This window comes from Triticum aestivum, chromosome 6A (assembly GCF_018294505.1).
Source record: "Triticum aestivum cultivar Chinese Spring chromosome 6A, IWGSC CS RefSeq v2.1, whole genome shotgun sequence".
NCBI lineage: Eukaryota > Viridiplantae > Streptophyta > Magnoliopsida > Poales > Poaceae > Triticum > Triticum aestivum.
The window spans coordinates 469,404,504-469,476,074 of NC_057809.1; the positions used below are offsets into that span (position 1 = coordinate 469,404,504).

A 71,571-nucleotide genomic window follows, 5' to 3' on the forward strand; every position below is an offset into this window, starting at 1 on the left:
GATGTGATCCCGTTCATCAAATGACAACACATGTCTATGGTCAGGAAACTTAACCATCTTTGATTAACAAGCTAGTCAAGTAGAGGCATACTAGGGACACTCTGTTTGTCTATGTATTCACACATGTACTCAGTTTCCGGTTAATACAATTCTAGCATGAATAATAAACATTTATCATGATATAAGGAAATATAAATAACAACTTTATTATTGCTTCTAGGGCATATTTCCTTCAGTATCTCATGTCCCGTAGCACCTTGATCACGCCCTCCGTGACAGAGGAGCCGGCCCAATGACCCTCCAGGATGGCATTGGCCATTGCTGGGGTTGAAAGTTGCTTGAGCTCGAGGACGCAGGTGTGATAGAGGCTAGATCTGGGCATTGGAGATCAGGAGGCAGTATGCGAGGGAGAAGGAATGGAAGCGTGAAATTGTTACCGCTTTCCTTTACTCTTATAAGCCTGCGAAAGGCCAAGAGTTCCCCCCTTTGCTGCACCGTAGAAATCGCCACGACTTAACCAAAGATGTCATTACGCGTGTGGGGTGAAACAAAATCTTGATGATATAAATAAGGGCACGATCTTTGCCTTGATGAGACGTGCCAATGAGAAAACCGCCTTGGGCCACGATTCTAGCAACAATAACTCACCCGCCTAGTTATAGGTGGTGGCGTTTTGGAAAAAAATGCAGGTCATAGGTACTGTTCACACATATACGGTTGGCCTTCGAGGCTAAGTTATCTCGTGTCTTCGGATGCAAAAAAAGTTTGGTTAAGCCATGGTCGGAAGGCGGATTCCTTTGAGAACAGACCCGATTGAAGCTTGCAATGGACGGAAAGACCCTGGATTATAAAAGGAATCGTCTAGGAAAACTTGCGTGTCAAGCCGAAGACTCTGAAACCGAACTCAAATTACTAATGGGAACTCGACTGTCAAGCCGAAGACTCCAAGGCCGGAGGCATGTGTCTAAAGAAGATCATTGTCCTCGGCGTGGAAGACCAGTTCAGGGGCTACTGACGGTGTCCTGGACTAGGGGGCACCAACCTAGTTGGCCCATGGTCCATGGGCCGAGCTTATGGCCCACCGTACTCACAAGGAAGGACTCCGGGAGCCTCGCACTTCAACATGATCAAGATGGGCTCTGTCGAAGACTTGATGTGTACTCTAAGGAAAGCATCGCCCACCGGCATATTTATCCTTAGTTTGGCAACCGACCATGTGTTACCCTAGGTACCCCAGCGTCTATATAAGTTGCGGGGTTTAGTCCATATGGAGGACGGTCACAATTACAACCACCTAGGTCTAGGGTTAGAACACAACTTGCGATCTCGAGGTAGATCAAGCATGTACTCGATACACAATCATTAATACAATCAAAAGCAGGACGTAGGATATTACCTCTTCGAGAGGGCCCGGACCTGGTTAAATACTGTCTCCTTCGTCCATGTTTTCCGTAGATCCGAGATCCATAGCTCGGGGCCCCCTACCCCGAGGTCTGCCGGTTTTAGTACCGACAGTCGGCGAGAGAAATTCTGATGCTGGGCAACGACTGAGCTCGCGCGAGAGAGGGGACTGGGGATATGCACTCTATCTATGGGAGATGTGCTCTCGATCCCCCCTCTCCGTCTCTTAGCCACCACGTTCGCGCAACTTGCTGCTTGGAGTGAAGGAATAGTAGTGGTGATGTGGCAACACGCCATGCGCCACAATTTGTGTGCTTCCATCCAACGATCACAATAGCGTTCGCTCGGAAACGACAAAAATCTGACATTAGTTATATAACATTTCGGTAAAACTATTGGATGTAATAACACTTATATTATGGGACGGAGGGAATATATACTTGTGAGCATGCTCGATGAGCGGATATTTCTTTTTTTCTTTTGAATGTGAACCATCTAAAACCTTCTAAAGACACCGTAATCACGAGGAATTGATACTACAACGCACTACCCCGTTTGTATTTATTAGTCTCCTTCACATTTTGTGTTATTTTGTGCTAAACTTTGACCATGTTTGATTAGCAAAACATGAGTTATCTATCAGAAAAATTGTATTCATAGATTTATATTTGAAATAAGTTTTGATGATTTTTTCTTCCGTAATGATATTTGGCAAACGTTCGTCGAGAGCCCAATCCTGATGAACGCCGAAACTCCTGCAAATTAAACAAACTTACATGGCAGTTTAGCAAAAATGCCACCCCCTCATACACAAACGGCCGCAAATGCCATGCTGACGGGCAAACGGCCGCTGGCTACGGCGGTCCTATTTTTTTACATATAAAAACTATCTTTCACGAGTTAACTCTATGGTCAATCATTGACAGAAAATGCGAAGGGCTAACAAACCTAGACGATGGTAGTAGTGACAAGTGACGCAGAAGTTCTGTGACGCAATATTCGTAGCAAGTTCCTTGCTTTCCCAAAAATTCAAGACAAGATAGGAGGAGCCACGCAAGCACACACCGCCGCAGTCCGGCAGCAGCGCAGCACGCCCACACACCTGTGCGCACAGTACTTGAAAGCATCTGCTGTCCACAAGCCTGATATTATGACCACTGCAGCCCGAGAAGCTAACACCGAGTTCTCTTCCCAACACCGTCCATAGATACCCTGCCGAGCAGTAGAGAACCTGTGGACGATCGTCCTCTCGATCTGGTCACAACCACCACCCCCAGACTCCCGTCCTCCTCCCGTTGAACAGCACACACATCAGAAGAGGCCAAACCATGGATCCCCTCCCTCCCTCCTCCCTCGCCTCCTCCTCCCCCTCCTCCCCTCCTTGCCCTAGCCGTCCCGCTCCCCGCCCTGACCCGCTGGCCGGTGCCCGGTCATCCCCCTCTCCGCTTGCAGGTGCTCTCTCTCTCTCCCCTCCCCTGGCTCCCCGCGGATGGGGTTCTCCCCTCTGTCTTCTCTGCTGCCGGTGCTCGGATCTCGTTTCTGGGCCCTTGCGTCTGATGAGGAGGATTCGCGGTCGTCGGTCCCTTCCCCCTGTGGTCCTGTGCCTTGTGCTGGGGGGGGGGGGGGTGGTGCCTTCCGCCGCTCCTCGTCCCCGCAAGTTCGCTCCTGGTGGCCGGGGCCGGTAGGTGGCCGCGTCTTCGGTCGATGGCTGGATTCGGATCTCTCGGCGGCGGCGTAAGTCTGGTAAGTTTGCTGTTGCGTCACCTAATCTCGTTGTCCTGGGCAGTGCGCCTGATGGGGAGTTTGGTGGCCTCCCATCCCCCTCTCCTGCAGCCTCTGCGGCGGCCTCGTCGCCGGCGGCGGCGACGGCAGGGTCGCTGGTGGCTTCGTGTAACCTAGATCTCGGTTTCTCCGTGGTGGCCATCGGGCCGCGGGACGTCCCCTCGGGTGGGCTTGATGGGCCGTGCGGTTTGCCGTTGCCCAGTGGGCCTGCCTCTCCTCCCCCTCTTTCGTCGGTGGCAGATTTCCCCCCACTGGTCCCGTCCGGCCCAGTTGGGCCCATCGTCCGGGTTCCTGCTCCTCAACCTTCTTTGGCCCATGTGGCGAGTCGGGCCCAGGTGGGCACGGCTCGGACGGGCTATTTATGGATCCCCCGCGGCTCTTCCTCCCCTTTGCTAGGGTTTCCGGCTTCCGCTTCCGATCTGCGCCGTCACCGTCTTCCCATTCGTCGCCTCATTAGATCCTCCCCACCTCCACCCCTCCTCCTTCCTTTTGTTGTGGTGCTATTCATGAACAAGTCACGGGGCTCTTCCTGCGAGGCCCTCTCGGGCAGCAAGCGACGCCGTGAGGACTCCCCTTCCTCCGCGGTGGATCTGGAGCTCGAGGCTTCGCTCCGTTCCAAGTTGGAGGCGGATCAGGCGGCGCGCGAGCAGGTGGCTCGTGACCGCGAGGCTCGGGCTTCGGGTCCGGAGTGGTCGCATCGCTCGGAGAGGGTTGGTGTGCCCGGATCCGGCCCGCAGGGCTCTGGATCTGGCCATTATCTCTCTCCGGTGTTGGACCCGTGGGAGGCGGCGGTGGCCTCTGGCGGTGGTGTTTCTTCGTCTTCTGCCTCCCTTCCTGCTCCGGGAGTGGGCCGCGGTCCATCTGCTCCGTCGCGCCCTCCTCCTCCTCGCTCGGTTGGGGTTGGTGCTGGTGCTCGTCCGCCGCCTCGGTCCTTCGCGGGCCGGCGCGTCGGCCGCCCGGTCCGGCCTCTGGGGCGCCCCCTTTTTCGGGGATGGGGATGTGATCCTTCCTCCTCCTCCGTCGCTTCCGCAATCCTGCCCGTCCTTTGCTTCCCATAACAACCCCTCGGCGCTCACCTGCTTCGCTTGTCACGGGCCTGGCCATTTCCAGTCTCGCTGCACCAACCCTCCTTTTTTCCTGATCTGTCGCTCTGATGGTCACCTCACGGTCAACTGCATGGCTAGGCAGAAACCTCCCGCGGTCATCCAGTTCGGCTCGGGCCTCCTCGGTTGCGCCTTTTTCGCCTTCGACGGTGACCTGCCTGTCCGGGAGGTGGCACCTGCTCTGTCTAATGTTGCGATTTTTACGGTCAAGGATCAAAAGATTTCGCCCCAAATTCTTCTGGAAGGGCTATTGCATTTGGGATGAGGCTGGATGGGACTGGCAAGTTGTGCAGATATCTGAATTTGAGTTCTCTGTGGTGTTTCCCTCCAAAGAATGTTTGCGGATGATTGCCTCATGCACTAGCTTCACCTTGCCCCTCAATCAATTGGTGGTTTCTATTAAAGCGGCTTCTTGCAGTGGTACGGCAGTTGGTCCTCTCTCTCAAGTCTGGGTTTTGATTGACGATTTGCCTGCTGGTCTCTGTTCGTCTGCTTTTCTCATGTCTTTCGGGGTTCTGATTGGGAAGCCCATCGAGGTGGATGAAGACTCTCTGAACAAGGTTGGCCCTCCTAGGATGAAGGTTTGGTGTGTGGATCCTGAACGGGTTCATGGCTCGATTGATATCTTCCCTTCTCCCAATGGTATTAAGCTTCGGGTGCGGGTGGAGGGGCGGCTGCTTTTCAGACTCCACCTCCCCCTCCTCCCCCTTCTAACCCTTCGGACAAGCATGATAAGGAGGGAGACGGATCTCTGGGTGGCCCTAATCTGGGCCATGGGTCTAACCTCTGCTTCACCCAATCTGAATGGGATGGTTTGGCAGATTCTGAACGTGAGTTGTTTCAATCCCAAGCTCCCTCTGGTGTTGCTCCTCGTGATGATTCGGTGATCCCGTCTGCTGCTCCCAATGTCCCTGCTGCTGGTGCTGATATGTCGAAGTTCCCGCCCTGCTCTGCTACCCCCGTTTCTGGTGCTTGCTCCAATCTTCCTGTCCGCCCGCTCTCCCCCACTCGATCGGGAATTGAAGATCTTCTGGCCTCCCCGGCTTGCGATGTGGTGGAATCCCAGTCCCTCCAGAAGAAGAAATCCTCAGTGCGCAAATTCTCGGCTAAGAGCCGGAACTCGCCGGGCTCGAAGCACTCCATGACGGGGGTTTGTCGGCGTCTTGATCAAGATTTGGGATCTATGTCCCGTTCGGGTCCCCATGTTGGCTCTCCTGCTGCACGGTCGCCTGCGATTCGATCCCCTGTGTCCACGGCTCGCAAAGGAAGGCGGGTGGTGAATTCAGGTGTTTCTGTCCTGGAGCGGGCTGAAAAGCGGGCTGCGGCGAAGGATCTCCCTCCCCCAGGTACATCTCTCGTTCCCTCTATTGTTGCTTCTCCGGTTCGGTTGGTTCTACCTTCTCTTTCGGATGATCATCTTTTAAATATTATGTCGGATGTGGGGGTGGTGGTTGATTCGTCTGTTGGTTCTCCTAGTTCTCTTCTTGCTATTATTCGGGCTAACGAGATGGCCCAGGCTGCCATTGCCAAAGCCAAAGAGGCCGTTGCCTCTTAGGTAGGGGCTTCTAGTAGTGGTCCGGTCGTGGACGCAGGCGCTGGTAGTGGCCAGCCCCAATCCAACTTGTCTAAAAGGGGCACCAATAAGCGTGCTAAACCCTGCGTGGCCCCTTGCAGGTCGAGCCTTCGAATCAAGAATCTTTCTTATAAATGAGGGCGTTATTCTGGAATATTAGGGGGTTCGGTGCTAGGGGGCGCCGTGACCAACTTAAAGATCTGGTTCGTTCTAACTCTATTGACTTTGTGGGGCTGGTAGAAACCTTCAAGGAATCCTTGTCCCCTAATGACTTTTCTGCTATTGTGGGCATGGACAGATTTAATTGGAACTTTTTACCTGCTTCGGGGCACTCTGGCGGGATCTTGATAGGCTCCAATAAAGATATTTTTGATTTTGTTGCTTTTGATCATGGGATCTTTTGGGCCAGTGTTATTCTCTCTCATAAAGCTCAGAATACTCTTTGTGAGCTTATCGTCGTCTATGGGCCTGTGGACCATTCCTTGTCGCCTTTATTTCTTAATGAACTTTCGTTGAAGATCGATGCTTGTAATTTACCGATGGTTATCGGGGGAGACTTTAACCTTCTGCGGTGCCCTAATGACAAAAGTAATGATAACTTCTCTTGGCCGCTGGCTAATGCCTTTAACGACTTCATTAGTGCCAATGCTATTCGTGAGCTGCCTCGGGGGGGGGGGGAGCTCGTTATACCTGGTCCAATCATCAGTCAATCCCTATTAGATCAGTGCTTGACAGAGTCTTCCTTTGTCCCAGGTGGGATTCCTTGTTCCCTAGGGCCTCTCTTTACGCCAAATGCATTATCAGTTCCGATCATACCCCCTTAATTCTTGACGATGGTTCCATTAGCCTCAGGCCTCCGGCTAGATTTCAATTTGACGCCTCCTGGTTGGCTGTGGATGGCTTTGTCGATATGGTTGCGGCGAAGATCTCCCTTTCTCTATCATCCAATGCTCGCTCCTTTGGGCCTTTGGATGATTGGCATTCGTGTTCCTATAACCTGCGTAAATTCCTCAGAGGTTGGTCTTGTAATCGTGCGGCGGAGGATCGTCGCACCAAATCTTTCCTCGAAGACCAGATCTTGTCGCTGGATCGCGCGGCTGATTCTATTGGGCTCTCTGACGATGGTTGAGCGGTTCGTTATAATCTGGAGGCTGCTTTAATGCAGTTACACCATCAGGCTGAGATTTATTGGCGTCAACGGGGTACTCTAAACTGGACTCTAAAAGGCGACTCCCCTATGGCGTATTTCTTTGCGATCGCGAATGGCAGGCGTAGACGATGTGGTATTAATAGCCTGCTCATTAATGGTGTGAGATCTTTGGAGCAGTCTGTTATTATGGCTCATGTGGTGGATTTCTTCTCTTCGTTGTTGGGGGCTAAACCTTCACCGGGCTTCTCCATTTCTCCCTCCCTTTGGAACTTAGGTCTTAAAATCTCACCCGAGGAGAATGCCTCTTTGATGATCCCTCTTTCTGATCAGGAAATTTGGGATGTTGTTAACACTGCCAATCCTAATGCTGCTTCTGGGCCAGACGGCTTCTCTATCCCTTTCTTTCGGAAATTCTGGCCCCAGTTGAAACAGCTGGTTTGTAATGTTATCTAGGGCTTCTGTCTTGGTACTGTCGATATCTCCCGCCTGAACTATGCAGTGATAACCCTGATCCCCAAGGTTAAGGGTGCTGATGTTATTTACCAATTCCGACCTATTGCTTTGATTAACAACTTCGCCAAATTCCCAGCTAAAGGCTTTGCGAATCGTTTGTCGCCGGTTGCTCATAGAGTTATTAGTCCTTATTAATCTGCTTTCATCAAAGGGCGTTTCATCCTTGATGGTATCCTATCCCTTCATGAGATTGTTCACGATCTTCACGCTCGGAGAGCTAAAGCGGTTATCCTTAAGCTAGACTTTGAGAAAGCCTATGACTCCGTTAGATGGCCCTTCCTCAAGCAGGTCCTTCTTGCTAAAGGTTTCGACGGTGCTTATGTTCATCGTATCATGCAGTTGGTCTCGGGTGGCCATACTTCCGTTTCGGTTAATGGTTTTGTTAGCAATTTCTTCGCCAATGGTAGGGGCCTTCGCCAAGGGGATCCTGCTTCCACTGTTCTTTTTAATTTTGTGGCCGACGCCTTCTCGTGCATGCTTTCCAGGGCGGCCCGTTGTGGGCACATTGCTCCTATGGTCTCTCATTTACTTCCGGAGGGTGTTTCCCACTTGCAATATGCGGATGATACAATTATCTTGGTGGAGCTGGATGACACCTGCATTGCCAATCTTAAATTGATCCTGTTGTGTTTCGAAGCTGTTTCGGGTCTTAAGATTAATTTCGCTAAAAGCGAGGTCCTGGTGACGGGTGTGGATGAGGCGGAAGCCTTGCGGGTTGCCAGGCTTCTGAACTGTTCTTTGGGTTCCTTTCCCTTTAAATATCTAGGCCTTCCTATCTCTCCCGGCGTGCTCCATGCTAAAGATTTCGCTCCGGCGGTCGCTAAAGTGGGGAACAGGGTGCTCCCTTGGAGAGGCAGATATAATACCAATGCTGGCAAAGTTGCTCTAATTAACTCCTGCTTAACCTCTCTCCCCATGTTTCTTATGGGCTTCTATCTTCTTACGGATGGCGTGCATGCTGGCTTCGACAAACATAGGGGAGCCTTCTACTGGAATTCCGCGGATAACAAACAGAAATATAGGCTGGTCAAGTGGCAGCATATGTGTAAGCCTAAAAACCGTGGGGGGTTAGGTATTATTAATACTCGGGTGATGAACATTTGTTTGCTTATCAAGTGGTGGTGGAAAATTTTAACTAGTGGGGCTGACTCGCTTTGGTTCTCGATTCTTAAGGCTAAATACTTCCCACATTCCAACCCGCTGTTTGCCACCGCGAGGCGCGGCTCTCAATTTTGGAAATCCCTTGTCAAAGTCAGACCTATTTTCCTGGAACATGTTAAATTTAATGTTGGTAATGGGATGGCAGTCCGCTTTTGGTTGGACTGGTGGTCGGGGGATGCACCCCTCGCTGAGAGTTTTCCGGTTTTGTTCTCTTACTGTCCTAATCCGGGTATCTCCATCGCGGAGGTGGCGGCTAATAACTGGGATCTGGCCTTTCGTCGGGCCCTGTCTCCTGAAGAGTTGGAAGATTGGCAAAGTCTCTCTGCCCTCTTCCCCGTGCTCTCGGAGTCGGCCGATTCTGTAGTTGTCGTGGTTCTAAGCCTGACAGTAGAGTGGGGGGTAGGTATGGAGAGGCAAGGTCCTAGCTATGGAGAGGTTGTAAGCACAAAGGATGTACGAGTTCAGGCCCTTCTCGGAAGAAGTAACAGCCCTACGTCTCGGAGCCCGGAGGCGGTCGAGTGGATTATGAATGTATGGATTACAAGGTGCCCCACCCTTCTGCCTGTGGAGGGGGGTGGCTTATATAGAGTGCGCCAGGACCCCAGCCAGCCCACGTAGGAGAAGGTTTAAGGTGAGTTAAGTCTGGGGCGTTACTGGTAACGCCCCACATAAAGTGCCTTTACTATCATAAAGTCTACTTGATTACAGACCGTTGCGGTGCAGAGTGCCTCTTGACCTCCTGGTGGTCGAGTGTGTCTTCGTGGTCGAGTCCTTCAGGCCAGTCGAGTGTGTCCTCGTTGGTCGAGTGAGTCCTCGTTGGTCGACTGGAAGGCGACCTCTTCTAGGGATGTCCTAGGGTCAGTTACTTAGGACAGGTTCGTGACCCTACCCTAGGTACATAACCCCATCATTAGCCCCCGAATGGATTGAGGCTTCGAGTGAAGAAGGAGTTGATGTCGTTTCCGATTAACCTTTGCGCTCTAGTTGTGCGCTGTTCTGGATCAAAGAATCTCTTCGTTGACAAGGAGCAATTTGTCTTCGGTCGACTCGATCCATTCTATTTTTGCGTCGAGTGATCTTTCGAGCTTCGTCGATCTCCGAGCGACGGATCGCCGGAATCACCGCGTCTGACAGGCAGATTTGTTGTTCGCGGATTCTGCGGGGTGCGAAATTTGGGGGCGCGCGCGAAGCGGGGCGGACCGCGGCGTTCGGATGGGACGGGGCGTAGACGCCTCGATCTCCGCGCCACCTTTTTCGCCACGTATCCAGTCCTCATAACTGCTCACAGATATGATTAGATCGACCGGGCCCACACGTCAGTCACTCGGAAGGGACCTTATAAATGTGCCCGGCGAGAATTTCTGTGCTGCGCCTCCGCATTCTCCCTCTCTCCCTCTGCTCCCTTCCTCCCTGCTCAGCGTGCCCGCTCTCGCCTCCGCACCGCTTCCCTTCGTGCATCCCTCCGGCGACCATGGCCAAGGAGAAGACGGCGGCGCTGGAGCGTGCCAAGAAGGCGTCGGCGTCGGAGAAGGCGAAGGGGAGATCCACCAGCCGCCGAGGATCCTCGTCCAGATCCCGCCTGCCGAAAGGCTGGGTCCAAGGCGACTGGATCCAGTCGACCATCACGGAGAAGGACCTCCTCGACATGGCCAACGAGGGCTTGATCCCTCACGGAGCTGCGAGGTTGCCGGGGAAGGAGTGGCAGCCACAGCCAGAAGAGGGTGAGTGTGTGCTTCTGGCCACTCATGTCGATCGGGGGTTTTCCTTGCCACCAAGCATTTTCTTCCGTGGTTTCTTGAATTTCTTCGGAGCGCAGCTCCACCACTTTACCCCAAATTCCATTGCCTACCTTGCTGCATTCGTGTCCATGTGTGAGGGTTTCTTGGGCTGTCGACCGCACTGGGGTTTGTTCAAACGTATCTTCACGTGTCGCTCTCAGACCGTGAAGAAGGCGAGCCCAGGTGACGAGAAGACCCGAGTCGTCCAAATGTGTGGGGGCCTGGGAATTCAGGTGAGGAACAACAGCACCTTCCCGCCCATGTCCTTTCCCGAGTCCGTCAGGGGCTGGCAGTCGACTTGGTTCTACTGCCAGGTCCAGTCGACGCCAGGGCAGTCGAGTGGACTCCCTCCGTTTACCATGGACCGAGTGAACAAACCCTCCCCTCTGAAGCTGATTCCGGAGGAGAAAGCCGACGTGAAGATGTTGATGGAGCGAGTGGTGCAGCTGGTTCGGGACGGAGTGACAGGCATGGACCTCTTGGAGGTTTTCCTCAAGCGCCGCATCCAACCTCTCCAGTTCCGGAGCCACTGTATGTGGTTGTACTGTGGGCCCGCGGACGAGACTAGAGTCCATCCAGAAGAAGTCGACGATGTCACTTTGGAAAGGTGGATGGTAGCCGTTACCGGGAACAGGGACAACCCGCGCGGAGCCAGAAGGATTCCTCCACTCGACCACGACAGCGTCCCAAACAAGGTACACTTGCTCTGCTTTCCATCGTGTCTTTGTTGTATTCATTTCTGCCGATCCTGTCGACTGGTCGACTGATCCTTGTTTGGGCGACTGCTAGGCCTTCACCGAGCTGTACTCGATGCCCAATGGGGCACAAGCTTCGACTGAGGAATGCGAGGCGAGCGGGGGCGAGGCGAGCGGGGGCGAGGCGAGCGGGGGCGAGAGCCAGGGAGAGGAGGAATGGGACTCGGATGCTGCAGGGGATGACGACGACGATGATGATGATGAAGGTGATGAAGATGACATCGAGGACGAGGAAGAAGAGGAGGAGGAGGTCGTTCCACCGCGCTCAGAAAGGCGGTCGAAACTTGTCCACGACCCCTCGACCGAACGAGGTAAGGGGGTAGCGACTGCCGCCCAGTCGACCAAGCGCCCTCGGACCACCTCTCCGGCGCCGACTGAAAAGGCGCCGAAGCAGCCCAGGGCGGCCTCATCGAAGCCGACCAAGCTCCTGCCGAAGATGAAGGTGTCCATTCCCACCATATCAGGGTAATTGTGTTGCTCATATTTTCTTATTCTCGTGCGAACTTTATCTCTGGTCGACGCTGAGGTTGGTCGACTGATCCTTTGGGGTTACAGTGCTGCTACTTCTGAGACCTCGGCCCGGGCCGATGACCACGAGATGGAAGATGCAGCAACTTCGAATCCAGGTACTGTGCTCTTAATACCATTCTTAGTCGACTGACTCGTGATCTCTGATCCTGACCCTTCTCCGCAGCTCTACCCAACACTGTTATCGATCTTCCTGATGATGATGAGGATGAAGAGCCGCTGAAGCACAGGAGGAGTCGAAAAGCGCCCGCCAGTAAGGTGCCTCAGGATGTGTCAGCGCCTGAAATTCTGACTGTGGAGGAAGAGAACACCACTCGACACACGGTGACCTTCGCGACCCCACTGACGAGTGCTCAGCAGCCCTCCCTCTTCACGACTCACCACGTCCCAGAGGACCAAGCTGGTGCAGCGAAGGAGGCGATACGCCAGGCGGGACTCATGATGGAGCAGCTGAAGACCATCCGGGATGCGAGCCAGGCAGCTTATGACGCCAGCTCTGCCCTCCAAAGCAATGTCCAGGTCAGTCGACTGCTGTTTGTTCTGCTGGATATGCTACCAAAAACTTTTCTTTTCCGGGATTTATATTAGTCACCCACTGGGAATGTCGAATAAACTCCGTGTTAGCGGGGGCACGCTGAGTGCACCCGCTGGGTGTAGTCCCCAAGGCTAAGGTCGACTGCTGGCAGTTGGCCTTAGGCTTTATAATGTCAATCTTTCTATCAGTCGACTGGTCGACTGGATTTCGCAAAACGGTGGGGGCACGCTGAGTGCACCCACTGGGTGTAGTCCCCAAGGTTAAGGTCGACTGCTGGCAGTCGGCCTTAGGCTTTATGATGTCAATCTTTCTGTCAGTCGACTGGTCGACTGGATCTCGCAAACCAGTGGGGGCACGCTGAGTGCACCCACTGGGTGTAGTCCCCGAGACTGTGGTCGACTGCTTGCAGTTGATCACAGTCTTAGAGAATGCGTTTCGCACACTGTTTTTTTTTTTTGAGGTCGACTGGTCGACTTTGTCTTCGACAGGATTAGTGGGGGCACGCTGAGTGCACCCACTGGGTGTAGTCCCCGAGACTACGGTCGAATACTTGTATTCGGCTGTAGTCTCAGAAACGTGTGTTTTTCCCTTTTTCACTCGGAAGTGAATTATTTTTGACGTTTAGTCGATTGGTTCTTCGCAGAACTCCTGTGATCTTGTGGCTCGCTACTCAGAGCTAGAACAGAAACATACTCAAGTCGAGCTGAGCTTGAAGCTGGTTCAGGAGAAGCTGACAAAGGCGAAGGAGGAGACTGAAGGTATGTTTGGTGAGACCTTGACGACTGCTTTTCCTCTTGCTTGTTTCAACATCTGATCTTGCTGTGTCTTGCAGGTAAGGTAAGGGAGGCCCAGCAGAAGAAAGACCTTGAGCTAGCTGAGAAGATCAAGCTTGCTGACGAGAAGTTAGCTTCAGTCACCAAGCTTGAACAAGACAATACCAACCTGAAAACTGCTCTTGGGATTGCCAACAAAGAAGTCAGTCGACTGAGAACTGACAAAGCTGCCTTGACCGATCAAGTCAGCAAATTGACTGAGAAGAAGACTGCGCTGGAGGCCTTCCTGAGTGGCTTTGCCAAGAAGCTGTTTCTTATGCTCGAAGGTAAACCTCCATGTTTGGCAAATATTTCTGACTGTGGCTTCTTCCATTCGACTGTCCCCTTGATTTAGTGATCACCCTTGCAGAATTTTGTCAAAACTTTGAAGAAGAAACCAGCCGACTGGAGCCAAACCTTGATCCTGTCAATTCTCCGGTGAATGACGAGGTTGCCCTGGATATTTTCCGACTGGAGTCTCGCGTTGCAGCTGTCGTGGATTATCTCGCAAGGCTGAAGGCCGCCACATCTCGCATCGACTCGACGCTCTGGCCTGAGGAAACACTTCAGAATGACCTTGAGTCATTAATGGCTCGCTTGAATACGATCCCTGGTCGAGTGCAGGAATGGAAGAAGTCCTCGGCTCGGTGTGGTGCAGATGTCGCTCTGTGTCTGGCCCGGGTCCACTGCAAAGATGCACGAGAGGAGAAGCTGGCGGCTCTTCGGGTGGCCAATACCAAGAAGCACGACTTCAGGTCCTTTATGGAGACTTTCCTTGCAGCTGCCACTCGTATCGCCGACGGAATTGACCTTGATGAATTTGTTGCACCTTCCAGCCCTCCACAGGAGGGGTAAAAAACTTCTTCTGGCTCGACTCTTTTAAATTTGCCTCGGTATGCCGAGTGGAATTGTATCCGACAAACTTTAACAGGCTTGACGCCTGGGCACTTTCGGTTCCTTTAGACATCGATTCAAACTTTGAATTTGGCGCTTGAATACGATTGCCTTCGGCTCAAAATGTCTTTTGCAGGTCCAACACAAGGTGCCTGTACCGCAATCGACTTATTCTTTAATCCACTTAGGCGAGCACTGGGCTGCAGCTAAGCCTCCGAGTGAAAGGCTGGCTTACCACTCGGTAGGATTTTGATAACTTAGGCGAGTGCTTGGACTGCAGCTAAGCCCCCGAGCGAGAGGGTTGCTCACCACTCGGTAGGATTTTTATAACTTAGGCGAGCACGAGGCTGCAGCTAAGCCTCCGAGTGGAAGTCTGGCTTACCACTCGGTAGGATTTTGATAACTTAGGCGAGTGCTTGGACTGCAGCTAAGCCCCCGAGCGAGAGGGTTGCTCACCACTCGGCAGGATTTTTATAACTTAGGCGAGCACGAGGCTGCAGCTAAGCCTCCGAGTGGAAGTCTGGCTTACCACTCGGTAGGATTTTTAAAACTTAGGCGAGTGCTTGGACTGCAGCTAAGCCCCCGAGTGAGAGGGTTGCTCACCACTCGGTAGGATTTTTATAACTTAGGCGAGCACGGGGCTGCAGCTAAGCCTCCGAGTGGAAGTCTGGCTTACCACTCGGTAGGATTTTTAAAACTTAGGCGAGTGCTTGGACTGCAGCTAAGCCTCCGAGTGAGAGGGTTGCTCACCACTCGGTAGGATTTTTATAACTTAGGCGAGCACGAGACTGCAGCTAAGCCTCCGAGTGGAAGGCTGGCTTACCACTCGGTAGGATTTTGATAAACTTAGGCGAGTGCTTGGACTGCAGCTAAGCCCCCGAGTGAGAGGATTGCTCTTCACTCGGTAGGATTTTTGTAACTTAGGCGAGCACGAGGCTGCAGCTAAGCCTCCGAGTGGAAGTCTGGCTTACCACTCGGTAGGATTTTGATAAACTTAGGCGAGTGCTTGGACTGCAGCTAAGCCCCCGAGCGAGAGGGTTGCTCACCACTCGGTAGGATTTTTATAACTTAGGCGAGCACGAGGCTGCAGCTAAGCCTCCGAGTGGAAGGCTGGCTTACCACTCGGTAGGATTTTGATAAACTTAGGCGAGTGCTTGGACTGCAGCTAAGCCCCCGAGTGAGAGGATTGCTCTTCACTCGGTAGGATTTTTGTAACTTAGGCGAGCACGAGGCTGCAGCTAAGCCTCCGAGTGGAAGGCTGGCTTACCACTCGGTAGGATTTTGATAAACTTAGGCGAGTGCTTGGACTGCAGCTAAGCCCCCGAGTGAGAGGATTGCTCTTCACTCGGTAGGATTTTTGTAACTTAGGCGAGCACGAGGCTGCAGCTAAGCCTCCGAGTGGAAGTCTGGCTTACCACTCGGTAGGATTTTCACAACTTAGGCGAAACGGATTCGCAGCTAAGCCTCCGAGTGAGAGTCTGGCTCACCACTCGACAGGATTTTTCCAAACTTAGGCGAAACGGATTCGCAGCTAAGCCACCCCTGCAGCTAAGCCTCCGAGTGGAAGTCTGGCTTACCACTCGGTAGGATTTTCACAACTTAGGCGAAACGGATTCGCAGCTAAGCCTCCGAGTGAGAGTCTGGCTCACCACTCGACAGGATTTTTCCAAACTTAGGCGAAACGGATTCGCAGCTAAGCCACCCACTGAGGGGGAGTTTTTATGTGGACAAAAAGAAAAAGTGCTGACACAATTATTTCTAAACCCATGGATTACAGAATTCTTTATTGCAACTCATCCGAGTGATACAACTTAAGTGTAAAACGGGCGGAGCAGCTCCGCGTTCCAAGCTCGGGGCTCGTCGATATTGTGCTCCACGTTGTAAAGACGGTACGCCCCGTTGTGGAGAACCTTGGTGACGATGAAAGGGCCTTCCCAAGAAGGAGCAAGCTTATGTGGTTTGTGCTGATCCACTCGGAGAACCAGATCCCCTTCCTGGAAGGCTCGACCTCTCACATTTCGAGCGTGGAAACGGCGCAGATCTTGTTGGTAGATGGTCGACCGGATCAGAGCCATCTCCCTTTCTTCCTCTAAAAGGTCGACTGCGTCCTGCCGCGCTTGTTCAGCTTCTGCTTCGTTGTAGATTTCGACTCGAGGAGCATTGTGGAGAAGATCACTCGGCAAGACTGCTTCGGCTCCATAGATCAAGAAGAATGGAGTTCTTCCGGTCGACCGATTGGGCGTGGTCCGCAGTCCCCAGAGCACAGATGGAAGTTCGTCGACCCAAGCTCCAGCCGCGTGTTTGAGATCACGCATCAGTCGTGGCTTCAGTCCCTTGAGAATCAGTCCATTAGCTCGCTCTGCTTGTCCATTCGACTGCGGATGGGCGACTGATGCATAGTCGACCCGTGTGCCCTGGGAGTTGCAGAAGGTTCTGAATTCCTCTGAGTCAAAGTTCGACCCATTATCCGTGATGATGCTGTGCGGGACTCCATATCTGTATACTAGTTCCCTGATGAAGCTAACAGCAGTACCGGTGTCGAGGCTCTTGATTGGTTTAGCTTCGATCCACTTGGTGAACTTGTCGACTACCACCAGTACATGCGTGAAGCCACTTCGTCCTGTTCTCAAAGGACCGATCATGTCCAGCCCCCAAACTGCAAAAGGCCAGACGAGTGGGATGGTCTTCAAAGCTGACGCAGGCTTGTGCGACATATTCGAGTAGAACTGACATCCTTCGCACTTATCTACTATCTCCTTTGCCATCTCATTCGCCTTGGGCCAGTAAAATCCGGCTCGGTATGCTTTGGCCACGATGGTCCGAGAGGACGCATGATGACCACAGGTCCCCGAGTGAATATCGTTGAGGATGAGTCGACCTTCTTCTGGTGTAATGCACTTCTGTCCGACTCCAGTCGCGCTCTCTCTGTATAATTGCCCTTTGATGACGGTAAAGGCCTTAGATCGACGGACGATCTGTCGAGCCTCTTCCTCATCCTCCGGAAGTTCTTTCCTCAAGATATATGCGACATACGGAATCGTCCAGTCGGGAATGACTACCAAAACCTCCATGATCAAGTCGACCACCGCTGGGACTTCAACTCAGTCGGATCTGTGGCACTCTTGGGCTGCGGAGTTTCTTCGGTGAAAGGATCTTCTTTGACTGATGGAGTATGTATATGCTCCAAGAACACACCACTCGGAATGGCTTCTCTCTTGGAACCTATCTTTGCTAGATCATCAGCTGCTTGATTCTTCAGTCGGGGTATATGATGGAGTTCCAACCCCTCGAACTTTTTCTCCAGCTTCCTCACTGCACTGCAGTATCCAGTCATGGCTGGGCTTCTTACGTCCCACTCTTTCATCACTTGATTGACCACTAAATCCGAGTCACCATAAACCATTAGGCGACGGACGCCGAGTGAAATGGCCATGCGCAACCCATATAGGAGGGCCTCATATTCTGCCTCATTGTTGGAGGAATCAAAGTGAATCTGGAGCACATATCTGAGCTTATCTCCTCTGGGGGAAACCAGGACAACCCCAGCACCGGAACCATTCAACATCTTAGAACCATCGAAAAACATGGTCCAATGCTCCGAGTGAACTTCAGTCGGCTGTTGCTGTTCGATCCACTCGGCTAGGAAATCTGCTATTGCCTGGGACTTAATGGCTTTCTTTGCCTCAAACTTGATATCAAGGGGAAGAAGTTCAATCGCCCATTTGGCCACTCGACCAGTTGCATCTCTGTTGTGCAAAATCTCTGATAGTGGAGCGTCGCTGACGACTGTGATTGAATGGTCAGAGAAATAATGAGCAACCTTCTTTGTGGTCATGTATATTCCATATACAAGCTTCTGATAATGAGGATATCTCTGCTTGGATGGAGTCAAGACTTCAGACAAATAATACACTGGGCGCTGAACTTTGAGAGCTTTTCCTTCTTCTTCCCGCTCGACCGTTAGCACAGTACTGACGACTTGTCCTGTGGCTGCGATGTAGAGCAACAGAGGCTCTTTGCTGATTGGAGCAGCAAGCACCGGCTGGGTGGAGAGCAGAGCTTTTAGCTCGGCAAACGCTGCATCAGCTTCTGGAGTCCACTCGAACTTGTCAGCCTTCTTCATCAGTCGGTAAAGAGGCAATGCCTTTTCACCGAGTCGTGAGATGAATCGACTTAATGCGGCCAAGCATCCAGTAAGCTTCTGGACATCGTGCACTCGCACAGGGCGTTTCATTCGGAGAATAGTGCCAATCTTTTCTGGGTTGGCGTCGATTCCCCGTTCGGAAACGAGAAAACCGAGTAACTTGCCACCAGGAACTCCAAATGTGCACTTTGATGGATTGAGCTTGATATCATACCTTTTGAGGTTGGCAAATGTTTCGGCGAGGTCAGCGAGCAGGTCGGAACCTTTTCGTGACTTGACAACAATATCATCCATATAAGCTTCCACATTCCGACTGATTTGAGTGAGTAGACACTTCTGAATCATTCGCATAAACGTGGCTCCGGCATTCTTGAGGCCGAATGGCATGGTGATATAGCAGAAGCACCCGAATGGAGTGATGAAAGCTGTTTTTACTTCATCGGGTCCATACAGACGGATCTGGTGGTACCCGGAGTAAGCATCTAAAAAAGACAACCTCTCGCATCCCGCGGTCGAGTCAACAATTTGATCTATGCGAGGGAGAGGAAAGTGATCTTTCGGGCAGGCCCGGTTTATGTGCTTGAAATCAATGCACATTCGGAGCGACTTGTCCTTCTTAGGAACCATGACGACATTAGCGAGCCACTCGGAGTGGAATATTTCTCGGATAAATCCTGCCGCCAACAGTCGAGCCACTTCTTCACCGATGGCCTTTCTCTTCTGGACGGCGGACCGCCGAAGATGTTCTTTGACTGGCTTTGCAGACTTGTCGACTCTTAGGCGATGCTCAGCCAGTCCCCTGGGAACACCTGGCATGTCAGCGGGCTTCCATGCAAAAATGTCCCAGTTCTCACGGAGGAACTGGATGAGCGCTTCTTCCTATTTTGGGTCGAGTGTTGTGGAGATGCGGGTCGGAGCTGCTTCGGGGTCGGTCGGGTGAATGTGAACAGGCTTCGTCTCACCGGACGACTGGAATGCAGATTCTGTGGCGGGTTTCTTGGATCGCAGCAAGTCACTCGGATCTGCGTTTTGCTTGTATTCTTCGAACTCGACCGCTGTCACTTGGGAATCGGCAATTTTGGAGCCCTTTTGAAAGCACTCCTCTGCCTTTTTCCTATCTCCGGTGACAGTGGTCACACCTTTGGGACCGGGCATCTTCAATTTGAGGTACACGTAACATGGTCGAGCCATGAACCGTGCATAGGCCGGCCTCCCCAAAATGGCATGATATGCACTTTGAAAATCCACGACCTCAAATGTCAACTTTTCTTTGCGGAAATGCTTTGAATCGCCAAATACTACGTCCAAAGCTATCTGGCCGAGTGACTCGGCCTTCTTCCCTGGTATAACTCCATGGAAGCTCATGTTACTAGTGCTCAGTCGGGACATCGGAATGCCCATACCTTTCAACGTGTCTGCATATAACAGATTCAGCCCACTTCCACCGTCCATCAGCACCTTTGTCAGTCGAGTGCCTTCGACAACTGGATCGACCACTAAAGCTTGCCTCCCAGGGGTGACAATATGAGTCGGGTGATCAGATTGGTCGAATGTGATGGGTGTTTGAGACCACTTCAGATAATTTGCCTTTGCTGGGGCAACCATGTTAACCTCTCGGTTAATCACTTTCAGTCGACTTCTGCTTTCCACATCTGCGAAGATCATCAGAGTGGAGTTGATATGCGGATATCCTCCCTCACTGTCCTCTTTGTCTTCGGCCTTGTCCGGCTCCTTCTCCTTGTCCTTAGACTGTTTTCCCTGAAACTGCTGGATCAGGAGTCGACATTGGCGAGTGGTGTGCTTTGGGTAAATGATATTCCCCTCTTCATCTTTCTTCGTGTGAATATGACACGGCATATCCATCACGTCGTTCCCTTCTTTATCCTTTACCTTCTTGGGGTTCCAGGATCCTTTTGGTTTCCCCTTAAACTTTCCTTGAGTCACGGCCAGAGCCTCTCCAGGAGCTGCCGGTTCAGCCTTCCGCTTCTGTTTCCGACTGGTGTTTCCTTTTTCCGACTGACTCGGCTTGTGCTTGCCGCTTCGGAGTCGGTCTTCTTCTTCGCCGTTGGCGTACTTGGTAGCAATCTCCATCATCCGACTCAAGGTCATGTCACCGGTTCGACCAAATTTCAAACTCAGTTCTCTGTTCTTGACACCATCTTTGAAGGCGCATACTGCCTGATGGTCAGAGACATTCTCCACAGTGTGGTGCAAAGTGATCCACCTCTGAATATACTCTCTGAGAGTCTCATTGGTTTTCTGCACGCAGACTTGCAACTCTGTCAATCCCGCTGGTCGCTTGCAAGTCCCTTCGAACGTTCTGACGAACACTCGGGACAGATCTTCACAAGTGAAAATGCTGCTAGGAGGCAATTGAGTCAACCATGCCCTGGCAGAACCTTCCAACATGAGGGGCAAATGCTTCATGGCCACCTCGTCGTTCCCACCACCGATCTGAACTGCCACTCGGTAGTCTTCAAGCCAAATTTCAGGCTTAGACTCACCAGTGAACTTGCTGACTCCTGTTGCCAACCTGAAATTGGGGGGATAACTGCGGCTCTGATAGCTCTGCTGAAACATTCAGGACCAGAAACATGTACTCGACTGCTCGTGGGCACTTCTCTGTCGAGTGCACCACGATGGGCTCTGTTCCGGTCGACCAACCCTTGCACGATAATGGATCGCGCGTCGAAGCCTGGCTCCCTGGGGTCAACTGGAACTCTACGCCCTGTACTGTACTGACGCCTATCATCTGGCTGCCGAGGAGCGTAAGACCCACCCCTCGGAGGGGAATAGGGCACTCGACGCCTATCATCTCGGTCGAGCCTGTCGCCATATTGATCTCGCCGATACTCACGCCCTTCGCGCCGCGGAGGCGATCTGGGGCTGTGAGCCGACTGTACCGTATTCACAGTGACAGATCGACTGTGAATTCTGTTGCGCGACTGAGACACGGCTGAATTCTGATCTCCTGCTGCCCGGAGTAGATCCCTGATCTGCAGCAAACCTCTGCCAGCTTCTGACTGCGAAGGCTGAATGGACTCTGCTATACGGGTAGCAGCTGCTAAATTCTGAATTGGGGTTCGATATACCTGAGTCGGCGGGAAGAGTTGACGTCGACTGGTGTCGGGAACTCGTTGCCGCGCGCGCTCGTCGAGTGCTCGCTGAAGGTTCTCCAGTCGAGTGCGCTCGGCCAAATTGGCCAGACGCGCCTCCTCCAAGGCACGAGCCTCGGGGGTTTCTCCTGCGATGGGAATACGCAGGGGATCCTCGTTCCTGCGGCGAAGCTCTTCTCTTTGCAGAGAGTCGAGTGGCTCGGGCTGGTACTCTTCGTACCCTCGGGCAGGGTCGCCGCCGTCACCTGCTCCACCACCGCGGGCGAAGCCGGGTGGGCTATGAGGCCCGTCGACCATCAAGATTTCCGCCGCTGGATCACTGCTTCCGCACTCGGATGCAGTCTCTCCGGAGCCAGTCGACTGATCGAACAAGCCGTAGAGAGATTCGTTGGGCTCGATTGCCGCAACTTGTGTAGTGGCAGACTGGCGAGCCACCGCGTGACTCACCCATCGCTGAAGCCTCGACCGGCCTGAGCGCTTGCGCTGGCGGGAGACCGGGAGGGTGGAAGACGGAGGAACTGACCGATATTGGGTCGATGGTTGCCGCAGCAGAACGCCGCGGACACATGCGCGAAAATGCGTCGCACCGCGGACGGGGAGCGCATCTACGTCGAGTGGAGCCTCTTGGAGCCATGTGGAGTCGTCGGCGATGAAGGTGAGAGTGCCGAGACGGATCTCTTGACCCTCGATCAAAACTCCAGCAGACACCATGATGAAAATACTCGGAAGAATCGCAACTTCTCCACAAAATCGCTAAAACACCTGCCCCACGGTGGGCGCCAACTGTCGTGGTTCTAAGCCTGACAGTAGAGTGGGGGGTAGGTATGGAGAGGCAAGGTCCTAGCTATGGAGAGGTTGTAAGCACAAAGGATGTACGAGTTCAGGCCCTTCTCGGAAGAAGTAACAGCCCTACGTCTCGGAGCCCGGAGGCGGTCGAGTGGATTATGAATGTATGGATTATAAGGTGCCCCACCCTTCTGCCTGTGGAGGGGGGTGGCTTATATAGAGTGCGCCAGGACCCCAGCCAGCCCACGTAGGAGAAGGTTTAAGGTGAGTTAAGTCTGGGGCGTTACTGGTAACGCCCCACATAAAGTGCCTTTACTATCATAAAGTCTACTTGATTACAGACCGTTGCGGTGCAGAGTGCCTCTTGACCTCCTGGTGGTCGAGTGTGTCTTCGTGGTCGAGTCCTTCAGGCCAGTCGAGTGTGTCCTCGTTGGTCGAGTGAGTCCTCGTTGGTCGACTGGAAGGCGACCTCTTCTAGGGATGTCCTAGGGTCAGTTACTTAGGACAGGTTCGTGACCCTACCCTAGGTACATAACCCCATCAGTAGTCTGGCCTCATTCGGCCTCAGGTAGATTTACGGTCAAGTCGCTTTATTCTAGACTTATTGGTAGTACTCCTTCGACCAGATTCTCTTGTGTTTGGAAGTCCAAAGTTCCTCCTAAGATTAAAATTTTCCTTTGGCAAACCTTTCGTGGTCGCCTGCCGGTTGCTGACCAGATTAAAAAGCGCGATGGGCCTGGCTCGGATTTCTGTCATCTATGTGGGGCCTTGGAGAACTCTGATCACATCTTTTTCAATTGCGTGCTGACCAAGCTGGTTTGGTGCTGTGTCAGATCTTGGCTTCAGGTCTCTTGGAACCCCTCCTCTTTCTCCGATATTCGAACCCTAACCAAAGCTTTGGTTGGGGTCACCAAGAGGGTGTTTTGGGTTGGCTTGGGTGCCTTATGTTGGGCTCTGTGGACCATTAGGAACAAATTTACTATTGAGCATATCTTCCCATCTAAGCCTGCTGACGTTCTTTTCAAATCATGTATATTATTGCAGCAGTGGAGATCATTGACTAAGGAGGTTGATCGGGATGCCCTAGACCTGCTCATCGACAAAATCCGGGCTTCGGCATCTCACATCTCCGGACGGGATCCTGTCGTCTAATCCTGGTGGTGCTGTTTGCGGAGTTTAGGTCTCACTCCTTTCCGCCCTGCGCGCCGTGTATGGCAGTTGCCTGTATCCATCCTTCCTTGGCTACTCTTATATACTTTTCGTTCCGTGCGCTGTGTGCGTTCTTCTCGTTAACTGGTCTCTTTCCTGTTTGGTCTCGTGACGTTGCCATGTGGCTTTATTTATAAAGTCGGGCTCTGGCCTTTTTTCTAAACAGCACACACAAATAATTCCGCATGCCACCCAATTATTACGTTAAAAAATTATTCCCGCGTGCCATCCGAGTGCCTGTCCCCAGTGGTCGACATGGAGAGGACGACGGCGAGACCCCAAGGACAAGAGAGACGGAGGAAGCCTCTCCTGAAAACAGCAGCCTCGTCGTGCATGGGCACGTCCCCATCGCCCGGAAACGCAAAGGTCCAAAACCTCCCCCGACGATCCCCGCTGAAGCACGCGACAGACCGCCTGCCCAATCCGGCCCACACAGCTGTCCGCCCCTCCAGCAAAAACCATCATTTCGCCGGAGCCGGAGCCGTGGCCGGGCACTCAAGCAAGCAAGCCAGCCAATCCAGGCTGCCCGTAGCCCGCTGCCGCGTCGCCCCACCCCAGCCCGGCCGGTATGAAACGGGGCGCGGGCGCGACAACGCCGGCACAGCAGTAGCCGTCTCGTAGACCGTGGTCGTACCCACCTGCCCGCCGGGCCCCGTCCCCGTCCCGCGTACTGGTGCCCATACCATACGCCGGTGTCTCGATCTGCGCAGCCCAAGAAACGCAGACGTAGTACTCCTACGTGCATGACTGGTTACCTGGCGTGCCGTACCGTTCCCCGAAAGAACCGGCCGTCGCGCCAGGCCGGCCCCGCCGCGTGCGCATGCTACAGGATCCAGGCTCGACACAGCGCGGCACAGGTGTGCCTCGCCGGCGCACTCGTGAGGGTTCTGTTCGTACACGTTGCGCTCTTTTCCCCGGGGAGCGGGTGATGGCGGAGCATTCTTTTTACCGGCGCATCAATGCCTACAGCTAGAGGAGTAGGAGCAGAGCGGGTGATCTCTGACCTTATCTTCGAGTAGACGCGCGGCGTAGTCACGTAAAGAGATGCGCTTTCATTCCCTAGTGTCACTAGTCAAACGGCTCGGTATAAAGGGAGGACACACATGAATGAGATGACGTTAGACCAAGGAAAAAAGGTGAATGACCTGTCCTGCACGCACCACAATCGAGTCCACGAATCCACCAATCTTTGGTTCATGATGATGATCCAAACCGCAACTAAACCTAGGATACACAAAGGGTTCCCAGCTCCTTCTCGTGTCAGCTCCACGCCGCGACTCCAAAAAGTTGGGAATCATCTCGTCTCATCTCATGGGGGGCGGGTTGCCTGCTCTAAAGCCCCAGCCTACTACGCTTAGACTGAAACAAAACAGCCGGAGGTCCACACTATAGGTGGTACTTACTCCGTATGTGGTACCTCCACTCGCCTGGCTCAGATGCTACCCAGGCAATGGCCCTGTTTGGATACTCTAACACAGTTAGAGTTAGAGTTATTTTCTAACCCACTCTAACCCAAATAAGCACCTCTCCACCGGGATAGTTGGGTTAGATGAAACTAACCCACTCTAACTCTTTCTGTTTGGATACTTTTGGGTTATTTGAGCCTTCAACTAACCCAAACTAGCTCTAACCCCATGATCCAAACATGGCCAATGAATCACCGTACCCCTGATCTCCTCCGGCTTGCAGTTTGTTTGTGCCTGATAAAACAACTTTGGATGTACAGTACGTTACCACTGTTGCCCGTCATCCACGGGCTTAATGATTGCCATCTAATTGGGAGATTTCGTGTCGTGTAAGGCTGGAGCCGACTCCTCCAGGTAAAGCTAAGTAAGGAAGGAAACAGTACATGACCAAACATGCAGTGACAATCAATGAAATTGTAGTACAAATAATGCGTGTACAAACATAGATGGGCACAGTATAGGAACTTGCTAGGCGGGACCCCACGACCTCGCATGTAGTAGTAGAGGAGCCATCGCCTTGTCTAGTCACGCTGGCTAAATCAATACCCCCCGACTTGCATGAAGTAGGACCATCACCCGGTCTCATCCTGTAGCTGCACCCTACATACAGAAAGATAAGCCCTCTCTACCCGGCGGCCTTCCCTCCAAAACCAGCTTATCCACGCCCACCGGGACCGCCATTTCCTCGAGCTCCCCTCTCTTGGTTCTGCAAAACAAGCTCGCCGCCGGCCCGGCCCGTCTCATCCCCGCCTTCCACCGCACGTACTCATCATAAACTCGGCAAAACATTTTCTCTGTCTTTAGAAAACAGCCTGAACGCTTTGCACATTACAGCACGATTTTCTCTCTATTCCCCCAAACTTTTGCCTACCGTGGGTTTTTTCTTTTGAGGGAATGCCTAATGTGCGTGGGGGCGCTACCGATTATTGGTGTGGCATCATGATTGATTGGCACTCCATCATGGCATGGCCCATCTGAACCAAGCCCGCTAATGGCCAAACCATCACACGTCAAGGTCGATCTCGTTATGCAACCAACAACGGTGGCACCCATGTGAAGAATTTACGTTTCGGTTCTCCAGACCTCCTCCGACCAGACAGAGAAGCGGGATGGGTCCCCTCGTCCCCGCCGAGGCCGACGGACGTCGAGCCGACCTCCTGTGCCGTCCGTCCACTGTGTTATTCCATCGTCTCCATGATCATCAGTCCGTCCAAATCACGAGATTAGGACGGTAACGTAGTGGGATTACCGGTGGCGTGCCGCGCTTGGGCCTCCGGGGCGGGATACGACCGGTGACGGGGCCGAAAGCAGGGGTCACATGCCAAGCATGCATGCACAATGCTTTGCATCGATGGTGCCAATCTTTTTCCACGGGGTCGATCCATCCTTAAACATGGCCGGCAGGCACGACCCGAGATCGGCACGGGCGACGCCGATCGCGGCGATGGCAACACCCGCTCCGGCTCACATTGGGCGTCTACTGCGTGGATACGGTGTACTGCCGTACATTGTCGCGTCACGCCTTACTTTACGCCTAGAATACCGTACTGTGGGCTGTGGTATGGTATACAGGAGTACACGATATTTCTCTTCTCGTCTCTTTCACCGTGGTCGACGCTCGACAGGTTAATTCACTACCGAAAAATGCTGACGCGCCCCCACTTCCGCGCCGCAAATCTCGGACGTGACGGTCGAGGCCTCCCCCGCGCACCCAAATCTCAGTTTAGCAGCAGGAAATCCGCTTGTTTAATCCCTTCCCGTCCAAATCCCAGCCAAGAGCGCGCCACGTACCGGCGCTCGGCGTGATGCGGTGTGCGCTGGCTCATGACGGGCGCCGGCCGCTGCCTACAAGTAGCGGGGGCGGGGCGCGAGGCCCAAGGCAAGGCAGAGAGCGGCGAAAAGGTTCGCCAAGTGTTGTCAGCTTTGCGCCGCTCCACGTTGTTCCCGAACCCTCTCCGTCCCGGGGCCCTAGACTTGCAACGCTCGCCTCGAGCGAGCGATTGATTTTCGCTGAAAGGGTGAGAGGTGGGAGGGAGCGGGCCGCTCGTGTGCGTCTGGGGGCGTCTGTGGTGCGCGTTGGTCGGCGGCGATGGACCAGGTGCAGCGGAAGAGCAGCCTGAGGTCCTACGGCTCGGCCAGGTCGCTGTCGGGGTCGGACGAGCAGCCCGGCCTCGGCGAGCGGCGGGAGGTCGTGCTCAAGATCGACGGCAACGGGAACGGCCCCGCGCCATTCGCCGTCCCCGTCGGCGGGGCGGCGGGGAATGCCGGCTCCGGCTCCAACGCCGGAGCCAAGCCGACGGCGGGCAGGACGCTGTCCACCGCCGCCAGCTCGCCCACCAAGGGCTGGGACGACGGGAGCTACGACTTCTGGAAGAACGAGGGCGGCGGGAAAGGGGGAGCCCCCGCGCCCCGCGTCGAGGACTTCAGCTTCAAGAACCGGCCGGCGCAGCCGCCCACGTCACCGCAGGTATCGTCCCCTTCGTTCTCGCCCAAGCAGCAGGCGAGCGCCCCGGTGGAGGTCGCCGAGGACCCGCCCACGCGCCTCATCGGGAACTTCCTCCGGAAGCAGAAGGCGGCCGGGGCCGAGCTGTCGCTCGACCTCGACCTGGAGATGGACGACATCGGGAGGTCGTCACACCCGTCCTTATCCAACTCCCGAGAGCGGGAGACGCCGCGCGTGTCCTTCAAGAACCGCCAGTCGTCCTCGTCCTCTTCATCCGATTCCGACACCGCCGGCGGCCGTAGGCGCGCCGGCGATGACGGTATACGCAACACCTCCACCTCCACTCCAGCGGGGAAGGGCCCATTAATGCGAGCCAAGACGCGCTCCCGGCTCATGGACCCGCCACCACAGTCACCCATGGCGCCGCCTGCCGTCGACGAGGAGCAGCGCAAGTCCTCTGCCATGCGACCTCCCAAGTCCGGCCAGTTCCCTTCAGGGCGTATGACCGGCAAATCCGGCCAGTCTCCTTCCGGGCGCAAGTCGGGCGGCATCGGCAAGTCGGGCCCCATGGAGGAGGAGGAGGACGATCCGTTCATAGACGACGACATCCCTGACGACTTCAAGCGCGGGAAGCTGGACGCCCTCACCATACTGCAGTGGGTCGGCCTGGTGCTCATCATCGGGGCATTGGTGTGCAGCCTCACGATAAAGCCCTTGTCCCGGAAGAAGGTCTGGGAGCTGCACCTCTGGAAGTGGGAGCTCCTCGTGTTCGTGCTCATCTGCGGCCGCCTCGTCTCCGGCTGGGTCATCCGGATCGCGGTGTTCTGCGTGGAGCGCAACTTCGTGCTGCGGAAGCGCGTGCTCTACTTCGTGTACGGCGTGCGCGGCGCCGTGCAGAACGCGCTCTGGCTCGGCCTGGTGCTCGCGTCGTGGCACTTCTTGTTCGACGAGAACGTCCAGACAAACACGGCGGTGCTGCCCTACGTGACAAAGGTGCTCTTCTGCTTCCTCGTCGCCACGCTCATCCGCCTCGTCAAGACGCTGCTGCTCAAGGTGCTGGCCTCGTCCTTCCATGTCTCCACGTACTTTGATCGGATTCAAGAGGCATTGTTCAACCAGTATGTCATCGAGACACTCTCTGGGCCGCCACTGGTTGACGAGGACTACGTGCTTGCTGAGGTGCGTGAGCTGCAACGGGCAGGCGCAACCATCCCGAAAGAGCTGCGTGCCGCCTTGCCAGCCAAGAATCTTTCGGGGCAAAAGAGCATCCGGATCTCGGGTTTAATCTCTAAGGGAGACCAATCAAGCAGGCAGCTGTCAAAGGAGAAGAAACAGCGTGAGATTGACGAAGGGATCACCATTGACAAGCTCCACAGGCTCAATCAGAAAAACGTCTCGGCATGGAACATGAAGAGGCTGATGAAGATTGTTCGTTTTGGGACGCTCACCACAATGGACGAGCAGATTCAGCAGGCAACAGGAGAGGGCGATGAGTCTGCGACACAGATTCGCAGTGAATATGAGGCGCAGCTGGCCGCCAAGAAGATCTTCCATAATGTGGCGAAACCTGGATCCAAGTAAGCATTTTTTGTTGTTATCTTAGATAAGCGTCCTCATCTTTTACTTTGCGAGTTAAATCATTTTAGATAGATAACTGTACTTCATCTGCCATGTAGAAATTTTGAGCTCATGAGGTACACCTGTAGTATAATTAGTAGTTCTGTTAATTTCATAAATATCATGCTAAAAAAATCATGCTTACTGTTAAGACTTGTAGTGCACTGCTGTGTTCACTGTTAATCACTGAAGTGGACATGTTGCAGAACTTTTTTTTGGCGGGTGCCATGTTGCAAAATTTTACAAGAATACTTGCCCTTTGCCCTCAGCCCCCACTTCAATATTTCAAATGTGGTAGTTCTAAGAATAGTGGCAATTTACTGATTCAGATTCTTGATGGCAAATGTATGAATAATGCAGATACATATACTTGGCAGACATGATGCGCTTCATGAGGCAGGAGGAAGCCATCAAAGCTATGCATCTTTTTGAAGGAGCACAGGAGCACTGCAGGGTCAGCAAGAGGTCTCTGAAGAACTGGGTGGTAATGATCTTATTACCCTACTATCTAAGTTGCATAGAGTTATCATTGGTTTCTGACGTCAAGATGCCTTTTCTAACATGGTCATATGGTTTCTTCTGTAGGTTAATGCATTTAGAGAGCGCAAAGCTCTTGCCCTAACACTTAACGATACAAAAACTGCAGTTAACAAGCTCAACCAGATGTGCAATGTCGTTGTTGGCCTCATAGTGTCTGCTCTCTGGCTTCTTATTTTGGGCATAGCGACGACACATTTCTTTGTCTTCATCAGTTCACAGCTTCTTGTGGCAGTTTTTGTGTTCGGGAATACTATGAAGACAATTTTTGAGGCAATTATTTTCTTATTCGTGATGCATCCTTTCGATGTCGGTGACCGCTGTGAGATTGAAGAAGTTCAGGTAACAAAAATATCTTCTCGGTGCTCCTTGTTTGTTTAATAGGATAATACCTTGCGTTCTTTGACTGACGTTTTAAGCACTTGAATTTCAGGTTGTTGTGGAGGAAATGAATATCATGACGACAGTCTTCCTACGTTATGATAACCTGAAGATCTATTATCCGAACAGTGTGCTGGCCACCAAGCCGATTTTTAATTTCTACAGGAGTCCTGATATGGGAGAGGGAATTGACTTCTCTATTCATGTTGCCACGCCGGTGGAAAAACTAGCTCTCATGAAGGAAAGAATACTACGGTGCGTGCCGGTGCTTCTGTTATCTCAGTTTCATATTGACAATATAGATGTAAACATAAGCATATGAAGTTTGTAGTGCCATTTGCTGCTGATATTACCACATCAAACTAATAGTTGCTTTTTTTCACTTGTGGCCCAGTTACATTGACGGTAAGAAGGAGCATTGGTACCCTGGTGCGATGGTTGTCCTCCGAGATGTAGATGACACCAACAAGCTAAAGGTGTCCATATGGCTCCGGCACACGCTCAACTTCCAGGACATGGGGATGAGGTTCGTGAGGAGGGAACTGGTGCTCCAGGAGATGATCAGAGTGCTCAAGGACCTCGACATCGAGTACCGGATGCTGCCGCTGGACGTGAACGTGCGGAACGTGCCCCCTCTTCAGTCCACAAGGATGCCGACGACATGGAGCTATGCCTGAAGCGGCGAACGCGAGGGCCAGAAGATACAGCAGTAGCAACTATAGCGGATAGCCATTAGCTGTTAGTGTGCCTGCTGTGATGAGTGTGTTGTGTAGTATAAAAAGCTTTGGTGCACTTGGTGATAGGCAATGCAGATAGTGGCCATTTGAAATGTTGAAAGCGGCCTGCCGTTGCCGCTGAAACTTTTGTTGAAAGCACGCTGCTGCTTGGCCCAGCTCTGAATATCTTCTGGTGATGGAACGAGACGGCAGCTCCAGCCGTCTCCTCCACGCGCGGTAGGCCAGCGTCGAGCGGAAACACGACGCCGTTTCGCCTCTTGACCCGGCAATTCTGACGCCGACTGCTCATGGCGAACGGTGCGAGCGCGACGGAGTAAGAAGAGCACAACCGCGCTGGTGTGAAGTCGCATTCGTGGGCGTTGCGGTGGGTCGTCTTCTGAAGCATCTTACGCAAGGGCACGCCTCGGCCCGTGCCCCAGTCTGGTGGTGCCCACGAAGCACCGCCCATGGAGGCTGCCGATGCCAGTGTTTGTAAGAGCGACTGGTCTGGTGGTGTTCGAGCAGGGGAGAAATGTGGATGTGGGTTTTCAAGCCGGAGCTTGAGAGCATTGAGGGCCTATTGGCTATTGATGCTGAGCTTTGCTGTCGTAGGGCCTCTCTGCTAGCTGAGCTCAATGAAATCCTCACGAACGAAGAGTGAACTCAACGAAATCCTCACGAACGAAGAGTTGTTTTGGCTCCAACAATCTAGTGAAGGCTGGTTGCTTAAAGGGGATCAGATATTATCATCGCATCGCTAATGGTAGGAAGCGTAAAAACACGACCCATTCTTTTTCTGATGGTGAGGTGACGATTGAGGGCACCGAAAACCTTCTGAATTATGCTACCTCCCATCACAAGGGACCTCTTTGGGCCCGCCCCCAGAAACCTTTTCCACCCTTTCCCTAAAACATGGGGACAGCATGACAAACTTAACGATGATGATAATGAGTTTCTAACTCGGCCCTCTTCTGAGGAAGAAGTAAAAGTGGCTCTGTTTGAGATGGATAGTAATAGAGCTCCTAGGCTGGTAATATTCCCGTGGAGTTTTACAAAAGTTGTGGGGATTTCGTTAATACTGATATCATGCGTCTCTTCAAGGCTTTCCACGCGGGTACTCTGGATGTAGCGCGTCTGAATTATGGTTTGATTACCTTGATCCCGAAGCTGTCACGAGCAAAAAAAAAATCCAATAAAATCCATCCTATCTACCTTCTTCGCTGCCCTATAAGCTGATCACCAAAACTCTTAACAATCGGGTAGCTGCCTATTATGATAAGTTGGTTAGTTGTCACCAAAATGCTTTTATAAAAAATAAATATATTATGGACGGATCCCGACCTTGCACGAGCCTTCACCACACTCATGTTAAGAAGAAAGTGGGCATAGTTCTTAAGCTTGATTTTGAAAAGGTTTGCGATGAGATCAATTGGGTCTTTTTTGCTAGAATGCTAGAAGTTGAGGGGCTTTAATGATACCTCGTGTGAATGGATTTGTAAAAGGGACTGTCTAGGGCACATCTAGATATGCCTTAGTTATTGCACATCTAAGTGCTTAATTAAACTAGAAAGAAAAAGGGGGAAAGACAAAAGAAAATTCTTACACGAATCTTAGTGTAAAATCAATGATATAGGATTTAGATGTGCAATACTTATAGTACATCTAGATGTGCTTTAGCAAAACTGTTTGTAAAATTCTTCACAATGGTATAAGACGGGCCCTTACTTTCAGAGCCACAAGGGGATCCGTCAAGGAGATCCCCTGTCTCCTTTTCTATTTAATCTTGCTGCTGGAAGTTTGTCTAGAATGATTTTCAGTGCCCAGAAAGAGAAGTTGCTATCAGGCTTAGCCCCTGATTCCATTAGTGGTGGTGTGCTTGTTATGCAATACCGTCATTTGCTTTGAGCATGACCCCTCGGTGGCTGTTAACCTAAAACTGTTGTTATATCTGTTCGAGCTTATGTCAGGATTGAAGATCAGCTACCTAAAAAGTGAAATCCTCTGTATGTGTGTGTGTGGGGGGGTAGGGGGGTGGGGTGGGGTGGGGTGATGATAATATGTTGGACTTCTAGGCTAATTTGGTTAACTGTCAGATAAGCCATTTCCCCATGAAATACTTGGGGGTCCGAGTTAGCTTTTCTACTTTGAGATGCTTGGACTAGATTTTTGTGGGTAAAAAGTTTCTGAAGTGTTGTGAATCTTGCATTTGGAATGTAGCCTCCTTGGGAGGCAGGCTCACTCCCCTGAAATCCTCCCTGACTAGTATAGTTTACTTTTACACTAGGGGTTAGGGCGCGCCCGTGGCGCGCCTCTTGAGGGGCAGCTGGGCAGTGCCAGCTAGTGGGTGCACCTTTCACATACATTTTTGTTCTGGTTGGCATGTCTCATATTGCTGTTAATTAAGCACCTGACATTTGAAGCAGAGAATAGGAGTAGAAATTAATAGATATATATAAAAGAGTGCCATTATGGATCTGAACAGGTGGATGTAAACCACATGACTGAGAATAGTAGAGTTTACATAGGCAACGGCATAGCTTTCAGATCTTCAAAATCATGAGATAGCAGGGTCCAAAAGTAAACCATCGGTTAATCACGAGCATAATTCAATGTACTGTGCTAGATTATATTCACACAGGAACTGTGGTGTCTTCGATGGTGGATCTAGAGGCAGTGCACGGTGAGAACACGCGGCGCTTTGAAGTGACCCTGAAATGAAAAGCACAGATGTCTCCTTCGCGAATGTTGGCACGGCGACGAAACTCAGACCAGCTGGTGGTTATAGTGGCCCTCTTGTCAGTTCCTAGCATAATGCGACATTCGACGCGTAGACGGGCATCCGCAAGCCTGACCATGAGTGTATCATTGTTGGGATCAATATAGTCCAGCAGGTTGTCTTCAGTATATTGTACCTGAAAGTAATGTTACAAGAAAGCATGCGATTTAGATGAACAAGGATTGTTGTGTGATATGGAAGATAAGAGTGTTTTTGTGGTTACCATGCGGTGGCCTGGCTTAGCAAATGTTTTATTGATTGTGCACATGTAGTACTTGATGTCTGGCTCCTTGTGCCAGAACATAGCAAAGAGAGCGTCTACCTGGTGTTCATAGAGCTTAACCTCATTACCCCTGTAACAATGATCTTCAAGCTCTTCGAAGTACTGGATCCCACAAGATGTTCCTGCAATCATTTCAATTTAGGTGAGAAGCAAGTTATGTACCGTTTGCAGGAGCTATAAGTGTGATTGTTTATTTGGAAAAAGAAATTTAAGCTATATAACAACGTAGGCGGGGCGTAGACATGAAGTCATATAAGTTAATTGAAAATTAGTTTTCGAAATGAGACAGGTGGAAGTTCTGAAATATAGGAGATGGTGAAAGCAATTTGTAAAGCCTTACATGCTAAAAGTAATCAGTACAAAAAAAAATGAAACATTGAGTAAACAAAAGTAGAAGAGAGCAATGAGCAGCAAAGGAAATAAATATTGATCTAGCAGATGTAGTGAATAGTTGAAGGCAGTCGATAAAGAAGTACGGTGATACATGGTAGATCATGATCCTGTGAGAAATAAGGCATGTGCTCACCGCGGATGTACTCTGGCTGGTCATTCTCTTCACTCTGTTCATTGTATGATACAATATAGCGTTAGAAATATGAAATGTGATTTTTCCCACTGGAAATTGTGAAGCATAAGAATGAAGCTATTTACTTCAGAAAAAGAGTAAAACAAAAAGCGGCAGTGATGTATCTGAAACATATTTTGTCACTTATAAAATTTAGCAGAAAGGTAATGTGCTATGTTGTCTGAATTAGGCATCAAAAGATAAATTTCAGAAATGAAAAACAACAACAACAGCTTAAGAAAAGAAATACTTGTCACATATAGTAATGTTTCACTGCAGCCTCTAACTAATCATGAAATGATTCATCATAAACATCGGATCCATGTTGCTCGAGGCGCTCGTGAGCACCGTGTGTATCTGCCAGCGAAATCCGCTGAACATGAACTATCACATTCAATTCCTAGAACATGAGTTCATACTCTTAACTGAATGAAAAGCATAAGAGGTTGTTTGGATTCTGCCAATGCCCGCCCCGCCAACCATGGGCTAGCCAAAAAATTGGTGGAGGTTTCGGCCGTCCCCGCCTTGCCAATGATTTGGCGGAAAACTGAACGCAAAGGGCTGACGAGCAGCGGGCGAGCTAATTTATCGGCGCCAATCGAAACAAACGCCCATCGCTCTGTCAACGCCAATTATTTGGTTGGGCAAGTATAGGAACCAATCCAAACAAACCCTAATATACAGAAAAAATATAGTAGTTCTTAGAAGAAGTATACACCTCTTTAATCTACCACAAGAAGCTCTTACAAAGGAAAAGAATGAAACAGAACATCAACCGGTGCTTTTAAACATAATACTTTCAGGGAGATATATTATGCAGTTCAATAGCAACAAAAAAAACGAAAAACACGGATTGAATTACCTAAAAAATATATAAGGTTCCAGGGTTCGCTCGTATGGTGTCCAACCTTATGTACATTTCACCTTCCTCTTCTTGTTTTGATTTATTTTTCTTTCCGTATCTGATTTTTCACCTTTTTTGGGTACTCAGATCAGAAATTATTTTGTAGCATTGCCGAAATGAAGGTGCATCAAGAAACAAATTTCAGAAATAAGAAGCAAGAGCAACAGCTTAAGAAAAAGTACACGTTACGTAGAGTAATATTTTCATACCACCTGGTTGAAATTTCAGCGTTCTTGGGAATTAGAGAGAGAGAGAGAGAGAGAGTAGAGAGAGATGGCAGACCAGCACCTGGGGCAGGAAGGAGACGGCGGGCAGGCGACGGCAATGGGATACATGAGGAAGCCAGCGCACCTTTGGCACCGCTGGTGCCCAATCTCCGCCGTCTTGCCGTTGTTGCAGGCTGATTGGCGCAGCACCTCCGACCACTTTTTATCATCTGGTCACCACTAGGCCAGACCACCGCCGCCACTTCCCGCTCCTCCCCTCGGGTCAGATCGAGCAAAGTAACGAGCGCTTACTTATCAAGGAGGACGTCTGCATCCTCTTCACCGGTGGTAATGGCGACCTCCTCGAGCCTCTGAATCTCCTCTTCCTTGCTCACGAACGGCAGCGCCGCATGGGGATTCTCAGGAGGGCGCCTTCTCTGATGGCCGGGGCTGGAGGGGCATGGATGGTGGAGGTGGGTGTGGCAGCGGCGGCGGCGATGACAACCCTAGCTGCCAAACGAAAGAGGAAAGGAGAGGCGAGTGGGGATGACAGGGTTTCGCTCCACCACTTGTATATTTTTTTCTTTTATCCCTTTTTTTCTGCCCAATCCATGCGTTGGACGTGGCACGCGTGAGGCGGCGTCATTGATGCATACCTTAATGGTTTTAATGGCCATGTTCCTCCTTCCTAGGACTTTCATTGAGAAACTTGACAAACACGGACATCGTTTTTCTGGCAAAGTTTGGGAGGTCAAAAAAGATACCACCTGGTTTGCTGGGATTGTATGTGTCGATCGAAAACAAAAGGTGGGCTTGGAATGAAAGACCTTCGCAAGCAAAACATTAGCTTGTTGGTCAAGTAATGGTGGAAACTTGACACTCAACAAGGGCTTTGGTAAGGTTGATCAAAGCACAGTATCTCAAGAGGGATACCGGTGCCACGGTTAAAAGGAAATTTAACGAGTCCCCTATCTGGAAAGCTATCATGAAGATTAAAGAATATAATATATGTGGAAGGGTGATTCAGTTGAGATCTGGTGCCGTGGCCCGTGTCTGGGTGGTTTCCTTGAATGGATTGCCCCCTTTATACACTAAACAATTGAGGGAACTGGGTGTATATGAACCATCCACTTTTGAGATTGTGTTCTTGCTTGTGTTTTTTTTTTTTGAGGGAACTCCTCTTGTGTTTTCATGAACTACTAGGCATGGCTAATGAAAGGCGTAGATGGTGAAGCTCTGGAGCGTGGCATGATGATGTTGAGGGAGAATGCTAGCAACAAGATGCGGATGTGTGCTGCGGCCACAGACGATTCTACAGCAAGCTAGGAGCTTCATCTCCTTCCTCTCCTGACCTTGGTTGGTTGCCTAGTGCTGTCTTATTATGTATTTTGATGTTTGTTCTCTGCGTGGGCGCTGCTCACCTGTTGAGCCTGTCCTGATACTTGATACTTTTGTGGTTGCAGTGTCGTCGGGTTTTCGCCCCCCATAGCAGATGTCCCATTGGCGAGTTCCTGTAGTCAGTTTCCTAGCGATGTTTTGAACTCGCTTTCCCCTTTCCTGTCCCCTTGAACTCTGGATCTGGACTTTGTATTTCCGTTATTCAATTAATGGAAAGAGATTATACCTGATTCAAAAAAATGACAATCTCTTTGTACCTCCCTAAAAATTAATAACTTACACTATTTCTATGAACTGAACGCCTTAGAATTCGAGGGTTTAAATTTATGTTCATCCTCCACCCCCCAATTTTTTTCCTATGCAAGCTCATATATTTTTGCATAAAGGTATTTCAGATATATTTTCCACATTGGCACAGGAAAATGAGAAAATGAAAGGAAAAAAAAGAAGCCTTTTTACCCACCTGGCATGCAACCGTGCATCAGAAAGGGGACGCGGTGGAGGTGGAGAGGTGCCACGACCTGGTTCCCACCGTGGCTTGGCTTGGGAGGCGACAATTGTCGGCACAACACAGGCTCCCAAATGAATGTGGGACAAATATTTGAAAGCTCGCCTGGATTAGCGGGGGACGTTTTCTTACAAAAAGTCCTTTTCTTTTATTTTGAATATAATTTGATGAAGATGTGTCGGAGGAGGCTTAGGAGGCAGCGAAGGTCGGGTGCGGCGGCCAAGAGCTCTTCCGGCACAGTGATGATGACCGCGAGCTACAGCTTAGTAGCAAGAGGTGGTTGTTGCAAGAGTGGTGGCAATAGGCGGTACCGCAACTTGGAAGGGTGGGGATTGTGAGCATCCGAGTGACATGGCCGGAGAGGTTGCCGGCTTCGGCAATGGCGAGAGGCGGTGATTGCAAAAGGAAACTTCCTCCATACTTTTTATGGGATAGAGAGGGGGCAAATTCTAATCAAATATAGGCAGAATTTACTACTCCCTAAACTTAACCCCTAAAATTTGAGTGAGTTATACAATTTAGGAGAAGGAATACATAGTGTTAACTCCCTAGACAAGAATCAAGAAATTGATTTTTCAGGAAAGACCTAGAGACGCTCTAGTAGTACTAGTTGACGCGTGCTTTCTCATTTTCAATGTCTGGCAAAATTTATGAATATTTATCATTGTCAGGTAACAAAGCATTGTGATGGCCTAGAGTACCTGAAATGTTTTACCACCATTTGATGTTTCACACAATTTCAAACGACGAACAAGCACACCAGGTAAACTTCTTACGAAATGTTTTACCATCATGTGATGTTTCACACAATTTCAAACGACGAACAAGCACACCAGGTAAACTTTCTTACAAACGAACAATTCGAAAGCTCCAAACATGGTGTAAACTTGGGTCAGCTTCATTCCCATGCAGTAGGAACTCAAAAATTATTAGTAACATTTTATCAAATAAGTTTATCATTTGATACCATGTTATTTCAGGGACTTGCTAAGTTTTGGACAGAAACAGCAACCACGCATCTAATGTTCTAAACACATATAGTACAAATTTAGAGTTTCAGATGACAGAATTTCAGCACCACATAACTCTACATGTCACCTGTGCCAATGCTTAAAGCTTCGCGGTGGCTGCATCCTGGAGCTCAAAGCCCCTCTCCACGGCGTAGTCCACGAAGCTGTACAGAGGCAGCACCCGGTCGCCATACTTATCACCGAACCTGTCCGCCTCCGTCTTGGCCTGCGCCTTGAGCTCCTCGACGATGCCCAGCGCACGGTCCATGCCCAGAGAGCGCAGGACGCTGGCGTTGCTCCTCATCTTGCCGTTTCCCGACGCGCTCCGCATGTCGTCGACGAGCTCGTACAGGACGCCGATGGTGCGGCCGTATCGCCGCAACGCGGCCTCCTCGTCGGGGCCCGCGCCGCCTAGCATAGCCCCGCACGCGGCAGAGCACTCCGCCATCTCGCCGAACTTCTTGGTCAGGACCTGCATGACCTCGGCTTCACCGAGGGCGCTGGCACCGGCGAGGTCGAGGAACTGGCCGGCGGCCATGCCGGTGGATCCCACAGTGCGCGCGAGTTCCGCGAGAACGCGGAGGAGGACGGCGTGCGACACGGGGTCGGGGGAGGGGGTGCGGGAGATGACGTGGGTGTAGGCGAGCGGGAAGAGCGCGTCTCCTGCGAGGACGGCCATGTCCGTGCCGTAGGCCGCGTGGGTGGACGGGCGACCTCGGCGGGTGGGCGCGGCGTCGAAGCACGGCAGGTCGTCGTGCACGAGGGACGCCGCGTGGAGCATCTCCAGCGCGGCGGCGGTGGGGAGCGCCGCGGCGCGCGGCGCGCCGAGGAGCTCGCAGGCGGCGACGCAGAGAACCGGGGGCGCGCGCTTGGCGGCGCCCTCCTTCCCGGCGCCCGGGAGGACGGCGTGGCGCATGGCGTTGTGGATGCTCTCCGGCGGGCGGATGGGCATCGCGGCATCGAGCTCGCCCTCGACCTCCGAGATCAGCGAGGTCCAGTAGCGGCGCAGGTCAAAAGATGGGGAGGCGGTCGCGGCGGCGGCAGAGGCCCGGATAGGGAGGAAGCGGCTTGATTTGGAGGTGGATGGCGGCTTCGGGATGGGGAGGGGGAGGGAGACGAAGAGGGATGAGAGAGCCATGGCGACGGAGGGGCGCAGATTTGGGTTCGGATGTGGTTTCTTGGGTTGGTAGGCTGACCCGGCTAGGTGACGCTGTACCGCACTCCCGTTGTGCCACTAATCCGGTATATGATCGTGGGATACCCATTATCAGATCACGAGTTCTCGAAAAGAAAAAACAGATCACGCAGTGTCGTCAATTCGTCACGTGAGAATCAATCTCAAGACCAACATTGGTAAAGCCTCACTGATGTCCTGGCCAAGGTTTTCTCTCTAGACTTGCCGTCCCCTAGCATTGCTCTTCTCCGGCGGCTTCGGACGCCGAGGGGCTGTTTGGATCGTGGTCGGCGGTTGTCATGCAAAATATTTGGCGTTCACTCGAGCCACATGACACCGTTTGAATCAAAGCCTAATTACTGGCGCCACGTCAAAAAATCGGTCGTTGCGTTTGATTCTACATCCACGCATGGGCGAAACGGGGGCAAACGATCCGTCCGTCAATATATTGACGATCCCCTGATTTGGCGAGGCGGCCGTGGGCATGAAGTAAACGGCCCCTGAGAGTTTTTTTTCCTTCGATGTTCCTCGTTGCACTGGCTACCGACGATGATGAAAGTCTTTTTTCTGAAACTATCCCGACATGCTCTCAACGATGGGAGTACGTGAGTTGTTGGATCTCCAAGAGCGGATGGGAGCGGATGTGATTTATCTTGACTAAATTTTATCTAAACAAAGTTAAGGCAATTGAGTTCAACATTAACCGCTTTGGTGATCTTGTTCGTTTTGACAATTAGTTTAATGAAATGGTGTTGGGGTACTCTTCCTCTAATTTTATTGATGGTTAACGACGGACATAGTGTTGATTGGCGCCTAGCAAGCTTCTATGGTGAACCTGATTGAGACAAAAAATAAATATCTTGGTCCTATTTGTGTGATCTGCATAATAGTAACATGACGACGTGGTCGATAATTAGAGATTTCAGTGAAATTCTTGTGGACAGTGAGAAGGAATGTGGTAATATTCTTCCACGACATATGAAGGAGTGTGTGGGCGACCATGGTCTGCAGGAGGTATTTGTTATTGGCAGCTCCTTTACTTGGAGCGGGGGTGTCATCGAGGAACGGCTCGACATAGCCATATCTAAAGAAGCCTGGGCTACACAATTCCCCTTCGTTGCTGAAAGTGCGTTATATCGACTAGAGGGGGGTGAATAGGTGATTTTTATGAAATTCTTCACTGAGAAATTTGCTGGTGAGGAAATTCCTTAGCGAAGAACTACCAGCAGCGAAATGAGTACTCAAAAGTAAACATAACAGAATACAAGCATAGTCATCATGATGAAATGAAGACAGGCACAACGTACAGAAGCGTAAACACAGGATAACACAGGATGAAGACAAACAGACTGAAGAAATTGAACTGAGGAAATTGAGAAAGTCTTCAGTCAAAGTCTTCAAACACAGATATGAACAAGCACACAACACAGCTATGAGGAAATGAAAGAGTTGAGGAAATAGAACCAGTAAGCTTGGTGAAGACAATGATTTGGTAGACCAGTTCCAACTGATGTCTCAGTTGTACGTCTGGTTGGAGCGGCTGAGTATTTAAATTCGAGGACACACAGTCCCGGACACCCATGTAACGCCCTCGATGCTGCTATATCTCCCACATGTCGAAGCACGACTTAGAGGCATAACCATATTGAAAGCAATGTCGCAAGTGAGGTAATCTTCGCAAACAACCCATATAATACAATAGGGGAAAAGATACATAGTTGGCTTACAATCGCCACTTCACACAAATACATGAATACAACATTACAACATCCAAATACAATCAAGGTCCGACTATGGAACCAAAATAAAAGAAGAACCCCAAATGCGACAAGGTCCCCGATCGACCCCAACTGGGCTCCACTACTGATCAAGTAGAACGAAACAACACAAAGGACAAGATCTTCATCGAGCTCCTCCTTGAGATTAGTTGCGTCACCTGCTCGGTAACATCGGCACCTGCAAACTGGTTTTGGAAGTATCTGTGAGCCACGGGTACTCAGCAATCTCACATCCTCGCGATCAAGACTATTTAAGCTTATGGGTAAAGTAAAGGTATGAGGTGGAGCTGCAGCAAGCGACTAGCATATATGTTGGCTAACCTATTCGCAAAAGAGAGCGAGAAGAGAAGGCAAAAGCACGGTCGAACAACTATGATCAAGAAGTGATCCTAGAATAACCTACGTCAAGCATTACTCCAACATCGTGTTCACTTCCCGGACTCCGCCGGAAAGAGACCATCACGGTTACACACGCGGTTGATGTATTTTAATTAAGGTCAACTTCAGGTTTTCTACAACCGGACTTTAACAAATTCCCATCTGCCCATAACCGCGGGCACGGCTTTCGAAAGTTCAAATCCCTGCAGGGGTGTCCCAACTTAGCCCATCACAAGCTCTCATGGTCAACGAAGGATATTCCTTCTAGTAGGAAGACCCGATCAGACTCGGAATCCCGGTTACAAAACATTTCAACAATGGTAAAACAAGACCAGCAAAGCCACCCGAATGTGCCGACAAATCCCGATAGGAGCTGCATATATCTTTTTCTCAGGGCACACCGGATTGTCCAAGGTTCCGGTAGGCCAGCCCAGAGTTGCCCCTGGTGGCCACCGGCAGCTGACAGGTTGGACCAACACTCAGAGGAGCACTGGCCCGGGGGTTTAAATAAAGATGACCCTTGAGTCCGCAGAACCCAAGGGAAAAAAGGCTAAGTGGCGAATGGTAAAACCAATGTTGGGCCTTGCTGGAGGAGTTTTATTCAAGGCGAACTGTTAAGGGGTTCCCATTATAACCCAACTGCGTAAGGAACGCAAAATCCGGGAACATAACACCGATATGACGGAAACTAGGGCGGCAAGAGTGGAACAAAACACCAGGCATAAGGCCGAGCCTTCCACCCTTTACCAAGTGTATAGATGCATTAATTAAATAAGAGATATTGTGATATCCCAACAAATATCCATGTTCCAACAAGGAACAACATCTCCATGTTCCAATAAGGAACAAACTTCAATCTTCACCTGCAACTAACAACGCTATAAGAGGGGCTGAGCAAAGCGGTAACATAGCCAAACAACGGTTTGCTAGGACAAGGTGGGTTAGAGGCTTGGTTCAACAATATGGGAGGCATGATAAGCAAGTGGTAGGTATCGCAGCATAGGCATAGCAAAAGAGCGAGCAATTAGCAAGCAAAGATAGAAGTGATTTCGAGGGTATGGTCATCTTGCCTGCAAAGTTGTCAGAGTTGACTTGATCCTCGTAAGCAAACTCAACAGGCTGCTCATTAGCGAACTTGTCTCCCGGCTCTACCCAAACAAGACAAACAAGCAAAAGGAACACAATCAACCACGTGCAATGCTCAAACAACATGATACGAACATGGTATGCTATGTGGGATGCGATATGTGATGCATATGCAAGATTTGACAAGGAATGATTGAACCTGGCCTCAACTTGGAATTCTAAAAGTGCCATTGGAAAGGTGAGGTGATTTCGGTTGAAATCGATATAAAGATCACCGGAATCGGATGCACGGTTTGGAAATGGCAAGCAAAACAAATATGGCACCGGTCTGCGATAAACAGCAAGTAGCCATCTAAATGCATCAAGATAAATATGCTACAACACTCAAATATGACAACAAAATACATGGCAGGGATCCACTTATGATGCTTGACAAAATACGAACACTGAGCTACGGCCAATTTATCCATTAACAGGTTCCTACAAGCATGGCAAAAGAGCAAATGATAACAGGTTTCAGACTTAGTGAAATTAACACAAGTCTGGAATTTATTATCAGGAAGCACACTTTGGAGCATAAAAACTACATGCTACAGGAACTTAACATGGCAAAGCAAGGCATGGCATGAAGCTACTCAAAGCACTTAACAAAAGTCCCTTAGTGACCTTGAGCCAAAAGGGATTAAAAAATACAATTGCAAGCATGTGAACATAGCAAAAACATAAACAGATCTCAGACTTAGTGAAAAACTGGAGCATGTAAAACAGTTAATGAGTACGCATGTTTACGAACTCAATGCACTCACTACAGAGCATGGCATGACAAACTAAGCATACACCCCTCAAGAATACATGGCATAGAAGCTAGACATGGCAAGAACAACAACATAGCATGCACGGATCAATAGCAACATCATCGGCAAAATCGCTAACAAGTCAACAATCTGCCAGGATTCACGATATAGCAAAAGTAGAGCTTGATTGACTCAAACTAGGGTGCTCCATAAATACAAACAAAGACATGGATGGATAGAGCACCACAATATTAACAAAACCTCCTTACTGATCATCCTCAAAAGAGGCACGGATCACAAGGAAACAACATGAACATATGGCATAACGACAAAATCAGGACAAGGACTTAGTGAAATTCTAAATCCCTGAAATCAGCATTACCGATTACGCTACTTTGCAAGCTTGTGCTAGTCACCACAAGTATCACAAAAATACATGGCAAGAACCTCTGTAAAGATGGCATGGCATATAACAAAACACATGTAGGGCTCAACATCATAGCATGCACACATTAATCATGGCAAAAATGACAAAATGCCATTTGCTGAAACAGATCTGCCAAATTACTCACATAGCCCTCTTCCAACAGCATTTCGGGCATCAAGATGAGCTCAAATGAAAATGATGCAATGAGATGAAATGATGTACTCGTCAAGACGAACATTTTGATATGCTACACACGCGAATCGGAGCTGCGGATGCAGAGTTATGCATGATGAAGATTGCAAAAAAAAAATCTAGGGTTACGGGGAAAAAGTCAACCTCCCGATTTGGATCCGGTACTGTAGCAGGCGGCGCGCAAAACAAGGATCGCCTCGAGCTCGCCGGAGATGGCGGTTGGCATGGCCGGGGCAGCACTAGCGGGGCACGGTCGGCGGCGAGCGCAGCGGCGAGACGGCGGGGAGGCACGGCGGCCGAGGGCGGCAGGCGACGAAGGACGTCGGCGGGGCGAAGCTGCGGCGCCGGCGAGGGGAGGCGGGCCGGCGCCGGTGGAGGAGTAGGACGGAGGCGGCGGCCGGTGGGCGCAGCGAGGCGGCGGGGCCGTCGAGGTCGCCAGACGGCGACGACGGCTGGCGGAGGCAGGCGCCTCGAGCGCGGGAGGTAGGCGGCGACGGCTGTGGGCTCGCGCGGGCCCGCTATGGGCCTGGCGGGCCGCGGCGGCGGCGGTCGCCGGGGTGCCACGTGGTGCGCCCTGAATGGCTGCGGGCAGCGGCGCTGCGTAGGTCGAACGTGTCCGGCGGCGCGAGGAGAGAGGAAAATTAGGGTTTCGTCCACGAAAATGGACGGGGAGGGCATATTTATAGGTAGAGGGAGTTAGGAGAGTCCAAATGAGGTGTGGTTTTCGGCCACGCGATCGTGATCGAACGCTCTAGATGATAAAAGGGGTTTTGGTGGGTTTTGGGCCACTTTGGATGGGTGTTGGGCTGCAACACAAACGAGGCCTTTTCGGTCCCTCGGTTAATCGTTGGAGTATCAAACGAAGTTCAAATGGTACGAAACTTGACAGGCGGTCTACCGGTACTAAACCAAGGCCGCATGGCAAGTCTCGGTCCAATCCGAAAACGTTTAACACCCACACACGAAAAAAGGTAGAAAGGGACACCGGGTGACATAGGAGCGCCGGATTGCAAAACGGACAACGGGGAAAATGCTCGGATGCATGAGACGAACATGTATGCAAAAGAAATGCACATGATGGCATGATATGCAATGCATGACACGCAAGCAATGACAATGCAACAATATCGAATAACTGGAGGACACCTGGCAGATCGGTCTCGGGGCGTTACAACCCAGTCCTGAACACGTAGCTCAGGACACCCAGTCCTCACCGTATTCTCCTTGAACTAAGGTCACACAGACCTCGTCCAATCACTCATGGTAAGTCTTCAGGTGACTTCCAAACCTTCACAAACTTGGTCACTCGGCTATCCACAATTTCTCTTGGATGCTCTAGACCATGACGCCTAACCGTCTGGAAGAAGCACAGTCTTCAAAGGTAACAAACGTCGGATCCACGCAGGATCAATCTCTTCAGTGATGCTCAATCACTTGGGGTTTGTAGGTGTTTGGGTTTTGGGTTTTTGGTTTTTCCTCACTTGATGATTTTCGCTCAAAGTCCTTGGAGGATGGGTTGCTCTCAAATGACAAGTGTCAGTTTCTCTCAGAGCAGCCAACCAGCTAGTGGTTGTAGGGGGCGGCTATTTATAGCCTAGGGAGCAACCCGACATGATAAGACATAAATGCCCTTCAATGATATGACCGTTAGGTAGATAGATATTTTGGGACAGCTGGCGCATAGCACAACAACGGTCGGAATTTTGAGTAGCAAAATCCTCAGGGCTATCATGTTCCTCACTGTGTAGGAAATCCGCACTAGCGAATTCCTAACTCCTTAGTCAGAACAAATTCCTCAGAGACCAGAAGAACTTCGTCTCTATCACTGAAGAATATGATTGGACTGTATGAGATTTCCAATGGCTTCACTCGAAGGGATTGGTAGGTGTAGGATTTTGAGTTGAGCATCATATGGAAAATTTTCCTTAGTATTTCCTCGACCCCCTTTAACAGTACGATGTTTCCTATGACTCAAGAAAGAGAAAATGAAACTATGAAAAAAAAGTCTTCACGCTTTATGTTCCTCAAATGAATACCAAGTCTTCAAGGTCACACCATTTTCTTCACTTTCAAAGTCTTCAGAAAGTCTTCAGAATACCAAAGTCTTCAGACGAAGAACTTCATTTTTAGGGGTCGATTTTCTATGTAAATATCAAACTCCTCATAGACTTATAGACCTGTGTACACTCATAAAGACATTAGTCCCTTAACCTATAAGTCTTCAATACACCAAAATCACTATGGGGCATTAGATGCACTTACAATCTCTCCCTTTTTGGTGATTGATGACAATATAGGTTAAGTTTTCAACGGGGATAAACATATGAAGTGTAACTACTAATATTGAGGAATTTGATTGCAAGATATAGAAGAACTCCCCCTGAAGATGTGCATAGTGAGGAATTTGCTTTTGAAGCAATGCATAGTTGAAGAGTTGAATCATGGAGATCTCCCCTTATATCTTGTAATTCATACACGCATTTGATATATAACAGTGAAGAATTTGAAATGCATGATGAAATATGGTGACTGATGTAATTCAGCATGCATGCAATAATATTAATGAGGAATAAACATGCAAAAAAAATATATCAAGAGTATCAGAGCACCATCGGGTTTAAGTTTACAACTCGATCCAATAAACTCGCAGAAGAACGAGAGTTGTAACTTAATAAAAAAACGCCCATATAGAAAGACCCGCTTGAAGACTAACTCAAAATTCTCCCCCTTTGTCATCAAATGACCAAAAGGAACGAATATGAGGACTAACACCCCTGAAGAATGTCAAGTTGATGAAGGAGCGCCGGCGTTGTTGGGATCGTTTATTGTAGTAGGGCCTGCTGCAGTGTCGTCCAAGTCTTCATTTTTATTAGTGTCACGCGATGAAGAATATGAGCTGGCCACCAGAGAAGGAACCTTGACCTTCTTGAATTTCTTCGGTGGAGGTGCAGACCAGTCAAAATCTTCTTTGAGACCCATGTTCTTCAGATCTTCTTCACCATACAGATGTGACAGGATTGCCCAGGTGCGACCGAAGACTTGATGGAGGTAGTAGTGGTTTTTCTTCACTGCATTGTGTGTGGCAGTCATGTTGTGAAGAAGTGAACCAAACTGACGCTTAACCCATTTGTGATTTCGATCCACCTTCTGGTGAAGACTAAGCAGAAGTTCACGGTCAGTCATCACGCGCGGAGCAGTGGCTTGAGGAGTGGACTTGGGTGCATTGGCAGAGTCATGTGTGGCAGAGTCATCATTGGTGGAATAAGATGCAGCTTTGCGAAACTGACCATCCAATGGACGAATGCCTTCATCTATTACAGCTGGTGCCTTGCCCTTTCCATCAACTGAGGAATATGTCTGCTTGAGGACTTCAATTGGGGGCAAGTAGCTGAGGTGATTCTGGAAATCAGCTTTGTAGTTGAGTGAAGACCTTGTCCTGAGGAATCTCATAATCCAAGGTGCATAAGGCTTCAGCTCAAACGGAGACAGTGCAACATTGGCCATAGTCCTCATGAAGAAATCGTGATAATTGACAGGAATGCCATGAACGATGTTGAATACCAGATTCTTCATGATGCCAACAATTTCCTCATCAGATGAGTCGTGGCCTTTGATAGGACTGATTGTCCTCGTAAGAATACGATAGACAGTTCTGGGCACGTACAGCAATTCCTTCACGAGGAATTTGGTTCTTGGTGCCTGACCTGGCTTCAAAGGTTTCATCAGCACCTGCATGTAATGATGTGTGAGCTCAGGTTCACTGTAGATGCAGCGAGCTTCTTCAAGGGGAGGACTGAGTGGTAGAGCACGAAGCAATTCAGAGGCTGGTGCAGTGTAGTGAGTGTTTTCAGACATCCAGTCCAACACCCAGAATTCACATCTTCAGCATCTCCAGTGATGTGCAGCGTTGCATAGAATTGAAGAATCAGTTCTTCATTCCAATCGCAGATGTCAGAGCAAAAGTTTAGCAGTCCAGCATCGTGAAGAACACTGAGGACTGGTGCGAAGCACGGCAGAGATTCCATATCCACGTGAGGAATATGCTCATGGTAGAAGATCTTCTCCTTGTTGAACAGCACTGAGGAATAGAAATTGGCTTGACTAGCAGTCCAGAAACGCCTCTTCCTAATGCGAGCAGAGTTATATGGGTTGTAATCTTCGAAGAATACGTGCTCGCCGAAGAAATCATCAGCCTTGAACTTTTGCTTGCGTGAGAATGGGTCCTTTGGCTTCGGCAGAGGAGTGTCAGTGAGTTGCATCACGACCTCAGGAATCTCAATCGCAGGTTCTTCAGGCTGAGGAATTTCTGGTGCCTCCTCAGTGACAGTCTGCGTCGTTGGTTGTTCAGCAGCATCAGTTTCTTCAGCACTAGTGGCTGGAATTTCCTCATGGACAGATGCAGTGGGATGAGTTTTTTCAGAGCCCATATGTACAGTTTGTGTGGGGGACTGAGGAATTTGCTGTAGAGGGGTGAACATTGGTGAGTTTGGATGCTGACTTTCCCAGAATTCATCACTGATTACGGGTGTGGAGCAGCCAATGTCCACATCTTCATCTTCCATTTCTTCAACGCCAGCCTCTTCAGCTGTGAACTGAGGTATAGGCGAGGAGATGATAGGTGTTGAAGGGATCGCATCCACTTCAATTTCTTCATCCAACGGTTCAGACGAAGTAGCAGAAGGAGTTTCTTCATCAGATCTGCTGGGGATCACATATTCTTCATCAAAAGGAACAAGGTCCTTTGATGGCCTGGTTGAGATGGGAACAGCATCAATCGGATTTGCAAATGAACTTGTCATAGGCTTCATTTTCTTCAGAGCTGAAGAATTTGAAGCAGCTGATGTTTTCCTTTTCTTCACTGCAGCACGCTCTGCAGCCTTAGTCTTCTTCACATCCGATGCAGATGGAAGGATTGGAGTTGAAGTTGGTGCAGGAGCAGCTGAGGAATCTGGTTGATTTTCTTCAGGCACAACTAATGTAGTTGCGCTGAGTTCTTCAGTTTCTTCATGCGGACCACTAGTGGGTGCCCTGGCAATTTCTTCAGTGGCTGGAATGCAGTCATCAGCCCTGGAACTCACATTTTCTTCAGCAGCCTAATTGTCATCAGCGGTGCTGGCATTTTCTTCAGTAGGCTGAGCAGATGCTTCAGCCTAAGGAATTTCCTGTTGTGTTGGGGCTGCAACATTGGAAGTGAAGTTATCCGCAAGTTTCACAAAACGAACCTTGGCTCCAAGCCAATCAACACGATATGCGTCAAAGTCATCACTGAGTTTCTTAATCTCAGTCTGAATAGTGACAAGTTCTTCAGTTGTCATAGAGACAACATTTTTCTTCAGATAGCGCTCTTTCTTGTACTGCGCTTTCTTGATCTGCCTGGCCTTCTCAAATTTCCACTTTTCTTCTTGAATGAAGTGGGTTAGCATGTGACTCTGGCCAGGAGTCAGCTTGAAGTCAGGCAAGGGAGTGTTGGGGTCCTTGTGCCAGACATCAATGTAGTCGAGGATCAACTTGGGATCCAAAAGCAGTGGCACCTCTGATCCTTTGGCTCTAGCAACCCTGACTTGCCTGTCTCTAATGATTTCTACAAGTTCAGCATCATCAACTTCGTCTTCTTCAGACGGTACTTGGAAAGCGACTTGTTTCTTTTGAGGACTTGGGAGAGGACCTCGTCCAGCAGTGGCCTTTGTCTTCAGCAGTGAGGGGCCAGCTGAGGAACTTGGTGCAGCTGAGGAACTAGCTGAGACACCTGAGGCAATGGAGATGCCTGCAGTCCTTTGGCACGAGGCGAGATGCACAGGTGCTGAGGATTTAGTCGGAACAGCTGAGGGCTTTGGCAGAGGAGCTGAGGACTTTGGAGGAACAAGAGCAGCATGAGGAATTGGCCGTGAGGGCTTTGAGGATTCTGGCTGTGAGGGCATTGCTGAGGAACTTGGCCTTGAGGGCATTGCTGAGGAACTTGGCCTTGAGGGCATTGTTGGTGAAGCACTTGGCTTGCGCGCAGGCTTCTTTGACATAACCTTCTTTGGCTTGACATCAGAGGCCTCAGCAGAGGCAACAGTAGCAGCAGAGTCTTCATTGAATTTCCTCACTGCTTCTCTGGCTTGCTTAGCCAACTTGGCTTGGCGCTTGGCCCATTCATCAGGATAGTCCTCACCGCGCTTGAGGCTGGTGGGGTCAGTGATTTGGCCAGGTGCCAATGGAGGTCTTGGGCATGGATGATTGAGTGCGAATTTCTTCATGTACTTAGGAGTGACATATCTGTATTCCCTCCACTCTCTTGCCCATCTCTCTATCTTCTGAATGCGCACTTTGCGCTCATTCTTGGTTTCCTCAGTAGGTGTGCAGTATCTAGCATATATTTCATCAAGGATCTCAAACGTTGTATTTACCTCAGGCCTCTTTCCTCCCTTCTGTGGCTTTTTAGCATCAGCCATTTTCTTCAGTTGAGAAATTTGAACAATTGAATTCTCTGAAGAAGTATGCAACTTTTCTTCAAGGAACGCTGCAAATGATTTAAGTTGATGAGAACCTAGTGATTCAGCAGCTGACATGTGTACCTGTGAACAGAGTATAGTTGCGAGGAATTTGGAGAGGTCATATGCGTTCTCAGAAGGTTTTGTAAAAAGAACAAGTTAGAGGAATTTGACCAGATGAGTCTTGAAGAATTTCACTAAGCGTTCTTTGTCTTAGGTTCCAGAGATGTGTAGATTAAAAATCCACACATTTGAGGAATCTTGAAGAAAAAATGGCTTAGAGAAACGAATCAAGAACAGATGACCTGTGAGGTGTTTAGTGTGTGAATCTATGAAGAAAAACACCTTTGAAGATTTTGAAGATAATCATTCGAATCAACGAGGGTAGTAAAAGTAACTTTTAATTACCCTGGACGAAGAACACGACGAACTGGAGTGAGGAGATGTGAAGTTCGTCTATGCAGATCTTCTACGCCCTAACTTGGCGGAGGAAGACGGCTATAGCGGCGGCGAAGTGAAGATTTCCGCGGTCGGCGCGAGTACGTCGGCGACGAGGTCGAGGCAGTGAAGCTCTTCCTCACCGGCGGCGATGAAGTAGCGGCGGCGCTATGGTTTGAGAAGCTCGAGCAGGAGAGAGATCGAGTGGAGTAAAAGAAGTGAGGAAGGGAAGGAGGGGTATTTATAGCCACGGTGAAAAACTGCTTGCCCGAAGAAATTGGACGAACGTGCCCCTGACCCTTCTCATTTGCATGACATGTGTCACCCACGTAGTGAGAGGTGGAGATCGTGTTAGATCGTGGGTGAGTGGATAAGTATATCGTGGGATGCGGAACGGTTTGAGCGGCAAAGCCGAAAATTTCGATAAGATAGGTTTTAAAGTTCCTTTCGCAATTTCTTTAGCTGACAAGGACACAGTGAAGATTTTGAATGAGTTTCAGATAGAACGCACATGAAGAATTTGTGAACAGATTGGGTTGAGTATAGCATAGAGGGGAAGGGTCCGATCACATTCACTTAGCAGAAAACCAACTTAAAGAAATAGCAATAAGTGAATGTTGTAGAGGACATAAACTCATATATATATATATATATATATATATATATATATATATAGCCAATGAAGAAAAACGACGGAAATAGTGAAGACTATGCAAAGTTGAAGAATATGAATAATCTGAGGAATTTCAACTTTTGGTGGTGGAGTGACCCACCGTATAAGAATGATGATTTCAGACACCGCGTACAATTATTGTAAGGTTCTGAGAATCAAATTCTTCATTAATTTCTTCACACTAAGAGTGTTATTCTTCATTGATTGAAGAAAAACGTTTCTTCATGTGTTGCACATCTAAGTCATCAATTTTGCATAAGTGTTAGGATGAGTGTCCTTTTCAAAGAACATTCGAAGATTCTAGGATATTTAGCTCACACCGCAACTTGCTAAATCTCTTCTCATCCAAGGGCTTTGTGAAGATATCGGCTAGCTGTTCTTCAGTCTTCACATGCTCAATAGAAATGTCGCCCTTCAACACATGATCACGAAGAAAATGATGACGAATCTGAATGTGCTTTGTCTTCGAGTGCTGAACTGGGTTGTGAGCAATCTTGATGGCACTCTCATTGTCACAGAAGAGAGGCACATTCTTCATGTTGACGCCATAGTCCTTGAGAGTTTGCTTCATCCATAGCAATTGGGCACAGCAAGAACCAGCGGCAATGTACTCAGCTTCAGCAGTAGATAGTGATACGCAGTTCTGTTTCTTCGAGGACCAACAGACCAAAGATCGTCCGAGGAAATGACATGTACCAGATGTTGACTTGCGGTCCACACGATCACCAGCATAGTCAGAGTCAGAATATCCAATGAGATCAAAAGCCGAGCCCTTGGGGTACCATAATCCAAGTGTTGGTGTGTGAGCTAGATATCGAAGAATATGCTTCATAGCCTTATGGTGTGATTCCTTCGGTGTAGCTTGAAATCGGGCACACATGCAAACACTAAGCATTATATCTGGCCTAGATTCACATAAGTACAATAAAGAACCTATCATGGAGCGGTATACCTTATGATCGAAGTCAATACCATTTTCATCAGTGCACAGATGGCCATTTGTGGGCATAGGAATTTTGACGCCTTTGCAATCTTGCATGCCGAATTTCCTCAGTACATCCTTGAGGTATTTCTCCTGAGATATGAATATGCCATTGCGTTGTTGACGAATTTGAAGAACTAAGAAGAATTTCAACTCTCCCATCATAGACATTTGATATTCTTCACTCATCATATAGGCAAATTCATCACTATAACGTTGGTCAGTACAACCAAAGATAATATCATCAACATATATTTGGCACACAAACAATTCACCATCATAAGATTTAATGAAAAGGGTAGGGTCGAGTGAACCGGGTTTGAAGCCTTTCGTCATGAGGAATTCCTTCAAAGTATCATACCAAGCCCGTGGGGCCTGCTTGAGGCCATAGAGGGCCTTGTTAAGTCTGAAGACTTTGTCAGGATTCTTTGGATCTTCAAAACCTTATTCCTCACCACAAGGCTATTTTCATCTTGCTTGTTGCGGTAGATCCACTTTGTGCCGATGATATTGTGCTTGCGAGGATCTGGATGTTTGACCAGTTCCCAGACATTTGTTGAGCTCAAACTGATGTAATTCTTCTTGCATGGCCTGAATCCACCCAGGCTCCAGAAATGCTTCATCTACCTTAGTGGGCTCTGTAATAGAGACAAAAGCATAGTGCCCACAAAAGTTAGACAAATGTGAAGCTTTTGAGCATGTGAGAGGACCTAACGCTTTGATGTCATTGATGATCTTTTCAACTTGCACTTCTTTTGCAATGCGAGAGCTGGTTGCCGTTGAAGAATTTGATCAGCATTTTCTTCAACACCATTTTCTTCAGCATTTTCTTTAGGTGCATTAGCTCGACGTTCTTCATGTTCTGGAATGAATTCTTCAGCAGATTCTTCAGTAGGAATGACATCCTCAGTAGCCTTGAACTTGATAGTTTCCTCAGGTGCTGGTTCATCTATCACAGTAGGTAGGTGCTCTCTTTGCGAGCCATTAGTTTCATCGAACCGCACATCTACAGTTTCAACAACCTTGTGAAGAACGTTGTTGAAGACTCTGTAGGTGTGCGAGTCCTTTCCGTAACCAAGAATAAAACCTTCATGTGCTTTCGGTGCAAATTTTGAGTTGTTATGAGGATCTTTAATCCAACATTTAGCACCGAAGACTTTGAAATAACTTACATTGGGTTTCTTATCAGTGAGGAGTTCATAGGCAGTCTTCTTGAAGAATTTGTGAAGATATACTCTGTTGATGATGTGGCACGCAGTATCAATTGCCTCAGTCCAGAAACGATGAGGCGTTTTGTATTCATCAAGCATAGTGCGAGCCATCTCAATAAGAGTCCTGTTCTTGCGCTCCACGACACCGTTCTGCTGAGGAGTATAAGGAGCAGATAACTCATGAGTAATACCAAGTTCATCAAGATAGTCATCGAGACCAGAATTCTTGAACTTAGTGCCATTGTCACTTCTGATGTGCTTGATCTTCACACCAAAGTTGGTTGAAGCCCTTGAGGAAAATCGTTTGAAGACTTCCTGCACTTCATGTTTGTAAGTAACAAGGTGTACCCATGTGTAGCGAGAATAATCATCAACAATAACAAAGCCATATTGAGATGCTTCATTTGAAATAGCAGAATAATGATTAGGACCAAAGAGATCCATGTGAAGCAATTCAAATGGGCAAGTGGTGGTCATGATAGTCTTCGCTGGATACTTGGCCTTGGTCATCTTCCCGGCTTCACAGGCTCCGCATAGGTGATCCTTGAGGAATTTAACATTCTCGATGCCAATGACATGCTTCTTCTTCGCAAGCGTGTGCAAATTCCTCATGCCTGCATGACCAAGTCATCGATGCCAGAGCCAGCCTTCTGAAGCTTTTGCAAGTAAGCACACGGCTGGTTGTGGTCCTGTAGAGAAATCAACAATATACAGGTCTCCTCTCCTAAAGCCTTTGAAGACTTTGGAATTGTCAGCTTCCATAACCACAACACAACGGTACTTGCCAAAGACAACAACCATATCAAGATCACAAAGCATTGAGACAGACATAAGGTTGTATCCTAAGGACTCAACAAGCATGACTTTGTCCATGTGTCGATCCTTTGTAATCGCAACCTTACCTAGACCCAATACCTGACTTTTGCCTTTGTCAGCAAAGATGATATGCTTCAGATGCGACGGAGATAATGGAGCATCCATCAATAGATTCTTGTCACCAGTCATGTGGTTTGTACATCCACTATCGAGGACCCACTCAGTGGCTTTGGGTTGATCATCCTGCAGATGAATTAGTGCAACTTACAAACTCATATACTTCATCAGTGAAGAATATGACATCAATTCATCAGATCAATTTCATCAAGTAAAAGAACTGATAAAGCAATATGAGGACGTGAGAAATGAAAGTTCATTTCTTCATGATTAGCCTGCGTCCTATTAGGCATACTCAGGTCTCCAGCAAATTCTTCAGACGATTACGTATGTCTGGAGACCTGACCCTACAGAGGAGATTAGTTCTTTTTCTTCACCACCCACATCTGAAGGGGTGGCAAAGAGTTCATCATTCTGCGAGCTCCATACGAGAAGGATGGCATATAAGCCAGTCCATTTCGTTTCACATAAGAGGGGTTAGAGTAAGCATAAGAGTATGCAGAGAAATTCTTCGAGGAATTATGGACATAATGATTTGAATAATAATGCACATATCCATAATCCTTAGATCTTCCCTACGAAACGGACGGGTTAGCACGATGATGTTCATATGAGGACTTTGATCCATATGAGGAATTTGGTCCGTATGAGGACTTGAATCCATATGAAGAATTTGGTCCATATGAAGAATTTGGTCCATATGAAGAATTTGATCTGGGGTTCCTATTCTTCACAGGTGGCGTCATGATGACATTCACCTGAAGATTTTCAAGGCATCTTTTGGGAACCCATATTTTCTTCATAGGGGAGCCGTTCCTGCAGTTAGTGCCAACATATCTAGCAAATACTTCACCATTCTGATTTTTGAACAATTTATAGTTAGAGTCAATTGACTCATCATCAAAATGAGGAGATTCACATGCAAATCCAGATAAGTTAGATGGATCAACTGGAGGTCCCTTTGCAGCAACCCATGTAGTTTTGGGGTACTGCTCAGGCTTCCAACATGTACCATCAGCATTGAGTTTCCTCTCAAAGGCGATACCCTCTTTCCTAGGGTTCCTGTTGAGGATCTGCTTTTTGAGCACATCACAAAGAGCCTGATGCCCTTTGAGGCTTTTGTACATGCCTGTCGTGTACAATTCCTTCAGCCCTACATCATCAGTGATACTAGCAATGTCCTCAGATGAGGAATTAGTGATAGCAGAGGCATGTGAAGAATTTGAAACATTAGCAGCATTTGAACATTCAGGTGAAGAATTAGCAGATTCACGTTCAATGCACTTCAAGCATGGAGGAACACATTCTTCCTGAGAAGCGCTGATTTGTTGACCAAGTAATGAATCGCGCTCCTTATGATGATCTTCATAACTCACTCTTAGCTTCTCAAGGTCTTGCTTTCTTTGAAGAAATTCATAAGAAAGCTTCTCATGATCGGATAAGAGAGTGCTATGATGACTTTGAAGATTGTCAAACCTAGTATGAAATCTCTGAAGACTTTCAGTCAGGGCTTTAGTGCGATCCAATTCTTCACCCAACATATCATCACTTTTGTCTAGCATGTTTTGAACCTTTTCTAAAGCCCTTTGTTGTTTTACAGCAATCTTAGCAAGTTTAGAATAGCCGGGCTTAAGATTTTCATCAGATTCATTCTCGCTTGATTCAGATGAGGTATATTTGAGTACCTTGGCACCCTTTGCCATGAAGCAGTAGGTGGGAGCGTAGTCATCATCCCCTTCATCAGCTTTGTTGGTGAGGTTATTTTCTTCAGTGTTGAAGATAGACTTGCTGACGAATGCAGTAGCGAGAGCTAGGCTCGCCACTCCGGATTCGGACTCCTCATATGACTCCTCTTCCTCATTTTCTTCAGATTCTGCCTCAGAGTCCATTTCCTTGCCAATGAATGCCCTGGCCTTCTTGGAGCTGCTCTTCTTGTGATATGAAGGCTTTGAGGATTTTGATGATGAGGATTTTGTGGATTTCTTCTTTTTCTTCGCATCATCAGAACTGTAATCCTTGTATTTCTTCTTCTTTGATTCCTTTTCCCATTGAAGACAATCTTGAATGTAATGTCCAGGCTTCTTGCATCTGTGGCAGAGCCTCCTCTTGTAGTCACTTGATGAGGAATCACTGCTCCTTGAGGGTCTCCCAAAGTGACCACGTCTTGAGAACTTTTGGAACTTCTTCACAAGCAGAGCCAGATCACGGCTTAGTTCTTCAGGATCACCAAGGCTGCTACTAGAGTCTTCATCTTCGGACTCAGATACGGCCTTGGCCTTCAGTGCACGTGTTCTTCCATAGCTTGAACCATAGAGATCTCTCTTTTCAGCAAGTTGGAACTCATGAGTATTTAGCCTTTCGAGAATATCAGTGGGATCAAGTGACTTGTAAGCAACACATTCTTGTATCATCAATGCCAGAGTTTCAAATGAGGAATCAAGCGATCTCAACAATTTCTTCACCACCTCATGGTCGGTGATGTCAGTGGCACCAAGTGCTTGAAGCTCATTTGAGATGTCAGTGAGGCGATCGAAGGTTTGTTGAACATTTTCATTGTCGAGTCTTTTGAAGCGGTTGAAGAGATTGCGAAGAACATCAACTCGAGAGTCACGCTGAGTTGAGACTCCTTCATTCACTTTGGACAACCTGTCCCAGATAAGCTTTGCTGTCTCCAAAGCACTCACTGTGCCATACTATCCTTTGCTCAGATGGCCACATATGATATTCTTCGCTTGAGAGTCGAGTTGCTTGAATCTCTTCACATCAGCAACATTCAGAGAAGGTGTGACTGAGGGAACACCATTTCCACAACATACAAGAGATTGTTATCAATTGCTTCAAGATGCATTCGCATCTTATTCTTCCAGTAGGGGTAGTCCGTCCCATCGAAGGTAGGACACCCAGCAGATACCTTGATCATACCTGCGGTCGACATAATTAAAACTCCAGGCGGTTAAACTAAAATCACACAGAACAAGGGAGTACCTCGCTCTGATACCAACTGAAAGTGCGATATATCGACTAGAGGGGGGGGGGGTAAATAGGCGTTTTTTATGAAATTCTTCACCGAGGAATTTGCTGGTGAGGAAATTCCTTAGCGAAGAACTACCAGCAGCGGAATGAGTACTCAAAAGTAAACATAATAGAATACAAGCATAGTCATCATGATGAAATGAAGACAGGAACAGAGTACAGAAGCGTAAACACAGGATAACACAGGATGAAGACAAACAGACTGAAGAAATTGAACTGAGGAAATTGAGAAAGTCTTCAGTCAAAGTCTTCAAACACAGATATGAACAAGCACACAACACAGTTATGAGGAAATGAAAGAGTTGAGGAAATAGAACCAGTAAGCTTGGTGAAGACAATGATTTGGTAGACCAGTTCCAACTGCTGTCTCAGTTGTACGTCTAGTTGGAGCGGCTAAGTATTTAAACTCGATGACACACAGTCCCGGACACCCAGTCCTGAACACGCAGCTCAGGAGACCCAATCCTCATCATACTCTCCTTGAACTAAGGTCACACAGACCTCGTCCAATCACTCGTGGTAAGTCTTCAGGTGACTTCCAAACCTTCACAAACTTGGCCAGTCGGCGATCCACAATTCCTCTTGGATGCTCTAGACCATGACGCCTAGCCGTTTGGAAGAAGCACAGTCTTCAAAGGTAACAAGCGTCGGATCCATGTAGGATCAATCTCTTCAGTGATTCTCAATCACTTGGGGTTTGTAGTTGTTTGGGTTTTGGGTTTTTGGTTTTTCCTCACTTGATGATTTTCGCTCAAAGTCCTTGGAGGATGGGTTGCTGTCAAATGACAAGTGTCAGTTTCTCTTGGAGCAGCCAACCAGCTAGTGAATGTAGGGGGCGGCTATTTATAGCCTAGGGAGAATCCCGACATGATAAGACATAAATGCCCTTTAATGATATGACCGTTAGGTAGATAGATATTTTGGGACAGCTGGTGCATAGCACAACAACGGTCGGAATTTTGAGTAGCAAAATCCTCAGGGCTATCATGTTCCTCACTGTGTAGGAAATCCGCACTGGCGAATTCCTAACTCCTCAGTCAGAACAAATTCCTCAGAGACCAGAAGAACTTCATCTCTGTCACTGAATAATATGATTGGACTGTATGAGATTTCCAATGGCTTCACTCGAAGGGGTTGGTAGGTGTAGGATTTTGAGTTGAGCATCACATGGAAATTTTTCCTTAGTATTTCCTCGACCCCCTTTAACAGTATGGTATTTCTTATGACTCAAGAAACAGAAAATGAAACTATGAAAATAAAAGTCTTCACGCTTTATGTTCCTCGAATGAATACCAAGTCTTCAAGGTCACACCATTTTCTTCACTTTCAAAGTCTTCAGAAAGTCTTCAGAATACCAAAGTCTTCAGCCGAAGAACTTCATTTTTAGGGGTCGACTTTCTCTGTAAATATCAAACTCCTCATAGACTTATAGACCTGTGTACACTCATAAACACATTAGTCCCTTAACCTATAAGTCTTCAATACACCAAAATCACTAAGGGGCACTAGGAAGCTTAAAGGGGTTAAACGGGACAAAGGACATGGGCAGTTTATACTGGTTTGGCCCCTTGCGGTGAAGGTAAAGGCCTACTCCAGTTGAGGTGATATTGCTATGTTTTGATGACCAAGGAGCGAATATGCTTAACCTGGCTCTCGATCTATTGTTTCTTGCCCTAAGCCGCCGCCGGGTCATCCCCTTATATACACGGGTTGACGCCCTACGGCCTACAAAGTCCCGAGCCGGCTCATGCAACGTATCCGGCTCAATGACGTATCTTACATGCCTTACATTACAAGTCCTATTCATACATGGCGGTTTATACTTACGGGCCTTAAGCCGTCTCTGGGCTTGGGCCTATTATAAGCCTAACTATGAACCGCCATCTTGTATACTCTTGGGCTTCATTTAGGTAAACCGCCATTTTTGTTGACCCGGCTCCTCCTGGGCGGGTCATATCTGGTAGTCATATCCCCAACATTAGGCCCCATGTTGATTTGAACTTTGTTCATGTCAATCTTCAACACTTAGAAAAAAAATCAATCTACCACTGTTGTGAAAGCCTTGTAACCCGCCATGACGTCATCTCCAGGAATTTTGGAAACCCGCCACGACGTCACCTTAACGGATCTTTATCTTAAATGCCTTCCGAAAATCGAGACGTCCAATTAGCTGGATAATCATCAATTTGGCTTCCTCGTCTTTCGCGCCTGCCTATTGCCCCTTTCATTATAAATAGGATCCGAAAGCCATCTCACATTTTTATCCTTCTTCCTTCTCTCGCAACCCCTCTGCCGCTCGAGCTCCACTGCCGTCGCAGAGCACTTCGTCTTCCTCAACCTCGGCCGCTGCATCAACCTGAGTCGATCCAGAGAACGGCGGCGACCCTCCACAGCAAATCCGCAACTGTAAGTTTCTACTTTTTCGTACCTTAGATCCGCACTAGGGTTTGTGAGCTTCTTCGTGTTCTTCGTAGTTCGTCGAAGTTCGTCATAGTTCATCCTCCAAGCTATACCACGAGCCTGTTTGATCTGATAACGGCGTTAAACTGATGCGGTAGCTGTTTTAGTTCCATTTTTAGTATCAGTAGATGCCCTTTCTTGGAAGAAAAAATCTTGTACAAGCTCATGAACTCATCTGTACTGACTTTTAGGTCTAGATTTATTTTTCTTTTCTGAACAGCCATTGATCCAAAGTAATATCTGCAGTCTGTGAAACTTGTTTACCTCAGTACTTAACCAATTTTTTGTTGCTGGCAACTTTTGAATATCCTTAGTCATGGCGGCTTACCATGCCAGCTTATTTTTCCTTCATGTACCACTAGCCCTTATTTAAGCCGCCATTACACATCTGTATTGCAATCATTAAACTGTAATTCCACCAATTAACTTGAACCGCCAAATTACTTCCTTTTTAGCTTGTCTTTTCGCCATGCCGCCAAAGACAACGATAGTTTGCAACTGGGTCCCTTCCACAGTCACCGAGGACACTCTGAAGGATTTTGTCACCGTTGGGTATTTACTAGAGAAGAGCGTCATGTCCTGCCGCACCCCTGACCCGGCCGAAGAAAAACCTCAGCTAAAAGATGGTGAAATCATCATCTTTACTAATCATATGAACCGGGGTTTTTCACCGCCCGGCTCAAAATTCTTCAGAGAGGTCCTGCATTTTTTCAAGCTTCATCCGCAAGACATTGGACCCAATTCCATATCAAACATCTGCAATTTCCAAGTTCTCTGCGAGGTTTATCTTCAAGAAGAACCTACTGTTGAACTCTTCAGAGAGTATTTCTATTTGAACCGCCAGAATGAATACACCAACGGCCCCAGCTTGGAACTTGGTGGGATTTCGATTCAGCGCAGACGGGATGCTGTCTTTCTTTTAGTAGTCTTGCCAAGCCATCCCAAGGACTGGAACCAAACTTGGTTTTATTGCAAAGACACGTCGCCAGCTGATGAAAAACCAATGCCGGGTTATCGCGCTGAGCGTCTTGACGCTAAGTATTCACTCCCTGATAAGCTTTCTGCCGCTGAACGTAAGAAACTCATCCCAACCATCAAAAGGGTTCAAGCCTTGCTAGGAAATGGCTTAACTGGAGTTGATTTGATCCGCTGTTGGATCGCATGGCGGATCATCCCTCTGAGCCGCCGATCTGACTTGATGTACAACTACACTAGAGGAGCAGACGATCCGTTACGCTATAGCTCCCTACGTCTGACTGAAGAAGCCATCGTTGAAATGTCAACCACCCTCGTCAACAGCAAATATGAAGACTGCAGCAAAGTAGGATTGAATCCTTTCTGCACACTTAACCCGACACCATAGGTAAATCCCCTTGACTCATTTTTCTTCAGTAGTTAAGTATTTGCATGAGTTTCAACCTGCTATTTTCCTACAGGCTAAATCTGAGTTTTGGAAGGCCAAATATGATCATGAGGCTGCCAAAAAAGCTAGAGCCGCCGCAATAGCTGCCAAGAAGACGGCCAGAAAATCTAAGAAGAAACCAACTGCTTCTGACATGTTCAAGTTGGATGACGTCTCTGAGTCGGAGGTAGCCCTTGACTCTCTTGGCCTGCTTTTTAACAACCTTATTGACACTGATTATTACCAGGATGGCACGGGGGCTAGCTAGGCAGTAGAAGAAGAGGTAACTATTATTCCCTCCGACTCAGAACCTTTGCCAAGGCAGAAACCTCGGCGGGTAACCCGGAAAGTAAGGTTTTCACACCCCTTGGCTTATTTAGACCCCCATTTTCTTTTGAAAAAGCAGCAATATGAGAGTCGCCGTCAAACCCAGACCAGTGGAGATGATGAGTTACCCTCCGGCTTACCAAAAACTCCTCGGAAATGCCAGAATGAGGTTCTTTTACATCTTAAATTTGATGAACGATTCACTTTTATAAATCACTCAACCATAATTCCATTCTTTGCAGGAGATTGCTCGTTCCTCCTCTGGTGATTCCTCCCAAACTCAGCTGCCGGCTTTTAAGACCGCCCCCGGGTAAAGATAATTATCCTTCTTCTGCACCTTTATGCCTGTATCATTATATTGACTCTTTAAATTTTCCTTAGTGGTCAAGCAAAGCCCAAGAAGGCCAAGGTGGCCAAACCGGCTGAAGACCCGAAAATCGCTGAACCGGCGCAACCGACTCTTGCCTCGGAACAACCTGAAGCACCGGAAGACCCTGCTGCCAACGTTCACTTAGATCTTCCCGAGCCGTCTGTTGACGAAACCGTTCTCAATCCATCCACTACTGAACCGTCAAGCTTAGCTAACCTGCCGGAGACTTATGGCAATGATGTTTTAATCACTGGTAGCAGATTCGTTGAACCGGGTAATCCAACTGTGCTGGCAAGACACTCCGCCAGGCAAGAGGTTATGGAGAGGCAGAAAGTGAGGTTTTATGTCTCCCACTACACCCATCTGAGTATTCGCGAAGTACTATCTGGCTACCTTAGCCAAGTCAACTCCATCCGTGACTCAGAGATTGAAATGGTCAAACAGTTGTATCAGAAATATGAGGTATGTCATCCGGCTTATATATACGTCCTGTCAGCCCCCAAGTCTTCTGATTATGAAAAAACTTGAATAATCTGTAGACTTTGAAATGTTTAGAAGCTCCTGCCCTAGACTCCCTCCAAGTCTGGATTATATACTGTAAACCCGGATTCTGATGACAACATAACTACTACATGTGTAGTCCCCAAGGGCCGGCTAATCAGTATGAATGAGCCGGTTCTTAAGTAGGATAAACAACAATATACATTAGCCCCCAAGTGCCAAGTGGTCTTGCTTGCAAAGCACTTGGGACTTCTGGAAAAATCCAATTCCTTTGATAATAAGATTGCGCTGACAGACATTAGCCCCCAAGTGCTAAGCGTTATTGCTTGTAAAAACACTTGGGACTTGCTTTTATAATCCGCCATGAAACTAACAACCTTATTCTGTATACAGGCTACAACCGCAGAACTGGAATCCCAATTGACGGAAGCCAAGACCCGGATGTCGACTCAGGAGACCGAAACAAAGAAGATTGAATCCAAACTCCAGTTGAGCATGTCTGAAACAAAGAAACTGAAGACCAGTTTCAATGCAGAGAAAAATCTTGGGCCGATGAAAAGACTGACCTGACACAGCGTGCTGAAACGTTCGAGGCGGCTCTTAAGGAAGTTACCGCTGAACTCACCGGTTTAAAGAACCGTGTGTCTCAGATGGTCTCTGCAATCTTCGGTGAGTCACCTTATTATTTACTTAAAGTCTATTTTTGTCACCATAATGTGAGCTGCCTGCTTAACCTATTGGGAATACCTCACATGTCCCCGGGACAGCAATCTGAGTCAAAATAGCTTGATAAAGCTCAAGGCGGTTTACACCCTTGTGGAGCAACTGTATACTGGAGCTCAACGGGCTCTTGCCATTATCTCCCCAGCTAACCAAGGACCAAACTTATTGAGTGATGTCTTGAAGAAGCTATCCATCTTACCCGCCAGGTTTCAAGAAGCCAAGCATTCCTGTGCGAGAGCCGGAGCCGTAACTGCTTTAAGCCGCTCCAAAGCCTGAGTACCGGAGCTAGACCCGGCGGACGTAGCCAATGGGTATCCCAGTTTTAAGGAAGATGGGGGTCCCTTCGACCAAGAAGACTTTGCCGCTTGTGTAAAAGAGATTCATCCTCATGCTACCATCATTGTTGAAGAAACCAACCTTACCAAGTACCAGTCGGGGTTTGATGCGAAAAATAAAAAGATGGCGACTCCTTCATATAAAGTGATGGATCTAATCCCGACGGTTCGCTAGCACACTTTCGCCCCGGAAATTGACCCGTCTGGTCTGATTGACAATGAGGCTGAGTTCGTCGCCCTTCATGGCTTTTATTGGTCCAAGCCCAATTTCCAAACGGTGGAGGAGGATGAACCAGCAAGGGATGAATCATAACCATCCAAACAACCCGGCCAGTATTGATGAACCGACTTTAGTTTATCATCTGCTATGAGAGTTTTAAAACAACATTATCCTTTTGGGCTCCAAGTGCCTTGTAATAGGCTAGCTTAAAACTTCATGTTCTGCTTATGCCATCGTGCATATTGTGCTGCATACAACACTTTTATCCGTCATGTGAAGATATGCCTTACATCCTTTACAATATCTGTAGTGTTTGAATCTGTTCCTGCATGTAAGATATGAAAATTGTCCTGGTGGTTTATCGCCAGACGGGTCAAAATGCCCAGTACACAACCATGGAAACCAACATAACTGTATAATTAAGGCTGGATGTAAGGATAATTAAGGCTGGAAAACCTCTGATTGAAGAGACACAGATAAGCTTGTTATGAATTTTAACTTTGAAACACAACGGCAATATCATACCTGTGATCTTGAATCTGAACTGCCGGCTTATGTGACCCGAACAGTAAGGGTGATAACCCAATCTTTAGAAGCCGACACTCCATATGTATGATTGTCGGTGTCAAAACTGGCGGATCTCGGGTAGGGGGTCCCGAACTGTGCGTCTAAGGCTGATGGTAATAGGACGCGGGGGACACAATGTTTACCCAGGTTCGGGACCTCGCGATGGAGGTAATACCCTACTTCATGCTTGATTGATCTTGATGATATGAGTATTACAAGAGTTGATCTACCACGAGATCGTAGAGGCTAAACCCTAGAAGCTAGCCTATGATTCTGATTGTTGTTGTCCTACGGACTAAACCCTCTGGTTTATATAGACACCGGAGGGGGCTAGGGTTACACAGAGTTGGTTACAGAGAATGAGATCTACATATCCCAATCGCCAAGCTTGCCTTTCACGCAAAGGAGAGTCCTACCCAGACACGGGACGAAGCCTTCAATCTTGTATCTTCATAGTCCAACAGTCCGGCCAAAGTATATAGTCCGGCTGTCCGAGGACCCCCTAATCCAGGACTCCCTCAGTAGCCCCTGAACTAGGCTTCAATGACGATGAGTCCGGCGCGCAGATTGTCTTCGGCATTGCAAGGCGGGTTCCTTCTCCGAATACTCCATAGAAGATTTTGAACACAAGGATTGTGTCCGGCTCTATAAAACAAATTTCACATACCATCATAGAGAGTATAATATTCCACAAATCTATTCTGCTGACAACTTTTCACAATGTGACATCCTGTCGTGGTCCGGTCATTACGAACCTTTTTCCCAGCCTGCCACTACACGCGTTGCGAGGCGGTTTTATTGGCATGTCTTGTCGAAGCAGAGATCGTGTTTCCCTTATCACGGGATTCTCATCAATACGGGTGTGGGTAACCCAATCGTGCTTGACGGTGTCCTGGACTAGGGGGTACTCACCATGTCGTCTCCCGGTCAGTTAGATTGGGCCGAGGACCCCCATGGTTGTATACTCATGGGCCAGTTCGGATAGCTACCGCATACAAGGAAGATTCCCCAAGACTTGGTGATCAAGACAAGGACTCCTCCCCACCGGCGTATTCGGCTAGGACTCTTGTTATCCTAGGCCTCTGGTGCATTATATAAACTGAGTCCAGGCTAGTCGATAGAGATATACACAATCATAATCATAGGCTAGCTTCTAGGGTTTAGCCTCTACGATCTCGTGGTAGATCAACTCTTGTAATACTCATATCATCAAGATCAATCAAACAGGAAGTAGGGTATTACCTCCATCAAGAGGGCTCGAACCTGGGTAAACATCGTGTCCCCTGTCTCCTGTTACCATCGACCTTAGATGCACATTGGTGCTTTCATTGAGAGTTCCGTTGTGTGATCGGCACAAGGATCGACGGCTCGTCTGCAGATTAACTACGATGTCGACATCTTCGTCACCGGCTCCACTAGTCACCTTGGCTTGACCGAGGACTGTGCCCTGCCTCCGATCATCATGTTCGGACGAGGGTCTTCATCAAAGCCAACTCCAATCTCTATCAAGATGATGGAGGAATCGTCCATGGAGCTCGGGGGCTCAACGTCAACATTGCTCTCGGGCGACCGTGCTGTTTTTCTGGACAGCGAACGCGTATCCGCCGCCACCGCCTCCTCGAGTGTCGCTTTAATGATCGCTTAGGTGGAATTGTGCAGAATTGAGTCTACAACAATCCTGGAAAATTTTGTCGAGTTCCGATGGAGGAATCTCTGGCAAATCTGGAGCCCTGTCAAATCTGGATGGGAATCTAGATGAGTTTAGGGCGTGGTGTCCAGCTTCTAACTCGGACGTCCTTTGGAAGATCCAACCGTTGATCGGCTTCGGAATTCCTACATCTACCATGCCTCAAAATTTCATCTCAATCCGACCATCCAAACTCGGGGAATCTTCCAATTAGTGCATCACTTTTTGGATCTGTTTTCTGCGCGAGAACGAATCCGACCCGAATTCGTCTTTTTTATGAACGGGATTCCAGACATCCTTTTTGAAGGAAGTTTTGTATGGGGTATTGTGTTTTGTTCCCAAACACATCCCGCTAATTTTGAAGTCTTTTCCAATATGATCTTCACCATCGCGCTGGTGTCAAACCAGCCCGACAATGTTGCTCTACGGCTGCCGACCTGCGCTAGACATGTTGTCACTTTATTGAGCCGAGCTCAACTTCTTCGGATCATCATCTTGGCAAGCCGAACAAGAGTTCGACATCGTGATGGATAAATCATCATCAACATCGCTGCCCCACGGATTACACGGAGCGGGCACACCGGTATCGCCACGCGGTAGCTTCATCAAGCTAGCGTCGATCACGTCACAAGTCTTGACCTGCGTCGGCATGACCATGTTGCCTCTTCTTCAAATCATCATCAAACACGTCGACCTGTTTCGACACATCGGCTGACATGTAGACTCCGACATCTCTTCGCCGAGCTGCTCCAACACCTCGGCTAGACCGAGGGCTTCATCATGCCTTCATCAACCTACTCCGGTGACTTTGGCGTCACCAGCCGACCAGCTTCGTCACGATTAGCTGGACCAAGGGTTTTGCCTCGGCAAGCCAACCTTTGCCAGCGCTTTATCACCATTTAGGCAATGGGTGTGCGGATCGAGTCCCAATTTTGGGAGTCATCTTTCTTCGGATTGCTACAATAAATAAACCAGGTTCCGTACATAGTCCGGCGCACGTCGCATCCGGAACTCGGACCGACCTGTGAATTCAGACTTTGCCACGCCTTTACCGTATCACGCTGATGCCCTGCATCGACATTCACTTCGGCGCGCAGGCCATATTTTCTTTTATTACTCACTTTGCATAAATTATTTATTATGCAACGATTTTTTTAATTATCATTATTACTATTATGTCCGGTTTGCACTATTTTTTATGCATAGGAAAATGATCCGGGTCGGGCAGTATCGTCAACTCGGTGTACTGACATACCACGTCACCTCGGCTGGATGGGGGGTTTCATCAACACTTCATTACCCCACGCCGGGGACTTCGGCGTCACTCTGCCGGCCTGCATTGTCCGTGCTATGTCACAACTTCGGAGTGCCGAGCTCTTTGCTCCGCCACCTCGGGACCGGCTTGGGGGATGGAACCTTGTCCCGCATCAAGCTCGGACCGCGTCATCAATGCCGGACACAGTAACCAGCTAAGTTGCCTTCATGCTCAAAGTTTTAAATTTTTAACTTGTGTTTAGTTCGACCTAGCATTATACCTTTTTGGCAAAAAGTTGTTTGTGAAAAAAATTCCTTGTCATAACCTTGTTTGTGACACACAAATTCAAATACCCAGTTCACTTGGGGGCTTCCTTCATGAAGCCTTTTCCTCTTGCATATGATTATACTTGTACGGCTTCATTCCTTGTTCGTGTATTACGCCACAATATGCACCATATTGACTTAAGCGATTTGCAAGCTGGGTTGCCTGGCTGCTGTGCTTACCCCTACGTTCTCGATTGTTCGGCTAGGGAGTAAAGGGAGCTCCTCTACGATTGTCACGACCGGGTCATCCGAGATCTGACCTCAGACTGGGTGAAGCCGAAAGCTAGCGCTCTTATTGTTTTCAATCATGGTCGGCACACAATAGAACTCATGAGTACAAAAATTCTATTGCACAAGTCTCATAGTAATAATGAGCACCAAAGAAAGGTATCGGTGGGGGTACTATTTTCTTGGAAGATGCTTCTTACACTTCGTCAGTAATATAGCATAAGTTCCCTGAGCGCGCTTTGTCTGTTACAGCCTTATGGCCTGATTGCCTGGTCATCGAAAACACCGTCGATACTCTCGACATGTGGAGTACATGACACTTTTCGGCCCTTGGCCGAAGAGGGAGAAGCCGACGGTCGGTTAAGACGCGTTTAAAGTTCGGGTGAACACCGATATGATATAAGTACTTCAGTACATACACTCGTTATACATAAAATTCTTTTACCCAAGTCACTTGGGGGCTCTTAAAATTTGTATGAGCTGTTTTATAGTAAGTGTGTTTTCTTCTTGGTCGTTGCAAAGTTTTTTTCTACCGCTCCTTTTTCGACTCGAGTTTATGGTCAATAGCCGGATAGCATGTCTTCTCTCTGAAAGCCACTTGAGTTTAATTTGCTAAACTGACCTCAGAGAAGTACTCCGCCTTTGGGATAAGGAGCTTGAAGCCGTAGGCTGACCCACGTAAAGTCTTGAGATCGGATGTGTCATGTTAAAGCACGACAGAAGCACGATTTTTTTCTTCCAATTTTCGGATTGGCACCGGACACTTGATCTTGTTCAGACGTCAAGTTTTTACTGACGTTTTTTTGGTTTCCAAAGCTTATGGCACTTTCAAACTATTTGTGTGTTTTCAGCACAAGTCTCGCAGTGCAACACTGGACACCTTTAGAGATTCGGCAAAAACATTCTTGGATATTGCTATACATGCATCGGTTTCGAATTGTGTCTTCGGTCAATAGTTGGGTTGCCCGGCTCCTGCGCTTGCCTCCTATGTTCCGCTTTGTTCGGCTAGGTGTGCAAAGGGAGAACCACTGTGATTGTGCTTCCAGCTCACATGGTTAAGCACCTCAGTGGAGAGAGCCGAAAACTGACTGTCACAATAAGGCACCTCAGTGGAGAGAGCCGAAAACTGACTGTCACAATAAGCGTAATCTGGTCAGTGATCTGACGACTGTGTTAAATGACGGGCCATTCATAACATTGGCCGAAGTGTTTACGGCTTGACCTCGACTGTCGCCGAACATTACCGGGGGCTAGTAACTGGCCTCCCAAACTAAATCCTCAATATTTTGCTCTTACATTAGAGTTGAGGTTTCATGATCATGCTTAGCATGACAACCCAAAGAAAGGAACCGATAGCGGGACTATTTTCTTTGGAAGACATTTCTTATGTTAAACAGTAATATAACATCTCTCCGCGTACCTTTGTTTATAATACCGTATGGCCAGATTGCCTTGTTTGTTGTAAATCTTTGCCCTCATAAAGGCTTTATAAAGTAGGACAAACACTCCTCGGCTACTGGCCGAGGAGGTGGAAGCCGATGGTCAGTCCACAAAGTTTGTACAATGCGGATCCGAGCATTAATGATGTAACGTCCTTGGATACATAGAGTCATTACACATAATTTGTGATTTTACTATGGATATCGATCCTTAATTCGGCCACCCGTGCCCGCATTAAGGCTCGGGGGCTACTAGGCTTCCCGCTTATTATTTACAAATATTAAAGGGGCACATCGATCCCCTGATCTCGTGTTGCCACCCGACCAGTGTCTCGGGGGCTACTGCATTGCCTGTCCAATGCAGAAAATTTTAAGTGCAATACAGTTTCCGAGGAGATTTTGATCCTCAGGTTGGTCGGCCGCACCCAACCTGAGTCTCGAGGACCAAGCACGCCGCTTTTTGTGTCCCGAAGTATTCTGCCGAGCTAGGAGCTGATCCTCAGGCCGATTTTGCAAATCAACCTGAGTCTCAGCGGCTACTGGGATCAGCAGTCTTATGTCATCCTTCAGGTGCATCTCGGGTTTTAGACCGATACACACCATGAGGGCTACTTGCTATATATATCGGCAGAGAAAAAATTGCACCAATCAAAAATACTGACAAAAAACCGGCCCACAGTCGGGGTGGTGCACCACCTCGGAAGCAATCCGGCATAGAGCTCGGGCGCTAGTGGCTGGCTCCATAGAGGGCATTTCTGGCATTAAGCTTGGCTAAAATCCTTCAACTTTTTTGAACCAAGGTGATTTATGACACCTCGGATTTAGTCCGGCGTTGGAGCCCGGATACAGTCCGGCGTTGGAGCTTGGACATAGTCCGGTGTTGGAGCTTGGACATAGTCCGACGTTGGAGCTCGAATACATTCCGGCGTTGGAGCTCAGAAAGCAGTCCGGCGTTGGTGTTCGGCTGCAAAAGATACCTCAAGTGCAGTCCGGCGTTGGAGCTCGGACACAAGAGGACGCTGCCGCCCGGGAACAACTTCAAACCCGAGGTGTGGCATAAAAATAACAAGGCATTGACAAAGGCCGGAAACTTAAAGGGGCTCCTCAGATACCCGACGTGTAAACTTGTCGGATGCACTTCGGGTGTCCTCAAGATCGAAGATGAGAAGATTTGTTGAACCAGTTTTCAAGACCGATAACCGAAGATGAAGAATAGTTCAGAAAAATCAAGGAGCGTCCCCAACTTGAAGACCGATTCAGGGGGCTACTGACGGTGTCCTGGACTAGGGGGTACACACCACGTCGTCTCCCGGTTAGTTATATTGGGCCGAGGACCCCCATGGCTGTATACTCATGGGCCAGTTCGGACAGCTGCCGCATACAAGGAAGATTCCACAAGACTTGGTGATCAAGACAAGGACTCCTCCCCACCGGCGTATTCGGCTAGGACGCTTGTTATCCTAGGCCTTTGGTGCATTATATAAACCGAGGCCAGGCTAGTCGATAGAGATATACACAATCATAATCATAGGCTAGCTTCTAGGGTTTAGCCTCTACGATCTCGTGGTAGATAAACTCTTGTAATACTCATATCATCAAGATCAATCAAGCAGGAAGTAGGGTATTACCTCCATTGAGAGGGCCCGAACCTGGGTAAACATCATGTCCCCTGTCTCCTGTTACCATCGACCATAGATGCACAGTTCGGGACCCCCTACCCGAGATCCGCCGGTTTTGACACCGACAGTGCTTGTTAGTATGACTCCTTGATTTTAGGCAAGTTCCAAACGGCCACGCGGAGGATGCTTGGTATCCACCCTTTTTATAAAGGGGCCAAGGCATGTCCTTTTCTTCTCACGCTTGATCCTTCCCCTCCCCACCTCGAGTTCCAACACCCAAGGCTCAGGCTAAGTGCTTCGGACCTTCAATCATGACCGGATCCAACCTTCAAGGTCCGTGGATGGCCTCCTTTGTCACAGAGGAGGACATCAAGAAGCTAAGGGAAGCCAGATATCTGACCGCCGAAATCTCGCCCAGGTTGCCTGCTCAAGGGCAGGTCATCCCCACTCCCGAACCCAACGAGAGTGTTGTATTTTTTTCCCACTTCCT

General features: G+C 48.9%; 2 protein-coding genes and 1 long non-coding RNA gene across 3 annotated transcripts; 1 reads left to right on the forward strand and 2 right to left on the reverse strand.

Annotated features, from left to right (window-relative positions):
* The first annotated feature begins 26,574 nt into the window (after window positions 1-26,574).
* On the forward strand, window positions 26,575-30,559 carry LOC123127956 (mechanosensitive ion channel protein 6). Its single transcript, XM_044547834.1, has 5 exons — window positions 26,575-28,726; window positions 29,127-29,250; window positions 29,352-29,645; window positions 29,737-29,939; window positions 30,079-30,559. The coding sequence occupies exons 1-5, from the start codon at window positions 26,796-26,798 to the stop codon at window positions 30,359-30,361; spliced, it is 2,835 nt and encodes a 944-aa protein (XP_044403769.1). The 5' UTR covers window positions 26,575-26,795; the 3' UTR covers window positions 30,362-30,559.
* Window positions 30,560-32,829: 2,270 nt separating this feature from the next.
* Window positions 32,830-34,876, reverse strand: LOC123127958 (uncharacterized). Its single transcript, XR_006462873.1, has 3 exons — window positions 33,986-34,876; window positions 33,400-33,581; window positions 32,830-33,312 (listed from the first exon to the last, which is right to left on the reverse strand). It is a non-coding gene; the product is annotated as an uncharacterized lncRNA (long non-coding RNA).
* A 3,041-nt stretch (window positions 34,877-37,917) lies between these two features.
* LOC123127957 (heterodimeric geranylgeranyl pyrophosphate synthase small subunit, chloroplastic) lies at window positions 37,918-39,286 on the reverse strand. The gene has a single exon (XM_044547836.1). It carries the CDS (start codon window positions 39,186-39,188, stop codon window positions 38,151-38,153), a length of 1,038 nt encoding a protein of 345 aa, XP_044403771.1. The 5' UTR covers window positions 39,189-39,286; the 3' UTR covers window positions 37,918-38,150.
* Between the last annotated feature and the right edge of the window lie 32,285 nt (window positions 39,287-71,571).

Bases quoted from the DNA above. Each gene is read 5' to 3' on its own strand.
- LOC123127956 (XM_044547834.1), top strand. From the start codon at position 26,796: ATGGACCAGGTGCAGCGGAAGAGCAGCCTGAGGTCCTACGGCTCGGCC. The intron at 28,727-29,126 runs GTAAGCATTTTT...TGAATAATGCAG, and splicing joins GTGGCGAAACCTGGATCCAA to ATACATATACTTGGCAGACA. The intron at 29,940-30,078 runs GTGCGTGCCGGT...CTTGTGGCCCAG, and splicing joins ATGAAGGAAAGAATACTACG to TTACATTGACGGTAAGAAGG.
- LOC123127957 (XM_044547836.1), bottom strand. From the start codon at position 39,188: ATGGCTCTCTCATCCCTCTTCGTCTCCCTCCCCCTCCCCATCCCGAAG.